The sequence below is a fragment of the Nuphar pumila genome, chromosome 3, assembly GCF_984573655.1.
Source record: "Nuphar pumila chromosome 3, dmNupPumi1.hap1.1, whole genome shotgun sequence".
Classification (NCBI taxonomy): domain Eukaryota; kingdom Viridiplantae; phylum Streptophyta; class Magnoliopsida; order Nymphaeales; family Nymphaeaceae; genus Nuphar; species Nuphar pumila.
The window spans coordinates 113,349,619-113,421,707 of NC_143251.1; the positions used below are offsets into that span (position 1 = coordinate 113,349,619).

General features: G+C 35.3%; 2 protein-coding genes across 4 annotated transcripts; one reads left to right on the forward strand and one right to left on the reverse strand.

The window, feature by feature from the left end:
- Positions 1-20,728: 20,728 nt before the first annotated feature.
- On the forward strand, positions 20,729-23,995 carry LOC149843344 (uncharacterized). Its single transcript, XM_090001789.1, has 3 exons — positions 20,729-20,848; positions 23,484-23,591; positions 23,684-23,995. Exons 1-3 carry the CDS (start codon positions 20,801-20,803, stop codon positions 23,900-23,902), a joined length of 375 nt encoding a protein of 124 aa, XP_089857915.1. The 5' UTR covers positions 20,729-20,800; the 3' UTR covers positions 23,903-23,995.
- Positions 23,996-26,499: 2,504 nt separating this feature from the next.
- LOC149843345 (ubiquinone biosynthesis protein COQ4 homolog, mitochondrial-like) lies at positions 26,500-43,095 on the reverse strand. 3 transcript variants are annotated; one of them, XM_090001791.1, is made up of 5 exons: positions 43,028-43,095; positions 42,856-42,919; positions 42,654-42,772; positions 28,366-28,562; positions 26,500-27,152 (listed from the first exon to the last, which is right to left on the reverse strand). In XM_090001791.1, exons 4-5 carry the CDS (start codon positions 28,546-28,548, stop codon positions 26,652-26,654), a joined length of 684 nt encoding a protein of 227 aa, XP_089857917.1. In that variant the 5' UTR covers positions 28,549-28,562; positions 42,654-42,772; positions 42,856-42,919; positions 43,028-43,095; the 3' UTR covers positions 26,500-26,651. The 3 variants fall into 3 exon arrangements, with proteins under 3 accessions (XP_089857917.1, XP_089857916.1, XP_089857918.1); XM_090001790.1 differs by lacking the exon at positions 43,028-43,095 and adding an exon at positions 28,656-28,716 and having other exon boundaries at positions 42,856-42,977; XM_090001792.1 differs by lacking the exon at positions 43,028-43,095 and having other exon boundaries at positions 42,654-42,723; positions 42,856-42,970.
- Positions 43,096-72,089: the final 28,994 nt, after the last annotated feature.

Genomic DNA, 72,089 nt, shown 5'->3' on the forward strand with positions numbered 1-72,089 from the left:
CCCAGTTCTACTACCAAATAAAACTGTTATATTTGATTTTGTAAACCGTTAGTCCCCTTTGCTATATTAGGAGAACTAAAGAAAATACAAAGGTATAAATCAATGTTGACTCTTACTGGAATGCCTAAACACATACAAAGATTGCAGAAAATGCACAGATTCATATATGTATTAAAAGGAAGAAAATACACCAATTCAAATATGAATTAAGATGCAAAAAATGCACATATTCAAATATGTATTAAGATGAAGAAAATGTGCATAGGTTCATATATTTCATTTGTGAAATATACACACTCAAAATGTGGGTTAGTTGATGTGTAGACAGATTATGTACTTATGATACTACCATCTTCAATATTCGACAGACATCTTATTCACATTTTTATTTCACAATTAGTAGAAGAAAATCCATGTTCCAACCCATAGCACGCATATCACATATCAGTCTCAATGAGCCCTTATTTTTTTCTATTCGAAATTAGAAATATGACAGTGTAGCAGGACGACCCGACCTATCAACAATACGTGGTACAAAAACATACTACTCCAAATATGACATTCAAGGGGTTTGAGTATCGATTTCCCAAAATTTGTACCTGGGAAACCACATTTGTGTGCAACACACACACACAGGGTCAAGATTCTGTATTTTTGCACAAGTTAAACCCAAGTAAATGGGTTGGGCAAACTGTTTTTCATACTTGAACAAGTACACTATGAAAACATAGCAACTCCTACCTTTGAAGTTTTTTTTTTAAATAAAGATGTTAAAAACAAGATTTTCAAAAAGCTTTAAAAAGACACCTATATCTATAAAATTTTTGTATTTTTTGAAATAAGCAAAACATGAAAATGAGATGAAATTGAATAAAGATGAAAAAATTAGGGTTTGGCACCCACTATAGGGTGGTTCCCACTTGAAGAAAATTGGTAAAATTGAAAATTGGTTTAAAAATCAAGTTTAAAACGAATCCAGATCGTTTTTCTAGGGAAAATGCTTTAAAATAAGGAATATAAAGCCCTGGGGGTTGGCCAAATAGAAAATATTGATTTAAAACCCCAGTTTTTGAAATTGATTTCGAAAGAAAGGTTTTAAAATCGAGTTTGGATTTGATATTTTAAAAACAAGAGTATTGGATCTCAAAAATGACATGCAATGCTATGACATGCATTGAAATGACGTGAAATGCGATGAAATGACATGAAATGACATGCAAAATGCAAACCCTGGATGAGGGATTCGAAGTCCGAGACCCCTGGCAGAGACAGGGATTTGAGAATTCTTGTTTGAAGATGAAATTGGGTATTGGATATCAAATCCGATATTGGATCCAATCCAAATATGAATTGGATCTTGGATATAGCTAAAATTTTAGAAAAGGAATTAATCCGAGCTCAGATTGACAATTATACTAGCTTGAAAAATGATAAAAATGATATTTTGAGTAAAAATGATCTGAGAAATAATTTTGTATGAGCTGAAGTGAGCTAAAATAGACTCCAAGACCACGGGAAATGGATTTGAACTAAAACTGGACCACTTGAACTCCTGGTGAGCTCAAGTTAAACATAAGAGAACATGATTAACTGGATTTGACTGACTCGAAAATAATTGGCTAGAGTTCAAGCTGAAAATAAGCTTATTTCTCAAGAAATGAACCAGATTCAATTAAAATGGTCAGAAATGAACATGATTCGCTCATCATGAGCTCAAGAGAGCTAGAAATGACAGTCATTCTAACTGTTCTGAACTTAAAAATAAGCTTGGTTGAACCTAATTGATGGAGATCTAAGGTAACCTAGGGGTAAAATGGTAATTTTACTAACAAAAAAAGGACAAAGTGGCACCTAAACTAGACTGGATCTAGGGTGGACTGACCTAAGGGGATTGGCATGTGTTGAAAGAGGGTGTTTGAAAATAAACGAGCAAAATTTGGGGTATTTACAGATTCTTATAAATCCAATTACACTATCCTTAATTTTATGTAACTATTTTGGATCCAGAATCCATTTTGTTCAATAATTCTATATAAGAGATCCAGATCTAAGGATTATAAGTTTTCATTGTACTCTAATTTGGAACCACGGATCCAGTTTAATATTTTTGGATCCAAGCCAAATATTTTGGATTTCCAAGGAACGTATCTCAGATCCAATTAGAATTTTAATTGGATCCTTACCATACTTAAATCTCTGATGTTCAGGATCCAAATAAAGTAATGTGGATCCAAACATCGCATGGGATATTATGAATCTCAATAAAGTGTTATAGATCCGATATAAGAATTTTCCTTATTAAAAAATTGGTTTCAACTTCGTGGATCCACTCCATTCATCTTGGATCCAATATCAAATCTGATCATGGTATTGAGGATCCAATACCAAAGATTCGATCCATTTAACTGAAATCTATTATTAAATATTAAATTTAAGGTTCATGATCTGATATTTAAGATCCAAATAAAATATCCAAGATCCGAACAGGGTATCATGGATCTGATATTGAAGATTCAAACATAATATTCGACATTCAAATACGAATAAACAAATAAAACAACAAAAATATCTCTGCATCAACTTAAGGACATAAATTTCAGGTTTACTTATTTGATAAAATGTATAGGTATTATAATAATAGCGACATTTATTAATCACCATTAGAGACATATCTCTAACGACGATATATAAAGTTATTGTTATAAATATATCTATAACGGCGATATATAAAGTCACTGTTATTGTGGCAATTCAATTCCAACAATAGAGGTGACATTTTGTGTCGCGTTAATGAGATGTCGTTATCAACCATATTCCTTGTAGTGATGGAAGAGATGAATCATGTCCTTCATGGTGGGCGGTGGAAGGTGGTTGGTCACACTATAGTTGCTCACCAATGGACCCCAGGCAGGATATCAAACTCCAAGCTTCAAGTAGAGTCCCCTTGTGGATTCGTCTCCTAGAGCTCTTGGTGGAGTGTTGGACTACTAACTTGTTTGAGAAAATTTTGACTTTTCTGCATGAGAGTTTGCTCGATGTCGATACTCACACTCAAGTGATGTAACGTTATGCATTTATTTCAACAAGAAATAGCAATTCTGAATCGGCATGTATTTCAACAATAAATAGTTTATGAGCAAAAGATTAGATTTTTCTTGAAGTGTGAATCGATAAACCACTCGATCACAACTTTCCCAACAAGACATGCAAAGCCCACAACTTAGGTTGATCCTTTGCCACAAGACAAATGGAAACAAATGAAGCTTCATTGTCACACTCGCCCTATCCAACAACGGGACAGTCAAGCTCCACAGGCAAATAGATTTGCAACCTTATCAAGCCAGAACCAATCGGATATTTGACCCTCCTCAATGCTTAATCATATAACCAATGAAGATCCAACTTCCTCTAATAAGGAGATGAAGTTGGAAATGGAGATAGAACAAAACCCCTACACCAATAATGCCCCAGGCAAGGATCATAACCTTGATCTGGTCGAGATCAATTTGCAGGACTCAGATGTGGCAGAAAGCGTTGTACCACATCTACAACCTCCTAGAACAACACCAACCGTAGAGGATTCTAGAAGGGGTCCAGTAAGGACTAGACCAATGAAAGGAATTAGAAAACAAAGGAAAAAGAAATATGGATAATAATAATAATAATAATAAACTTGCCAAGCAAGCAAGCAAGTTGACCTTGTTGTAAATAGACACGGTTGGATCCCATAGGGGTCATGACCAACCCTTTCCCCTTAGCATAAAATATAGTAGAAATATTATATCTTATAGTATATGATACATATATTGCATTATATACTATGTTAGTGAAAAAAATGAAAAAAAAAGAGAGAAAGAAATTCAAAAGAAGAAAGAAAAGGATTTATCTTGTGATTTGAAAACTCCACCAAGATTAGATCAAGGGTTGAGATTAGCCCCAGCCCTTGACCTAATTTCACACTTTATTTAAAGAGTTAGGGGCTCATACCCCCCCCCCCCCCTTTTCCCATTTGTTTTTTTTAGAGTTTTTTCTCTCTCCCCCAAAAAGCCTTCTTCTCTCCTTCTTTCCCCTACACCAAACCATTGGTATTTCACCTTTAGATCAACAAGAGAGGAGTGATACGTATGTGAGAGGAGGCATGAAAGGCTATTTTCAAGTTTATGGTGTGTGTAAAATGGATGGATCATGCGAAAAGGCCAACCAACGTGCACAAGAGCAAAATTTTCATCAAAAGCTAGGGGGATCTATACTTCTCTTGCGAAACAGAATTTGTAGCATGAATTGTATAGTTTTTTCATAAGTTTAGACCATAAACCAACCCTCACACATGTGGGTTTGGCTTAGAGCTATCAAACTATGAAAAAAGAATGGTTTTCTAAGAGAAACCCCTTTTTAAAAATGAGTTTTGCTCAAAATTTGATTTCTTAGAAAATAAAACCATAAATTTTCAAAATACATAAATTAGGCTAATATTTTTATGCAAATTTTGAATTGGATCAGTAGTATATGATATTGTAGATGTTTTGTAAAAAATTGAAGAATTTTCATGGTCAAAATATATAGTTTTCATGAATTTAGTCTTATCGGGTTTTTAAAAAAAAATGGTAAATTTAGTAAAACTCATGAATTTCATAATTAAGTACATGAAATATTTGTTCGTAGTTGGTAGATTATGTTCACGTGTATATTTTATGATTTTTGTATATTTTTTTGAATTATAATTATATGTGAATTCCATGATTTACTCATTTAATTGGGTACTTTTACCAAAATTAATTCTAACAAATTAAGCCACGTTCAAGACGGGCCTATTTTTCTGGACAAACATCTAAGGAAAAATATGATTTGTCTAACTTAGGATATATTACCTTTAGATGTATGTTTTTATTTAAGGTTTTAAATTAATTTACTCAAAAAAAATACAGGTGTACGGATTTGGGTGACCCGGTTTGGTCTAACCCGAATGCATAGACTCGGTATTATAATTTTTTGACCAGACATCTAACCAGTAAAACGCTCATAACTCCTTCATCCAGAGAAGTTTTGACAAACAGTTTATTGTATTGGAAAGCTAACAAAATTTTCTATCTATTATAAAATTTTGGGGTCTGTTAATGGATTGAAGATGATTTTGTGATAGTTAAAAAAAAGTATATATTAGTAGTAAAATATCCATAACTTTCTCATACTCATGAATTTTTATGAACAGTTTATGGCTACGGAAAGTTGACAAAATTGTCTATAATTTGTGAAAATCTCAGCTATGTTCACTGAATGAAATATTTTTATTAACTTTGTAACAGTTAGACATAATTGAGAGTTTCGTAAATCAGAACCGATATAAGGACCGAACCCTGGTACTTGCATAGTTCATTATATTTAGCATAATTTTTTTTCTTTCAATCAATAAATAGAATGTGTATGCATGAGTATGTATGATTTTATGCAGGGTATAATGTGTCTTTGATAAGGCATGCACGTATGTTCAATGATAAATATATTTTCCCAAAAGGGGGCTATGCGCAAGCAAATGACCAAAAAGTCCAAATTGCGTAATGTGTTTTTGAATGTTAATAAAATCCTTGTTGAAATTGTATAAAAGTTTGTATGATTATGATGATGTTGACATGTATGCATGGATGGATGTCAAGTAATGTATGAGATTCATGTTTATGCATATGCACATATTTCTGTTTAAAAAGATGAATGAAAGAATGTTTCAATGCCAATGCTTTATAAGTACATACATTGATTTATTAGGGGTTGAATCCTTTTGATGGATTCAATTATGATTTCATGTAAGACATGAAGTAATTAAGTAAAACAATGCAACATCATAAGTAAATGATACTTTCTGGGAGAGTGGCAAGTGGTACATTTGGCTTCATGGAACTTTGTTTGAGCACAGAAGATTGCTTATTTTCACCCACAAAGATAGGAGAAACCTCTGTAATAGATTGCAGCGTAGAGGCTAAAACACTCATGAGTGAAAATATGATGCATCGAGATTAAAGGTGTTGGGAGTCTCTCTCGAATTATCATCCCTCATTCTAGACTGGTGAAAAGTGTCTGGCTAGGCCAAAGCTGCCCTTGTATGTAAAACACTGCATGAGTCACGATCCTAAATCATCTGCTTGTTTTGTACCCACGGGGTTAAGATGTGATAACTTAAGATGTATGTGCATTAGTTAGGCATTGCATGCATCATTTAATAAAAAACATGTAATTAAATATAACAATTTATGCATGCATTCAACAACTTCTGCTTTTGGGTAAGTTCATGCATTTTAACTACTCTTAATGAGTTGATTGATGTATACTGGTTAAATTTAGTGAATTATACACTCATGTCAGTTGCTTAATTGCATGAATTATTCTTTAGATTTAAATTATGAAAAGTCTAATGAAATTCTTGCTTTATATTTTGTTTTATGAGTTTAGTATACACTACAAGAAAATTGTTAATTAGCGACGGAAATTAGCGACGGTTTTTTTCTGTCGCTAATTAGCGACAGATTAGCTAGAGAAAGAATCTGTCGCTAATTCACGACGGATTAGCGAGGAAACAACTTTTATCGCTAATCTGTCGCTACTTAGCGACGGATTAGCGACTGCATTTTTTGTCGCTACTTTTTATTACAAGAACACCATTTTAGCGATGGATTTAGAGAGGGAACTCTGTCGTCGCTAATCCGTCGCTAATTAGCGACGGCGTAGCGACAAAATATATTCCGTCGCTTTTTTTGTATTTTGATTTAGCGACGGCTTAGCGACGGAATGTTTCCGTCGCTAAGCCGTCGCTAAATGTCGCGTAAATCCCTAATCCCATCCCTCTTTCTCTTTTTCCTGTTTCGCTGTATTGCTCCCGCCCGCCGCCCGTCGGCTCTCGCCACCGTCCGGCCGCCGCCGCTCGCCAGCCGCCGCTCCCCGTCCACCGCTCGCCAGCCAGCGCTCGCCAGCTGCCGCTCCCCGTCAACCTCCCGCCACCGCCCGACGACGCGCAGGTAATCTTCTTCTTCTTCTTCTTCTTCTTCTTCACGCTGTACGCCCCGGCGATGGCCAATGAGGTTGAGCCCGGGCTATCGGCGGCGAACCTCGCCTGAGCTTGCCTTGCCTCAAGCTCATGGCCTGAGGTGAGGCTTCGCCTGAGCCGGGATTGCCTCAGGCTCATAGCCTGAGGTGAGTCCTCGCTTGAGCCAGCCTCATGCTCGAGCCATAAGGTGTGCTCGTTGAGGCCAGGGTCGAGCCCTCGCCTGGGCCAGGTTCACGTCTGAGCCTCCCCTGAGGTGAGCTCACCTCAGCCTAGCCTCCATTCTTCACTTCAGTCAGGCTTGAGGTCTTGCTCATCCACGCCTAAAACATTTTTGTTTTTTCCTGTTACAGTTATTTGGACTTTTTCTCCTTAAAAAGTTTCATGCCATGACCGACCATCTAAAAAACTGCCATTTTGGATCCAGCTTTGTTTGAGTAAAATTCATATTTTGGCAAAACGTGGACTCATGACAATACTTTTTAGACTTCTAAATATTAAGACTTTCAGAAAAGGGTTATCACACTGTTATTCCACTAGAAAATGCCAACCATGAATTTCATAAAGAATAAGAACAAAACATATAAAATTTCACGCTTAGAATAAGAAAATGTCATTGAACAAGGATATATAAGTGGAAACACACATTTTAACAATATGTTAAACTTCTCCACAAATAGGGCAATATAATGATGACAAAACACCATTGGAAGTAAGACATGTGAGGTTAGTACAGGAGAAGAAGCATATACAAAGAGAACATGTTCCTTGACTCTTGATGCAAAATTTGTCAAGTGTTAAAAGCTACAAGCTAAACTTTCTAACTCCTTAACCTTAAGAACCTACATTCAATGTAAACTTGCAGAGCCATAAGTATTTTTTTTTCTTTTTTCCACTTTGGTGATGATCATGAATGTGTGCATCAAGCATGAAAGAATCAGATTTCTTTTTTTTTCCTACTTTGGGCGAAAAGTTTTGTAACATTGGTGCAATTTTGAATTATACTGAAAACATGGGAGCAATTTGAAAAATTAGCCTTTAGTTTTTTCATCGAGTTCTCACTACAATTTGATGTTCAAGCTTCAAAAACAAGGTTCTGAGTGCACTTATATTTTTTCTCCCTTTTTTTTAGGGGAAGACGCTAGTTTAAAAAAATATATCATCAATGCTTCTTTTTCACTTTATTTCATCGCATTTCATCATTAGATATATCATCAACAGTTTAGTTGTTTTTTGCATTGCATAAGTGTTTGTGTTTCCCTAATTAGCTTCAATATTCATTTTAACACAGTGTTTTTTGCAGATTTTTCAACGGAACTCGCTTGTGCCCCGCCACCCGTGGTAAGTAAGTGACAAAAACAATGCAAATCGGGTAAATACCCATGGTGAGTAAGTGATGCAAGCGCATCACATGTTATTTAATTTATTGAATGTAACACTTTATTGTTCACACACTCACTTAGTTGTTGATATCTAGGACTGCTTTGTTGGAGTTCGGAGATCATGCTGAGCATGATTTTAATGTATGAGAATAGAAGTGTTCTTATTTTTGGAGTACGGAGTCCATGCTATGCATGGTAGTAGTTAGTGGGATATTGAAGTGTGTTTGCTGCAGGTACATGTTTGACATTTGTTTGATATGAATTATTTCGATGTATTGCAATGTTTGATGTGATTGTATCCATGCTTACATGTAGTTACTTTCAATTTGATTATGTCTTCCATGTGAAATTGTATACTGAAAGCATACTTCAAATGAATGTATCGTGTCATGAATAGTTTGCACATGAAAATATTAAGTTATCAATGCATGCATCATAATTCTTGTGATTGTATGATATCATATATTGCATGATAAATTTGATATTTTCTTCATCATAGCATTCTGATGGTTCTCTTTTAACTGGTTAGGATATTATTCGTAACATCATATGACAGAATGACTGCAAACCGTGAATGGAGTACCGTAGGATAGTGGACAATGAGTTATCGCATGAATATATGGATGGTGTCGATAGTTTTATTGAATTTGCAACGGCAAGTGTCAGTACGGTAGATCCCACAAGTCGGATTAGGTGTCCCTGCAAGATTTGTAAGAATAATCGATTTGTAGAACCTCATGGCGTTAGACATCACCTATACAGGAAGGGTTTTGTGAGTGATTATCAGAACTGGACGTTTCATGGAGAAGAATTTAGAAACGATTTTGATGCACGGGTGAATGTGGTGCACGATAATCCATATACGAATTTGATATTTGATGCTGCAGGAACAGAACTGGGTTCTGCTATGAGTTCTAGTGATGTAAGAACTGCCGTAGATGAAGAATCACCAAACGATGCAGCTAGTAGATTTTATGATTTACTTAAAGATGCTGATGAGCCACTTTGGAACGGTTGTGAGAGTCACACTATCTTGTCTGCAGTTCTTCAACTAATGAATTTGAAGTCCGAGTATAATTTGAGTCAATCATGTTTTGACCGTTTGTGCATGATTGTGAAGAGTATGTTGCCTAAAGATGAGAAATTGCCACAAAATTTCTATCGTGCGAAAGTTATGGTCAACGCTCTAGGTATGGGTTACAAAAAGATTGATGCTTGTCCAAATCACTGCATGTTGTATTTCAAGGAGCAGGAAAATGACATATCATGCCCGTCATGTGGGCATCCTCGGTTCAAGCCAAAGACAAGAGGCAATGGTAGCACGAGATCAAAGGAAGTTTCATACAAGTCGCTCCGCTACTTTCCTATCACTCCTAGATTGCAGCGATTGTATATGTCTTCAAAGACAGCTAAACACATGAGATGGCATGCAAATAAAGTTCGACACGATGAAAACAAGATCACGCATCCTGTTGACGCTGAAGCTTGGAAGCACTTTGATCGTACTCATCAGAACTTCGCAATGGAAGTGCGAAATGTTAGACTCGGTCTATGTACAGATGGATTTAATCCATTTGGGGGTAGATCAACTCCATACTCATGCTGGCCAGTATTTGTAACTCCATACAACCTTCCACCAAGCTTGTGTATAAAACATCCAAATCTTTTCTTGTCTCTGTTGATCCCTGGTCCGACCTCACCTGGCCAAAATCTTGATGTATATCTAAGGCCATTGATTGATGAATTAAAAGTACTGTGGGATGACGGTGTTACCACGTATGATGCCCACAAAAAACAAAATTTCAACATGAAGGCCGCTGTTCTATGGACAATCAGTGACTTCCCTGCATATGGTATGTTATCTGGTTGGAGCACACATGGGAGGTTGGCTTGTCCGTACTGCATGGAGGATTCCAAAGCTTTTAGATTGAGGCATGGAAGGAAGCCTTGCTGGTTTGATTGTCATCGTCGATTTCTACCCAGCGATAATCCGTTCCGACGTCAAAAGAATGCATTTAAAGCAAGCACAACTGAAACGGAAGGTCCATCCTCAAGATTGTCTGGCATAGAGATTCTAAGAAGATTGTGATACTTTCCCGATGTATTAACAGATGCCCGCAGTCCTACAGCCTTCCGTGGATTTGGGAAGGATCACAATTGGACGAAAAAATCTATTTTTTGGGAACTACTGTATTGGCCGACCCTATTGATACGACATAATTTGGATGTGATGCATGTAGAGAAAAATGTGTTTGATAATGTGTTCAATACAGTAATGAATATTAAAGGAAAAATGAAGGATAATCCGAAGGCCCGTATGGATTTAAAATTAATATGTAAAAGACCAGAATTGGAACTCAAAGAGTATAATGGCAAAGTACTGAAACCAAAGGCGAAGTATGTGCTCGGACCTGATCAAATAAAACATGTATGTCAATGGTTGAGACAACTGAGATTTCCAGATGGATATGTCTCTAACATTGCTCGGGCTGTGAAGATTGACGATGGGCAGTTATATGGGTTGAAGAGCCATGATTGTCATATCTTTATGCAACGATTGATACCCCTAGCATTCCATGATATGTTAGACAAACCTATATGGGTGGTATTGTCTGAGTTGAGCGTATTTTTCAGAACATTGTGCGCACGGGAGGTCGTTGTATCAGATGTAAAGAATCTCGAGGACTCTGTCATCACCACTGTTTGTCTGTTAGAAAAGATATTTCCGCCAGCATTTTTCGATGTTATGGAACATTTGATCATACATCTGCCATATGAACTAAGGGTTGGTGGCCCTGTGCAATATCGATGGATGTACCCATTTGAAAGGTATATGTTTTTTTATATTTGTCTCTTTAATGACAAATATTTAAAATTTGAAATGTATATTCTTGTCAGATGCATGTTCGACCTAAAAAAAAAGGTTCGTAATAAAGCAAGAGTAGAAGGCTCTATTTGTGAGGCGTACACTTTAGAAGAGATTTCAAATTTCTCATCTATGTACTTCGAACCTCATATTCCAACACGTTACACATGCCCGCCCCGTAACGATGATGGAGAACAAGTAACTGTAGCTGACAAGCTGTCGATATTTCAACCACTTGGGCATGCATTTGGTAGTTGCCGATCAAGGCTATTGACAGATCGAGAGCAAGATGCAACACACATCTATATTCTTTTTAATTGCTCAGCGATCGACCCATACATCGAGTAAGTATATGTATATGCAACTCAATTATAAATCCTTTTATGTTCTATATGTGGATACATGGCTCGGTAATATAAGTATTTGTGGTTTGCAGACGATTTGATTTGGAGTTGCAAAACGAAATTTCACATCTCACTGATGCAGAAGTACAAAAAGAACGTGAAACTAAGTTTGTGGAGTGGTTGAAACAGTTGGTAAAGAAGCTAACATAAATTTTGTACTTATAAACAATACTAAGTTACTTAATTGATCGTGATCACAATCATTGTTTATGTTTGTGCGTAGGTTCACAATGGTGATGTTAAAGATCAAGGAATATGTGATTTAGAAAATGGTTCGACCAAAGTTGTGCAATGCTACAACGGGTATATCGTAAATGGTTATCGATTCCATACAAAAGACTACGGTATAAACAAATCAACGATAAATAGTGGCGTGTCTGTCAAGGGTAGCAGCTACGGTGAAAATGAACATGATTACTACGGTGTTATAGAGGAAATAATGGAGTTGACTTACTTAAACATGAATAACAGGGTTACGATATTCAAGTGTCATTGGTTTGATCCAACTGCAACAAGACTCGACAAAGCTTCAGGCATTGTGGAGGTGAATCATAAATCCAGGTTTGGAACATATGAACCATTCATATTAGCCTCGCAAGCTCAACAAGTTTATTATACTTCATATCCGAGTATAAAAAAGTCAGATAAAAATGAATGGTGGGCAGTTTGCAAGGTGAAATCCAAACTATACCCCGAGTATGATCAGTTACAGGAAGATGAGTTAGCTGAAGACAGTGATTACTATCAATCAGATGATGTCTATGACTTCGCTTATGGTCACGATGTTGCGCATGATATGCATGTCATATCTCCATTGGCCGATGAAACATTTATAGAAGAATGTGATCCAAATGATGTACCAAGTGGATGGGCAAACAATGAAGAAGAAGAAGAAGAAGAAGAAGAAAGTCAAACTAGTGACGAGGAAGAATTCTCAAGCTAGTGAGCAAAATCTTATACTACAAACCTCTATTTAAATGCATTGTAATACTTGATGTGAGTTGTATTGCAATACTTGGTGTGAATGATCATAAATTTTATTTGAATGTATTGTAATACTTGATATGAATGATTCGAATGCATTGTAATACTTGATGTGAATGATTTCAATTATCTGAATGTATTATAATTTATGCAATTAACGAATGATTTGAATTAGTGCAATACTTGATGCCAATGATTTGAATTATTTGAATGCATTGCAATGCTTGATGTGAATGACTTGATTGCATTGTAATACTTGATGTGAATGATTTCAATTATCTGAATGTATTATAATTTATGCAATTAACGAATGATTTGAATTAGTGCAATACTTGATGCCAATGATTTGAATTATTTGAATGCATTGCAATGCTTGATGTGAATGACTTGATTGCATTGTAATACTTGATGTGAATGATTTCAATTATCTGAATGTATTATAATTTATGCAATTAACGAATGATTTGAATTAGTGCAATACTTGATGCCAATGATTTGAATTATTTGAATGCATTGCAATGCTTGATGTGAATGACTTGATTGCATTGTAATACTTGATGTGAATGATTTCAATTATCTGAATGTATTATAATTTATGCAATTAACGAATGATTTGAATTAGTGCAATACTTGATGCCAATGATTTGAATTATTTGAATGCATTGCAATGCTTGATGTGAATGACTTGATTGCATTGTAATACTTGATGTGAATGATTTCAATTATCTGAATGTATTATAATTTATACAATTAACGAATGATTTGAATTAGTGCAATACTTGATGCCAATGATTTGAATTATTTGAATGCATTGCAATGCTTGATGTGAATGACTTGATTGCATTGTAATACTTGATGTGAATTATTTCAATTATCTGAATGTATTATAATTTATGCAATTAACAAATTATTTGAATTAGTGCAATACTTGATGTCAATCATTTGAATTATTTGAATGCATTGCAATGTTTGATGTGAATGACTTGAATGCATTGTAATACTTGATGTGAATTATTTGAATGTATTGTATGACATATGTTATTTGTTAGAATATGGTTCGTGGAGGTTATAGTGGTCGCTCATCCAGTAGTAGCGAGGCTCAACCTTCATCTTCACGGGCTCATGTGATAGGTATATCATACAACTAATTAGATGCTTGATTAGTTCAAATGCACATTCTGAGAATTTCTAATGTATTTTTTTATAGATGATGTTGCGCCTGTACACGACCCACCTACACCAGTTGATCACACAAGTCAACAGCCAACACAAAAAACAAGGTCTTCTCAGGCTGGCACAAGAAGACTCATTCGAATAGTGTATATCGATAATCGACCGTAAGTATTTTGTTTTCAATTATTGCATATCTTTTAAATATTTTATATTGATATTTACTGTGTAACAATACATGTGCAACACGAGGTTTGAGCCACAAGAAGTAGTACGAGAGATTAGGAATTCACTTCTTCAACATCTACCAGGACCAATTGCTCAATGAAAAGAGTACCCAAAGGAGGTGTTAGACAGATTGTGGTCCTCATTCATGATATACAGTTGTTCCTCATAGTTAATGTGTTTCATATTTAATTTATTTAAGCAATGTCTACTAACTTTCTGAAAATATTTGTAGGCTTTGAATCGCTTCGCAACTACGGTGGAAGAAAATGATGCAAGGAAGGTGTGGCAGAAGGTGACTGCCAATCGATTTGCAGACATGCTTCACACTATAAAGACTGCAGCAAAAAAAGCATCTGGGGTAGTAGATGATCCATTACTGTGGAAGGGCCATGGTCCTATTACTATCATGAGAGATTACTGGGATGAAATGTGCGATAAGTGGGCGGGAGATGCATTTAAAAATCGCTCTGCGAAGGCTTTACAAAATCGATTAAAGATGCCCGAAGCCCATCTACACACAGGTGGATCTAAGACATTTGGGAGCCACCTAAAGAAAATGGTAACTCATCAATACATAATATTAATTTTATAAGTATTGTTGCAAACTTGTGTACTAAATCTTTTGTCATTTAACTTCGCAGGAAGCAGAAAAAGGAGGCAGTGTACCATATAAGGATGTGTTTGTAGAAACACATAAACGGAAGACCACGGGAGTCTTCGTATCAAAGAAGGCGAGAACGACAATGGTATGTATTAATTCTATTAATAATCATTGCAATATATATGCAAGTTATCATAATGTTATCATTAATTATTAATGAATACTTTAAACATTATTTTGTAGGAGGCATATGAGCAACAAATGGTAGAGCGATATGGCGAAGACGCTACTCAGCATCCATCATTTGATCCTACAGCATGGGTGACTGCAGCAGGTGAACCCAAAAAAGGTCGCGTGTTCGGGTTTGGGAGTAATATGAACACTTCACCAGTTATTGGTTCTTTCAGTTACGACTCACCGACTTCTTGCGCCGACATAAGCTCCAAGCAGCCGACTATTTTTTCTGGTGATGATGTACGCGAGATCATTAATGAATCACTGAATAACTACTTTCAATACACCGTCGCCCCCTTTCTCCGAAATGAGATCAAGGCCACTGTTCAGGATAGGGGATCTTCGATTCCAGGTCCCTCTCAGGTATAATCACATATTCAGTTTTTTGACTGCCTTAGAGCACATATGAGCATGCTATATTCATATATTCAATTTTTTGACTGCCTTAGCACACATACGAGCATGATCGAATCACATATATAGTTTTTTGCCTGCCTTAAAGCACATCTGAGCATGGTAGAATCACATATAGAGTTTTTTTAGATGCCTTAGAACACATATGAACATGCTATAATCACATATTCAATTTTTTGACTGCCTTAGAACACATATGAACATGTTATATATCATTTATGATAGAATCACATATAAAATTTTTGGCTTTGCCTGCCTTAGAGCACATATGAGCATGCTATATTCACATATTCAATTTTTTTACTGCCTTAACACACATATGAGCATGATAGAATCATATATATATATATATATAACTTTTTGTCTGCCTTAGAGCACATATGAGCATGATAGAATCACATATAAAGTTTTTTTGACTGCATTAGAACACATATGAGCATGCTATAATCACATATTCAGTTTTTTGACTACCTAAGAACACATATGAGCATATTATAATCACATATTCAGTTTTTTGACTGCCTTAGCACACATATGAGCATGCTATAATAACATATAGAGTTTTTTTACTACCTTAGAACATATATGAACATGTTATATATCATTTATGATAGAATCACATATAAAATTTTTGGCTTTGCCTGCCTTAGAGTACATATGAGCATGCTATATTCACATATTCAATTTTTTTACTGCCTTAGCACACATACGAGCATGATCAAATCACATATATAGTTTTTTGCCTGCCTTAAAGCACATCTGAGCATGTTAGAATCACATATAGAGTTTTTTTAGATGCCTTAGAACACATATGAACATGCTATAATCACATATTCAATTTTTTGACTGCCTTAGAGCACATATGAGCATGATAGAATCACATATAGAGTTTTTTTATTGCCTTAGATCACACATGAGCACATGATAGAATCACATATAGTGTGTAATTTATTTCATTATATTTTGTTTATCAATACTGACTGTTCTTTTCTTGTGTAGGCTGCTAGCGATAATCAGGGTAGTGGAGCTGAAGGGATAGATAAAGACAATGAACAAGAAGACGCACAAAATCTTGGCGATGATTAGAGGACTGTGTTGAAGAAGTTCTATTTTTTTTATTTTTCCTAATTGTAATTGTTGAATTGTAAATAATTAAACTTCTTAATTTTAAGGTGGAACGATTAATTGTTGTAGATTCTTGTTATATGAATTTTTTTGTGTGGTTTGTTTTTTATTTACAGGAAATATAAATTGTACAGGAAATAGAAATTGTACAGTTCTCGGTAATTAATTTTCAAATAAATTTTTTTAAATTTTTTTTTGTGTTTGCGATGGATTAGCGACGGAACCATTCGTCGCTATTCATATTAATATAGCGACGGCATAGCGACGGAAGTAAATCCGTCGCCAAGCGGTGGTCGACGTTGAGTACCGGCGGATTGGCGACGGAATATAGCGCTCGTTATTCCGTCGCAATTAGCGACGGACCTGGCGATGGAATAATTCTGTCGCCAGTTAGCGTCGAAATATTCGCGACGTAAGCATACTGTCATCTCGTTGTCGCTAATCCGTCGCTAACCATGTTAGCGACGGATTAGCGACGAAATGTGGTCGTCGCTAATCTACTGCTTTGTTGTAGTGATATTTCATCCTACCGAGACATGTTATGTTTGAACCCATATAATTTAATGGTTTCCAGAAAGTGAGTAGATGCTTGGATGTAAAGGCGGGAGGTTGCGATGGGGACCAAGCCTACCTTTCCTATATCTTCAAAGAATTAGGATTCTAATTATTTAATTAATTTTTATTTCAAATGATAAATATAATTAATTATGAATGGTTGTGAACATTGATTTATTTTATGCTTATTGAAATTTATTCCTTTTAAATTTTCATAATCTTATGGTTATGAACGGTCATCAAAAGTAGCATGACTAAATTTTAAACCTGTTGAGTTTTTTTATTATATTTGTTAAAGTATTTAAAAAAAATCACCATTTTTCATATTTTAAAAATTGAGGTATTACACTTTGGATGACTTTATGAAACAATGATTCTATCCAAATGTAGGTCATTGTGTTCTAAATTCACATAGGGTGTAATAGTAAACGTGTATATTAGCTCTTGAAGCATATTCATATTCAAAGGTAAAATGTTGAATTGCCTCTGGTTACATTATCTGTTAGTTTCACCAATTGAAGTCAATTCCTTGTGAATTAAGGAGATGAAGCAACTATGAGTATTATCGTTTCTACTAAAGTGAAATGATAATAACTCAATTATACTTATCTTAGAAAAAATGAATAATAAAGGATCTCACATTTACCTTTTCAATATGAATCTTGTATAGTTTGATTAATCTCCCACTCATACGAAGAATAAAACAGTCGCAAGTGAGAGCGCTTAAAAAAATATGTCTATGAGAAATGAAAGTGTTCAAATAATCTTAATATGTTACTTCTGTAATTGTGAGTGGCTAAGAATATTCAAGGTGACATCTCTCATTGCATGACAGTGAAGAAATTTATGAAAGCCATTGAGGCAAAAATTATTGATTTAATGAGATTTCATCTTAGGTCATATGGATTAGAAGCTTCATTATGGGTCTTGAGATTGTGAACTCCATTGAGATACCACTAAAGATCTTTTATGACAATGAAGTTATTGTATTCCTTTTCGAATAATAACAAGAGTTCAACCTCATGTCGGCACATAGAGTTAAAGTACTCTTCACATTCATATAACCTCCTCCCTACTAATGCCTTTATTAGTGCCTTGTGTCAAACCGGGTCAGTTAGGGTTGAATCCGTTCAGAAATATCGGACATTCTTCCACTTGACCCATTAACACGAAAAGACACAAAATCAAGGTTATTTACTATTATCTCAATCCAATTTTTATGTGGGTTCACACACTATCCGGTATCACAATAGTCATGAAGATGAACACCTCTTTATGAAATGTCATATTTTTATGCATTACAATATAATTTATTTTCAGTACTTTTAACATGTTAAGATTACCTTTATGATTTTAATCAACAATACATAAACAACAATATAGCATGTGAAGGGTTCACATACATGAATGCCATGTATATAACCCCCCACTCTCCCACTATAAATTGAGGCATGGTTGCTTAATGAGTGCAACCAAGGTGTCTTCTTTCTCTCATTTGGGATCGGGGTCCTGCTCACCATCAACTTGACGACTTGGGCTCATCGTGGGCATCGATAGACTGAGGAGAACGCCGAGCACCCGCATCAACGCTCCTTTCATTCATGGTGGCTACCGGTATGTGTTTTTTTCTTTTTTAACATCCTAATTCTCATTTTTAAAACGCCAATAAATATGTGCTCACATTGTGCCTGATCTCAAAACCCATGAGCTTGCACATAAACCTGCCCAAATACCAAGCACTTGGGTAGTTGGGTTCAGGTTCAGATGGAAAAAAATGGAGCCCCCAAACGCGGCCCATATACGTAAAAAAATGTATACATACACACTTGGGCAAGACAGGTTGGGTGGATATCTGAAAAAAAAAATCATAGATCAAACCCGACCCACATGTTAGATGGGTTGAGTTCGGGTCAGGCAGTTTTATGCTTTGAACCCAGATATCTGGGGTTGTGTTGGGTCTAGTATGTGAGGCAAGCCCGACTCAAACCATTATTTCCACACTAACAGCTTGAGCGTGAACTGCATTAAACAAGATGGGGAATGAACCTGATCCGATCTGGCTAAGAGATTCAACAAAGTCCTTGCGGAATTTAGCATGAACAACCAAGGTCGTTGATCAAGCCAAGTCTACACAACTTGGTTCCACTCGATTGAGCCCACACTCATCCCCAATCCGGCTTCTCAAAGTCATATCCGAACCTCCCTGATCCGCTCATCTGGTAGAGGCAACTTGTGAATGTCACGACACAAGGTTCGAATCCCATGTTCCCTTGCCACAAGGTCAAAGTTGGGTGCACTCCCCCATGGGTGGGGTGGGCGGGGGGACCTCAAGGGTTTTACCAACTGGACGCCGACCAATATGTGATAGGTGATTGGTTTTTTTTTTTTTTGAATTATAAAAAAAATCGTATCCAAACCCAGTTTATTGGATCCAAAACAAGTTAAGCGAGGAGAATTAATGTATTGGCTGCCAAAATTACATTCTATCTAATATGAATTGTTCCCATCTTGCCTAGGTTCACAGGCAACTTGGTCAAGTCTACAAATGAAAGAGTAGATTGAATCTGAGCCGAGTCTTATGAAATAAGTCAACTTGGTCAAGTCAAAGGCCAAGCCACCAAGCCACCAAGCCACCAAGCCACCAAGCCCAGTGGTGCTTGGTCTGAGCCTTGGGCCTTGTCAGCGAACCACAGAGTCGTCGTTGTATCACAGTGATAAGTCTGGTTATGGCCTATGGGGATTTTCTCAGCAAAACAAAAAACAAAAATCGCAGTGAATTAAAATTAGTGTTTCTTTAAAACATATCGGTATATTCAAGGACATATTTGAAAGTGGGAAAAATTCATAAGAAAGATAATTTTTCATATTTCATATGAGAACTTTTTTTTATGAAAAGAAATTCTTTTTGTGTGAAGTAAGAAAATCAAGTTGGAAAAATGTTAGTGCTCTAATTAAGTGAGGACTGTCTTCAAAACTGAAAAAAAAAATCATCTCTGAAATGGAGAATTTTTTCCTGATAAAATGAAGGCAAGATAGAACATTTTTCCTTTCAAACATTTTCTATCGTCTGGAACCAATAAAAAAGTTAACACTTTTCCTTTCTGACTTGTATTTTTCCCAGCATTATGTCGTTTCCAAATAGGGGTGTCAACGGGCCTGGTTTACCCTAACCCCGACCCAAACCAAACCCTGTAGGGTCCAGGTATGGTGATAAATAACAAGACCCGATTAAGACCCAGGTTCGGAGTCTAAGGTCTGATTAATACACAGGTATAGTTTGTGAAATTCTATACCAGACCCAGATCCAACCATAATTTTTCAATGTAAAAATGATAAAAATATGGTTTTACTGGTAATGGTCCGGGTTTGGTTGATATAGTTCTTATCGGGTCAGAGTATGGTTTTTCTTATAGTAGACCTGATTAGACCTGGCTACGGACCCAATACCATACCCAAAAATCTGGTTCAAGTCTGGTTTCACTGGGTCCGAACCAAACCCAAAACGTGCCTTAAATTTAATAATATGCAAGAAAGTAAGATACTGTTTAAAAATATAAGAAAAACATTTAAAATACAGAAAAATATATAAAACTACAAATATCGTGATATTTAAAAAATAGGCGATATCTTGAAAATATCGCATGTTTTGCGGTATTATATCAGTTTTTGAAGATCTCGCGGCCGATATTTGTGACTACGATCCACGGGCATGTCAATGTTAACCATGAGCTCCTTTTTCTGTTATGTGTGCTTAGAGAAAAAGGGGAACAAGGATCTGAACGCCCTTCGTTTGCTTCGAATCCCAGCATGGAGAAATCCCAATTGTTCGACCTTCTCACTCACCTTCTCCAGCAGGTATGTCTCTCTCTCTCTCTCGAATTATAAATAAATATTTAGTGAATATTGGGGTTGAGCCGTTGAGCAAATGGATTGATCTTAAATTCATGGTTTTGTTTGTGTTTGTGTTTGTATTTATTCCCCAAACATCATCTTTCATAGAGCTCTTCCTTGATTGATTTGGTTATGCTTATTATCTATTGAGAACGATAGTACTTGAACCACAATTTTGCTGTTTCCAATGGATTATTGGATTTGAATATGGTTCTCGTTCTACCATGTTTTGATGTTAATGAAGAAAAGGAAGAATAACGTGCACCAACATAAGAAATCTATGATATTGGTGATTTCAAGCCCCCATGGATTTGTTCCTTGGACAGCAATTTCCACCAGATATATCACATGGTTTATTTAGGCCTCTGTTGTTTTCCTTTATACAAAGGAGACCCCAGTATCAATCATGTCATATGTGTTTACGTCAGTTGGCTACTCTTAACTAATTGGGGATTTGAACATGGTGCCCTCCTAACACATTTGAAATCAATGTAGAAGATGAAGAATAGCATGCACCAACATAATAGATCCGTGAGATTAATGCCTACAGCCCTCCCCATGATCAGCTGCAATCCTTAGACAGTGAATTTGAATATGCTTGCCTATTTGCTACCTTTTGATTTTAATGATGAAGAAGACTACCAAACAATGGGAGAAATCGTTGAGATTAATGCCCTGGCTTCTCCTTAGGATTAGCTTGTATCAGATGCTGATTCCCTTCCAAACTCATATGGATTTTATATTTTTCTTCTGTCAAAGGTTACCTAGCGTACCCTGTACCAAGCGTGCCATGTACGGCTGTTTTCTTTACAGAGTGAAGGTTATGTGGCAATCCTTGGGATCTACTTCTACTTTCTCCAGAACTCCCACCACAGGGTGATCATTGGCATGTATTTTTTGTACATTCCTTCCATGGGATTGTGTAAAAAAACACATGCTGACAAAACTGTGTTGTCAGCATGTGTTGGAAATAATCTTTATATGGATTTACACAAATTACCATGGTTTTATGGACGCCACACCATGTCCATTATATCATCGAATTCACTGTGTGATTAAGAAGTGGAGTTTTACCCAATTTATCTGCACACAAGCCGCTAGATTCCTTTATCCTAAATGTCCATCAAAGATTTGTGTCATTTTTATACCTCCCTATGCTCCTCTGATCATAGCTGCATAGCACACTAATACATGCCAGGGAACATTATTTATCCATGGCATTTGTTTCAAGCAAATAAGATTTTGTATATACTGCTTGGTTACTGAATAGAGCATTTCTTTTTAAGGATTCCTGAAAAACTCAATTAATTCAACTAAACTTTCTCTTTGCTTTTCTTCCTAATGAATATTTTCTTTTTTCTTCCTAATGAGATCTTCCCCCTAGAAGAGATATTGCTCAAGGATTAAATCCCATATTAATAATGTGTCTGAACCCATGATGCCTAAAGGTCCATCCAGTAGCCCACATCTCTAATTCTTAGAAGGACTATCTTTATTAGAATCAATAACATGATGCCATGGAAGCCATTTACCATCACCCTGTCTGACTGACAGCAGTTTAAGATGCACTTTTATGATTTTTTTTTATTTGATAATAACAGGTGAATCTCTTCATCCATCTGGATTGCAAGTCAGTAAGTGACTGTGTTTGTAATCATACTCAGGGTTGCTAATTATATGCAAGCTTAATTTTCACCTCCACCTTATCATTTGCTAGCATTCATGCATTGTGTGCTTGTGTTAAGAGTTTTGAAATTTTTAATTTTCAGTAAACCTGCTATAACCAACATAACTAATATGATCTACTGCTCTTATAGAGGTTGAGTTCTAACTGTGATGGACATTCTTTTCGTTGTTGCTAGAGTTAGAGATCGTTATTAGTATATATAGCTTCATCTAATTCATCCTTTCTTTCTCTCAAAAGAATATGCATATATTTGGCTTTCTTTCTTTAGAATTTCAGGCCTCATCCATGTTTTCTCTATCCAAGAGTGCTGACCGCTGAGCCATTTGTTATTTCCTTGTAGTCATAAGAATGGTTTTGGTGTATTCTTTGTGCAGCATTTCGTACATACAATTTTATGTTTGTCCTGTTTCCTAATATTTCTTCGAAACCAAGCTGTGCTCTTTTATGATATTACACAATTTTTTTATCATGATCTGATAAAATAGATGGAACATTTTATGTCATGAACTGAAGCAAGTTTTAAAAGTGTGCAGATTCATTAGGTCTATCTGAGGTCATTAATTGGCAGCTAGTATAAGCACTGGAACTAATATATAGAGCTAGTTTACTCATTTGATGTGAATTGTTAATACATTGGAAACCGGACACTGAGCTGCTAATACAATCAGGCAAGCTGGATTTACTTGCTTGAATGAAAATTTTATTATGTTAGCAGGAAATGACTATAAGGCTATTCATGCTGAAGATTTGCACGTGTTCTATTGAGAAAGCTTGTACAGATGAAAAATGGTGTTTCCTGGTGACATGAAAGTCAAAATAATGCTCTCTCTCTGTGTTGCCAAACTGTGTGAGCTGTTGCTATGTGATGTTCTGGCATTTGGGAAAATGAGTTACCGATTATCTAATGTGCAGGTGGAAGCCGAAAGTAATCAAGAGGAAGTTGAACTTCGTGCTAAAATAGCGACTCTTGGCCAAGAGGTTACAAAAGTGCCATCTAAACCATCTGCTCAGCTTGATGAGGTAGCATATACAATTTTTGAAAATTTTCTTATAAGAATTATCAGTCAATATTGGAAAGTGCAGCTAAACCTTCTTTACCTAAAACTGTGCAGCTGGAGATAGCCAGAGAGCTGGATAACTTGTCAACTAAGTTAGATCGCGTGGATGCAATGATTTCTTCAGCCATGGCTACAGATCCAGAAGTTCAAACTATATTACAGTGCACCTCTGACGTGTGGATGCCTGTTATCACTGCTTCTTCAGATGAAAGACGTGTATTGGCAGACTCTGTTGGTGACAAAAATCATGAAAAAATGGCCAAAGACCAATAGTATCAATGATATTCATTGTGTATCTGCTCATACACTAGCCTTTGTGTTATTTAATGATTCCTTTCAATTTTAATAATTTGCTTGTTTTCTGCATGTCATTGCTGTCATGTTTATTCTTCCAATGTGGATTATATGCTTTTTTTATTTCAAATTGCTGGCATGTTTTTTAAGAGGTGGGTGTTAATTCAGTTAAGGTTATTCATGTATCTGATGATTGCCACATGCATAAGTTCATAATTAATTGCCCAGCAGAAATAGTTTTTTAAATTGGTTAAGGTCTATGTCACTCGGATACTCCATTTTGGCTCCCTTCCGTATCCCCTTATATACTAGTCATATTGAAAACGTCATAAAAATGGCCCTATCCCTGTATCTGCAGTCATATCTACGTGACATAGGTTAAGATCCTTCACTCTAATCGTAATTATGTTCTTTTCTTGGTTGTCTTTCCTTGTTGCTGTTGTCGTTCACTTGCCACATGTTTGAGATTTTATACATGAAATTTTTCATGGTATTTGATGTGAACAAAATTGATTTTCTTTTATAGGTTGAATAGACCCTAGTGGGTTTCAAGCCTGAGGCCTGATTCTCCTTGTCAATTTTCTTTTTCCTATTTATGTAGTTCATTTTCTTTGTTCATTTCAACTCATACCTATTAGCTCTTGGTTTCTCTATTCTGTAGATAGAATGTTTGAATGTCTTAAAGAGCTGTAGCAGACTGTTAGAGGAGTCGGGATCTTTCAACATCAATATTAGTTGAGGGTCAAGTCCAGATTGTGTGCTTTGGTTCTGCTAGTTCAATTTTAACTGCTCTCCATCATAGATTCTGATTTCTCGGTGAAAAATACAACTCTTAGATAAGAATTCTAACAGTAATTTTGAACTGGGAATAAAACAATTCTGCATTACCTGAGAACTCAGAAACATGCATATCACTCATGCAAAGGGGTGTAAGATTTATGATCTACCTGTTTCAAAGGCCATTTTCTTCTAGGTTGTGGAATAGAGTAGATTTTCCTTGAAAAATCTCTTTCTCATGTTGAACAGAAAAATATATATAAATACAGAAGGAACGGCAGTGTACACGATTCTGCATTGCCTGAGATCTCGAAACATGCATATCACTCATGCAAAGGGGTGTAAGATTTATGATCTACCTGTTTCAAAGGCCATTTTCTTCGAGGTTGTGGAATAGAGTAGATTTTCCTTGAAAAATCTCTCTCATGTTGAACAGAAAAAAAAATATGAATACAGAAGGAACGGCAGTGTGCACGAGTGATGCTTGCAAATAATTCTTATATTTTCTTTCATGAAATTGCTAGTAAGTCCTATATGACAAACTCTAGGGACTAGTCAAATATCTTATTTTCATCTTCCCAAATGGAAATTATGCTAGTCCCAAACATAACAGATTTTTTGTTCTTGGCGTTTTTTGTTCTTGGCGACACGATTAGATAATTCTCTGGTTCCGATGTGCACACGGTAGAATGCAACCTCGCTTGTGCGTTAAGCTCTCTCTCTCTCTCTCTCTCTCTCTCTCTCTATATATATATATATATATATATATATATATATATATATATATATATATATATATATATATATATATATATATATATTATTAATTTTTTTGGAAATCCACGGAGTTTCCCTTGCACCAAAAAAAAATGATCAATCTGGGGATAATATTGGCTATCCTCAGGTGTACCGTATGCTCTATTAAAAACATTTTTATTTGGTTGCTCTATAGATATCATCTATATGGTTTATTTAGTTAAAATCAAGTTTTAGTTCCCTGATCGCGTTATATAAATTTTTCTAGAGCTTCAACATTAAACAGTGCACTATGCATCAAAATCGCATGATTAACAAAATCATGTTTTTACATCAAACCTACTTAATTCAAAGTGTGTTTTTAAGAAAATGGACCATGTTGAATACATCTGTTGGTCAAATTAATCAAATAAAGCTTGCACCTTTGAATTTCTTTTTCCACAGAGAAAGATGGGGTTAGGCAGACCCCTACCAGTTATACAACCATACCATTTGGGGTTCAGACAAGGTGACGTGCACCAACTGCTCCTGCCAGCCAATATTTTCCCGTCAAGTCTGCCCACATTAGCCATTCTACCTGGAAATGCACAAATAGATTGAACTCAGCTCATTGGCTGAGAACAAAAACTTGTGTCAAAACTCAAATAATTTCAGATCCAGAACCGAAAAGCCCATCAGGTACTCTGCCTGATGTCTGCTCCAAACAGTGCAAGTAAAGCCATGTCCACTTGCAACATAGTAGAACAATGATCGTGTTAATACAGTTCCTCAATCAGGGCCAGTTTGCTTCAATCAAAATTGTGGGAAAATGGAAGGTTGAGATGAAAACCCATCCCACCATTTTTCATTGGAAATGCTGTCTCCTACGTAAATGCCTTCAGACCTGCGCCCTCTTCCCATGCCCCGCCTTGTAATGTAAGGGCATCACGAATTTCGGGTTACTTTTGCTGGACAGTTTGAAGCTTTCGGTGTGATGTTGCTAGTGTTGCAAATGCAAGATATATGTAGATGTTAAATAATAAAACTAAAGAAGCAAGTTCTCCTGACAAGAACTAGAAAACATATAGAAAATTAATGAAAACTACACTGAAAAGATTCATTTCGATAGGGTTCTAACATGTATTCACTTGGCCAATTTTTTCTCAGGCAACAACACGGAACAACAACAAAATTTACAAAATAAAAGTAAATTCAATCAATTTAGAAATGTAGGGTCTGTAGCAGGAATGATGCCCCATTTCCTCCTCACATCTTCCAAATCCTCATGGAAATGCTTCTCGTAGTACACAGACATCAGATCCGTGCAGTTTATTCCTGCACGCAATGCCCAAGGGAAGTAGTGGCTAAAGAAGAGATCACGTTGCTTTCCACTGAACCTCATTGACCCACCAAACACAGAGAGCAAACACATAGGAAGAATCATCTGCTCGAACTCCACCACCTTGAGTGCAGTCTCTCCAATCAAGTTTGTAGGAAGCTTGAATAACACGTGCCAGAAGTCGTGAACCTCACGAGCACGTATAGCTACATAGGCTAGCTCTTCGGTTTCCATGAATCGTACAGGGGGCCTGTCATCTGGTGAGAAGTTTCTTGTTCCCATGAAATTTGCATATGCTGCACCAAATGTGTGTGGAGGCAAATCCCATGCATGAGCAACACTTGCAGATATAACACGAGGACTGTCTGCAAGTACTTCCTGCAAGGGAAAATTTAAGTAAAAAACAACAAAAAACAAGATGCTAATATTAGTTAATACATCTCGCTCTCTCTCTCTCTCTCTCTCTCTCTCTCTCTCTCTTGGATGCAAGGATACAACTAAGGTTGCGTTTACAATCTCCATAAATTGGCTGATTTAAACTGCCTGTAGTTGCAAGTTTTAACTGGCATCAGCATGAGGCATGTTTGGCTACAAAGGATTTCCAATTGGTATTGTATATCCACAAAACGTATTCATTGCAGTGGAACGCTAAAGAAAAGTCAAGTGCCAACTCTTTTTATAATGCTTATTACTGAAAATATCTCCCTACGATCCAAATGATAGGTCTGAATACTATAATCGATCTTGCCCCTCTATGTTACATAAGAGGGTGGCTGAGGACATTTACAGCCAAGGCACCTAGTAGGCCATAAATTAATGATCCATCAGTGGTGATTGTTATTGGGTATCAGCTTTCTTCATGCTTACAACAACAACAACAACAACAACAACAACAACAACTACTACGCCTTCATCCCAAAACAATTGGGGTCGGCGATATGAACCAAAAAAGAAAATCATTCTGGGTCCTCCACATGAATCCTTCTCCTCCAATCAGCTTTCATGCTTAAAAAGAAAAAATTACTGGGTTACCTTGGCCTATAATTTGCCATGTGTACACCTCAGATCAAACAAGATTTGAGAATGGACAAAAATTAATGGAACAAACGATTACCTGCAAGCAATAGCATAAATGGGCATCAATTGATGCATTTGTTTGTACTTTTGATTGATTAATATCGATTTGCTCACACTCTGAACTCTACTGATATTTCCCCATACTCTTTTCCATCACAAAGTGAAGCAAAAACAATCCAATGAAAATATCTTGTTTTCTTTCCCAAATGGACAAATCATTGTGGGAAAAACTAAAAACAGAAAATCACTCCAGAAAATGGCAGTCTGCACAATCTAATAACAAGACCTTTCTAACCTCAAATTTTTAAGTAATTGTAGACCCAAAATTGATGCAAGTATGGTCTGCCTTAAAAACCAGGATGCAACATGCATCATCAAAGACATAGAATTCAATGCAACAGTGACTAATGACCCACAATTCAAAATAATTCCTGAAAACCAAACAAAATATTGCCTTAAATAAGCCCGGTTATACATGAACCAAGTGGATAATAGATAACAGCATGGAGCTTACTCTGCCTTCTGAGCTTCTTTTCATGCGTTCAAGAACCTTATGGAAAGCAGGCTTTCCTGTTGTCTCTCCCAAGCTGGCAATCAGGTCTGCTCTTCTTGGGTTTAATAGTGCACCAACAGCTGAACCAACAGCCACAGCTGCCTGCTGCCATCCCTTGAGAGGGATGTGTGCACCTCCATTCATCTTAATGCACCTCACTTCCAACATACAGAAAATCATTAGCAAGAATTGAGGGAAAGAAGTATGGATAATGGGAAAAAAGAAAAAAAATCCAAGACCAAGTCACTAACCTCCAAACAACAATAACCAAATAAATGCATCTACCACAGCCACAGCTGCCTGCTGCCATCCCTGAAGGCATTTATTTTTTCTTGGAGGATATAAGCTTAGTCGTGTATTAGAAGATTTGGACTAGCTTAACCGCAAGAGTAATAAACAATGCGCAATTGCTAGTACCGTGTTATTGTTAGAAAGTGACTTGGAATACCTTGGGTTCAATAATGAACCCATACTTATGCACGTAAAGTGCAAATATACCCATTAAAGGGAAACAACACACGCACATTATGTGCCAATAAATAAAACCCATAAAAAGGGAAAAATATGACTTAAAATCCTAAGTTACATATCATTGAAGAATAATGGAGAAGGGGTGAAAACCCCATTAAAATGGAGCATAAGCTCCCTCAAGAATACCAAATACAAAGGGGAAATCGCCTATTTACAAGCATGAAAAGGGACCACCTTGGGGGCTCCCAAAGGGGACGTTGGAGAGCCCCCAACGGTCACAGGGCTCCCAACGTCTCCATTGGGAGGCCCCCAATGTGGTACGAAACCCAAAAATATAAAAAACAAAAAACTAAAAATAAGACAAAAATTACAATGCATATTCCAATTGGAATATGCGTAAAATGCTAAATTACAAGAATACCCTTGAGGGTATTTTAGGAAGATAAAAAATATATATTTATATATATATAAATAAAGATATGTATACATATATATATATATGTATATGTATCTTTATATATATATATATAAATATATATATATGTACATTCAAGGATCAACATATTTTAACAGTTATTGCTGCCATTATGTTTATCCTATTCATGTCTGTGGGTTAATACATGGAAGAATTTCAGCACACCACCCAAATCTAGAGATAAAATGAATCATCCATTGCTGATCCTCAACCCTACTTATTATAACTCGTCTGTAAGGCCTGACTTATATTGGTATTTTCTGCCCATTTTCAATATCGATCACCGGGATTATGCCCAAACAAGAGCCCCCTAATAGAAATCGTGGTTCCCTGCTTCATACACAAGAGCAAGCACCAAATGGGAGAGAGACAAGAGAGATGCAGAATTCCCAATAGCAGACTGTGGTATTGGGTTTCCCATTAAATACATGCTATTACAATTACTAGGGTACGAAAATACCCATCACACAACAAAGGTAATTTGCAATATGCCATTAATGTCTTTAATGAACATGCGCTTAAATATGTAATTAGATGAACTCGAATTGGGTTTGGATAAGATCCAAACCCAGTTGTGAATACACGCTTTTTTTCATCCTCCCTCAAGTTGTACATGGTTTTGAACCATGAACAACTTGCCTTTCAACATCCAGAATCGGTCCTTGATAAGCCCTTTGGTAAACAAGTCAACAACTTGATCAGTAGTCCGAACAAATTCTGGTTCAATTTCCTTCTCTTCGACTTTTTGTCTTACAAAATGTAGATCAATTTCAATATGCTTGGCACGACTGTGGTAGATAGGATTGAATGACATGTTGATGGCACTTTGATTGTCACATAGGAGAATACATTTAGATATTGATTCTCCTACTTCTGTCAACAAATGTCTAATCCATGTTACTTCAGCTGTAGCAGCTGCCATTGATCTATATTCAGCTTCTGTGCTTGATCTGGCAATAGCCCTTTGTTTTTTACTGTTCCAAGAAACAAGATTTAGGCCAACAAAAACACAATATCCTGACACTAACCTACGCTCATCTGGATCTCCTGCCCAGTCTGCATCTGTTTAAACAAGAACTTCATGCATGTTATGTTCATTCATACTCTTTCTGTACAAAAGACCATTCCCAATAGTTCCCTTCAAATATCGGAGAATATGTTTAACAACTTCCATATGTCCAATACGTGGTTCATGCATGAACTGAGATACCTGATTGACTAAATAGACAATATCAGGGCGAGTAAAAGTGAGATATTGAAGCATCCCCACTATCCTGCGATATCCTGTAGGATCCTCATACAAATCACCATCTCGGAACTGAGTTTCTGATGAAGTACACTGGGTGTGCTTAGAGGCTTGCAATCTTTCATACTTGCTTTGCTGAGAACATCAATAGTATACTTATGTTGGGTAAGTGTCATGCCTTTAATAGTTTTGTCAACTTCTACTCCAAGAAAATATCGCAGTTTACCAAGGTCTTTTATCTTGAACCTGTGGTTCAGGAGTTCTTTGATCTGCCCAATGTGTTCATCAGAGTTACCTGTAATGATTATATCATCTACATATATCAATAATAAGGTAATTGTGTCTTTACATTTGAATATGAAAAGAGAATGATCAAGAAGCGAACGACTAAAACCATATTTCTCTATTTCAAGAGAAAAACTGCCAAACCAAGATCGAGAGGCTTGCTTCAAACCATATATAGCTCTCTTTAATCGACACACATATTCTTTGGAGTTCCCTTCTGCATACCCAGTGGGTTGTTCCATGTATACTTTCTCCTTTAGAGTTCTATGTAGAAATGCATTTTTTACATCCAATTGACTGATAATCCGCTGATGTTCAATAGCCAATGATAGTATGATTCGAATAGTGCCCATTTTTACAACCGGACTGAAGGTCTCATCATAATCTTGACCTTGCTCCTGGGTGAATCTCTTGGCAACCAGCCTAACCTTATATTGCTCAATAGTACCATCCGGCTTATACTTTATTTTATACACCTACTTGGACCCAACTACATTTCGATCATGTGGTCTGGGAACAATCTCCCAAGTGCTACATTCATGAAGAGCCTCCATTTCTTCATTCATAGCTTTAATCCATCGCTTAGAATTTGCTGCTTGATAGAAAGTCGTGGGCTGATCTTCCTTACCAAAAGAGGTTAAGAAGAGTTGAAAATCCATAGTGAAATTCTCATAACTTACCCATCTATCAATAGGATGTTGGGGTCGAGTGGATCTTCTGGGAGCAGAGGATGGAACAAAAGCAGAAGAAGAATTCATCTCTTGATTAGAATTAGGAAGAATCCCTTTCTCACATCGAGAGTAAACAATGCCTTTATACCTTTCGGGAGGCAAGAGTGGATCTGAAATGACACTTTCTTGAGTCGTTTGTACAACATCAAACATGTTTCCCTCATCTCTTTTATTACATTCTGAAGGACAAACATCATCAAAACTAGAGAAGAGGTCAGAGTTCAACCAGGGGTGATAAACTTCAATTTCAGGAAGGGTGTCAACCTTGTGATCAAAATTCAATTCATCAAATACAACATTCCTGGATATTTTGATACGCTTGCTCACGGGATCATAGCATCTGTACCCTTTATAATCACCAGCATACCCCACAAATCTGCACTTCAAGGCCTTATCTTGAAACTTGTGTCGCATTGAACTATCAACATGAACATAACATACACACCTGAATACTCGCAAATTATGATAATTTGGATGAGCACCATGTAAGGAAAGGTAGGGTGATTTGTTTTCCAAGATATTCATGGGCAATCGATTTATGATATGAACGGCTGAATGAAAGGCCTCTGCCTAGAAGATAACTGGAAGGTTACTATCATGCATCATGCTCATTGCACTCTCGACAATATGACGATGCTTGCGTTCAGCAATCCCATTCTGTTGAGGTGTATGAGGGCAAGACACCTGCCTACGTATTCCATTTGTATGGAGAAATTTAATAAAGTCATTTGAGGAGAATTTACCCCCTCTATCATAGTGGAAACAAAGGATATTATCAGAGAATTGATTTTGAACAAAGGAATGAAAATTCTGAAATAACTTGAATGTTTCAAATTTACATTTCATAAAGAAAATCCATGTATACTGAGAATAGCTATCAACAAAAATGAGATAATACCTGATACCGGACATGGAGGGAACTGGAGCCGGATCCCAAACATCAGAACAAATAATTTCAAAAGGCTTTGAAACTCTTTTATTAATAGAATGAAATGGAAGAACATGACTTACATTGAAGACAACTAGAACATTTCTTATTATCGACATTTAAACTTAGACTTGACTTGGGAATAAGACTGCTAGAAACAAGCTTTTCAATAAAACGACTACTATAATGACCCAAACGACCATGCAAAAAATTTGGCTTATTACACTCAGAAAGACTAAAAACATTTTTAGAAGAAACTGAAGATGATGATGTGAGCTTCAAAGTGGAAGGATTCTCTTGGAGCACGTACATATTCCCTTGGCGCTTTCCTTTAGCGAACGTTTCTCTCGTGTAAAGATCCTTGACACGAACAAAAAAAGGAGTAAACTCAACTAAGGCATTGATGTCATCAACAAGCTTAGAAACAGAAACAATATTTTTCTTGATATTTGGAGCATAAATGACATTTGAAAGAGCAAGGGAAGAAGTAGGCATAGGAATGACAGAGTTTCCAATGTGAGAAATACGATGGTGAGACCCATCTCCAGTGACTATACTTTTTTTACTAGCATAGGGAACACGGGTTAGGAGCTTACCAACATCACCAGTGACATGGATGGCTGCACCAGAATCGACATACCAAGTGCCCTGATCATTTTGTTTTAAGTTTAATTCAGCTAGAGCGGAGAGTAACAACTCATTGACTTCGTCATTGTTCTTCAATTTATCTGACCCCTTGCTTGGCTCTGGCTGTTTACCTTTATTTTGAGGATTAAACCAACAATTTGCTTTGATATGCCCCCTTTTATTGCATAGAAAACAGGTCGGTATTGATCTTTGCCTTTGCCCACTGGGAGGAATATTAGGTGTAGGTAATATTTCACGACTTCCTTGTCCATTTCTTTCTTGACTCCCTCTATCTCAAAAATCATATCTACCACGTCCTCGCCCATAGGCAAATCCTGTGGCAAGAACATTGTGGGCTCCACCTTGAGAATGAGTATCTTTAAAAAATCCCTTTAAGGTCATCTCATACTGCAAAAACTTGGCACGAAGATCTTCAAAGGTAGGTAAATCTGACAAACACAATAAGGAAGTAACCATCATATGATAATCCAATCCCAGCCCACTCAAAGTTTGTTGCACCATATCTTTGTCACTAATTGTGCATCCCACGATGGCCAACTGATCTGTAATGGTCTTCATTTTGTTCAAGTACTCCATGATAGTCATGGAGTCCTTTCTCAACATTTGAAACTCTTTCTTCAAAAATAATATTTTGGCCTGAGAAACTTGAGAATATGTCTGAACCAATCGATGCCATAATTGCAATGCGGAGCAGTCATCTGGAATTGCCACAAGCACTTCCTGTGACAATGTAGAAGTGATATAGGCAACCAACGTCTGATCTCGCTTCATCCAGGATACGTATTCTGGATTTCTGACATAGGTAATAGAAAGATCTCGCCCAATAATGGACAAGCACGACAGCAATCAAATAAGAAGTCCACAAAGGGACAATAAAAAAGCTACACAAGCATAAAAAATAGAGCCTTGAAAAATGCTTACAAATACAAGGAGGATAACCCCATATTTATACAAGAGAGAGGACCCAAGGAGGGGCTCCCATGTAGGCATTGGAACCCCTCCAACGGTATGACCATTGAAAGGGCCCAACGTGTATATGGTGGGCCCCTCAATGCCTAAAAGACAAAATAAATAACAAAGAAAAATAAAATAAAAATATAAAAAGAAATAAAAACATATTCAAAAAATGAATATGCGAGAAATGGTGAAAAGACTATTTTACCCCTATCGGGTATTACAAATGAATTACATAATTTATATATATATATATATAGAGAGAGAGAGAGAGACATGTATATATATTTTTAACAAAAGGCTCCCCAATATAGTTGATGGAGTTTCCAATGGGTTGTTATATTTTTCAAGGGCAGAAATGCCCTTGATAATATAACATATTACGACTTAAAATAAAAAATAAAAAAAGGGCCCCTATTACAAAATTTACATAGGTTAAAAAGACAAAAATACCCTTGTAGGGTACTACATATTACAAACATGTACATATATATATAGATATATATATATATATATAACCCACATTCTAACAACACCATAGATGTGATCTATAGATTTTGTTTACTGGGAACTATAATGAGATATGCGAAAATATAAAAGGTTCAATAATGTACTGAATAACAAGCACTTAATGTGCAAATTACACAAACCCACTATGGGGTGAATGCCAAAAGGCAAAAAGAATATTATTCAAGAGAGAAATATGAGAGAACTCGTACATATTTGAGAGGGAGGAGACCCCTTTATATACAAGAGGGAAGTACTAAAAAGGGGGAGCCATTGGGGCTCCCATAATGGATGTTGGGGACCCCAACGTCCCATTATGTGGGGCCCCCAATGGTCCCTTACATCAAATAAAATAAAAAAGTAAAAACAAAAATAATTAAAAGAAAAACCAAAAAATAAAAAGGTACATAGTGAAATGACCAAAATACCCCTATTGGGTATTTTGGTATAAATACACCGAATAATATATATATATACATATATATATATATATATATATATATATATATATATATATATATTTTAACACCCCTCCTCAAACTTTACGGGGAGAAAACCGAAAGTTTGCTAAGAATAAACAAAAAACGAGGAGTTGGAAGTGCTTTTGTGAAGAAGTCAGCCAACTGATATTCTGATGTAATATAAGACAATGTAATAGTCCCTCTGAGGTATTCATCTCGAACATAGTGACAGTCCATTTCAATATGCTTTGTGCGCTCATGGAAAGTATGATTGCTTGCAATGTAGATCGCACTTTTGTTGTCACAACACATCTTGAAAGGAGTTGAGATGATGGCCCCCATGTCACAAAGAAGACCTCTAAGTCATACAATCTCCATGGTTGTAGTCGTCTTGGCACGATATTCAGCTTCTGTTGATGACAATGATACTTTTTGTTGCTTCTTGTACCTCTAAGAAATAAGCGAATCCCCTAAGAAAATACAAAAACCAGTAATTGATATTCGATGATTGGGATTACCTCCCCAATCTGCATCAGTGTAAGCAGTTAAATCAGAAGAAGATAAAAATATATCGCATAATTCTCATGACAGCTGCCATATGAACTGTCGTAGGAACATGCTGGAACTGGCTTACTGAATGAACAACATGCGAGATATTCGGTCGGGTGATGGACAAATAAGTAAGAGATCCAATTAATTGTCGATAAGGAGTAGGATCATCAAGTAGAACACCATCTTCAAATCTTAATTTGACATTTATAACTTTAGGAGTTTCTACTTTCTTATCATCTGAAATCTTTGACTTAGTACAAATGTCTGCTGCCAGCTTCATTTGGGATAAAATATATCCTCTCTGTGAATAGGCCACCTCAATACCTAAAAAATATCTCAGAAAACCCAAGTCAGACATATCAAAAGTTTTCTTTAACATAGACTTAATGCCATTTACTCCCTCTTTGTCACTTCCTGTGATGATCATATCATCAACATAAAGGAGAAGAATTACAATAGAATCACATGTTTTCTTAACAAAGAGCAGTGTCAGTATAACATGAGACAAAACCCAAGTTAATTAATACATTACTAAATTTGTCATACCAAGCCTTGAGAGCGTGTTTAAGACCATATAATGCTTTCTTTAGTTTCAAAACTTTTTCATTTAAATTCATGCTAAGAGAAGGATCCATATAAACCTCTTCACTAAGATCTCTATTTAAAAAAGCATTTTTAACATCAAGTTGATAAATATGTCATTTTTGAATAGAAGCAATTGCAATAAGAGCTTGAACACTTGTCATTCGAGCTATCGGAGCAAACGTCTCATCATAATCTACCCCATACTCTTGTGCATATTCTTTGGCTACCAATCTAGCCTTATACCTTTCTAAGTAGCCATCACTTTTCGTTTTTACCTTAAAAACCCATCTATATCTTATGGGTTTCTTTCCTTGAGGAGGATTAACAATTTCCCAAGTTTGAGCTTTCTTAAGTGCATTAAGTTCATGTTCCATGGCTTCATTCCAATGTGCATATTGTTTAGCATCATTGTAATTAGATGGTTCATAAAAAGAGTGGATGGCTAATAAACAAGCTCTAAAATGTGGTAAAAAATACTCATAAGACACAAATCTATTTGGTGCTTTAGAGATACGATTTGACCTTCTTTGAGATGATTCTTCTAAAGACATATTTTGAGAAAATTTGTCAAAAGCACATGGATGAGTATTTTCACTTCTTCTAGTATAAAATTGAGTATTATTTGTTACATGTTCATCTATACTTTCACGAGAGTCATTTCTTTCGTTATTAAAAGTTTGTTCATTTTGATTTTCAACATTATTGAAAAGTTCAAGAGTCTCAATTGAATTTGATTCATCTTTTCGGGGTAGTAAATCAAATAAGAAAGAATAGTCAATGTTTTCTTTTGGTTCATTATCTCCAAAACCATTTTCTTCTTCAAGAAAAGTAACCACTTTTGAGATATAAAGTTTATTATTTAATAAGTCAAAGCATCGGTATCCTTTTTTTTCACCATATCCTAAGAAAACACATTCAATAGCCTTTGGAGAAAGCTTATCATTTTTGTGAGTAAGTACATAACATTTACAACAAAAAATTCTTAGCATTTTGAAACCCGAAGACATATTATAAAGTTTTTCAAAAGAAGAAACATGTTTTACAGATGACGAAGGAGTTCTATTAATAAGATATGTTAAGTTAAGGCGGCTTCGGCCCAAAATGACTTTGGAATATTTTTAAAAATTAAAAAGGTTCTAGTTGTTTATATAATATGCCTATGTTTTCTTTCCGCAAGACCATTTTGTTGCGGTGTGTTAGGACAAGATCTTTCATGACAAATTTCATTTTGTTGTAAATAAGTTTGAAATTCATTTCACATATATTTTCCTCCCAAATCCGATCTTAGAATAAATAAATTACTTAGAAATTGATTCTTAATCACTGCATGAAAATCTTTAAAGACGAAAAACACATCGAATTTTCGATTTAGAAAGAAGATCTATGTATATCTAGTGAAATTGTCCACAAAAATTACATAATATGAAAAACCTCCCTTAGACATAATAGGATAAGGACACCAAACATCGGAATGAACCAATTCAAACGGCCGTATAGAGACAAAACTTCGTTGAGGAAATGGAGTAGCTTTTAATTTACCAAAGATGCAATCTTTACAAGTCATAACTTTTTCATTACAAGAATTTACCAAAAAGGAGAAAAGGGACATCTTTGAAAAATTCGGATGACCAAGTCTCTTGTGCCAAACTTCTATACTTTTGACATTTACAAAATTACAAAATGACTTGATGGTAGAGTAAAAAAATTCATAAAATATAGATCGCCCCTCCTATGGCCTTGCCTAATCAACTTCCCTGATTGGAGATCCTGCAGGGTGCAATGTTTAGGTGAGAAAGATACTTTGCAACCATGATCGGTAATTTGAGAGACCGAAAATAAGTTTAAATTGATTTTTGGAACCTCCCTTACTTTTGGAACAAAAAATTCTTAAGAATGTTTTAAATCAAATGTTTCAATGTTTTCAATTTTCAAAGAAGTCGCATTGGCCATTGAAACATAAAATGTTGTGGGGGTGGAATAGACATTAGAAAGGATATTTTTACTTGGTGTCATATGAAAAGAAGCACCGGGGTCCAAGATCCACATACCTGGAGAAGATGAGGAGGTTGTGATGGCGGCACCCAAAGTAGAGGAACACTTAAGAAGATATTGAAGTGCCTCCGAGATTTGATTTAAAGTGTCTTTAATGTCTCCTTCATTGTTGCTCATTTCTTTATTTTGGATATTTTCACCAACCGCGACTACTTTTCCTTTAAGCTTAGGGCAAACCGGTTTGATATATCCCGGTTCATTATAATAGTGACAAATAACACCCTTTCTAAAGTCGTTATTTTTGGCAAAGTGGGGAGGCCTATAGGGCTTAACATTGGATCCCGGCCTAGTAACAACCAAGATCTCATCACTTTTATGAGTCATACCAAGACGAGTTCCCTCTTGGCATACTTTGGCAAGGGCATCTTCAATAGGTAAGGCCTTGTTTATATGAAGAAGGGATGCCCTTGTTCAAACTTTGGTCTAAGACCGTGAAGAAATTGAAAGAAATGTTCTTTTTTAATTTGTTTTCTTCTTAATTTAATATCTTATGGAGCCACCCATTTGGGCTCAAGAAGAGAAAGTTCATCCCAAAGGGGAGACAAAGCACTAAAATAATCTCGGACACTCATGTCCTCTTGTTTAGTGGATCTAATCTTTTCTTGACAAAAAAATTGTCTAGTTAGATCCTTTTGGGTATATATACCCTTAAGAAAGAATCAAGTTTTATTGGCTCTTCTAAACTTAGCAATATTGGCACAAGTTTACCTTTGTTTGATGCTCATTGATAACTTTAATGCGATCCTCACCATCAAGAGCCTTTTCAACACCACCTTCGATCTTGGTGAGCTTCAATGTTGGTTCAAGAGTGGTCCCCATCACGAAGCCCTATAGTTTCTTTCCACGAAGATGGTTCTCCATAGTCGACGTCCACATCAAATAATTTGATTCATTGAGCTTGAAGGAAAGCTCTACTCTTGTGTCGTGCTCCATGATGACGAAGAAGGGTAGAGATGAGAAAGAACTTACAAAAATCTTAAAAAGACTTTCAAGATTACAAATAACCCAATTTTCTCTAATACCATGTAATGAGATATGCAGAAATATAAAAGGTTCAATAATGAACTGAATAACACAAGCACTTAATATGCAAATTACACAAACCCAGTATGGGGTCAATGCCAAAAGGCAAAAAGAATATTATTCAAGAGAGAAATGTGAGAGAACTCGTACATATTTGAGAGGGGGGAGACCCCTTTATATACAAGAGGGAAGCACTAAAAAGGGAGAGCCATTGGGGCTCCCACAATAGACATTGGGGACCCCAACGGTCATAAATATGATCGTTGGGGACCCCAACGTCCCATTGTATGGGGCCCCCAATGGTCCCTTACATCAAATAAAATAAAAAATAAAAAAGTAAAAACAAAAATAAGAAAAAGAAAAGCCTAAAAATAAAAAGGTACATAGTGAAATGACCAAAATACCCCTATCAGGTATTTTGGTACAAATACAAGGAATAATACACACACACACACACACACACACACACACACACACACACACACACACACATATATATATATATATTTTAACAGGAATCGGCTTCTGGATCACCAGAATCTGACTTGTATACAGGTTTTTTCGGTGATCCAAAATCAATGGCTATGAAGGTATCCCAACTCATAAAAATATGTTTTTTCATCGAAAAAACATGATCCAAGAGTTGATTCCCACTAAATCGAGCATGCTAAACACATCTAACAATTCATATATATCATAAAACACTTCAAAACTATGGGGCAGAATGAGAAATGGGTCTCTCTCTCTCTCTCTCTATATATATATATATATATATATATATATATATATATGCCAATGGTTTGTAACTTTGTATCCGGTTTGGAGTTATGGAAACCAAATCCAACACAATAGTCAGATATTGGGTCGGATAGGAACCAAATCTTATTGGCTCCACAACATTATTGGACTCGGTTCGGATTTACTTTAATTGGATTCGGAGTCATATTTGGCATAGTTGAGAAACCCGGTGAGTTGACTCGGGAATCGCCCAAGTCAACCCGGATAGGACCCCAACTAGGTCACCAATTCAGGACCATCGATCCGCATGCCACTTATGTGCCTTTTGTGATACATTTTGTGGTTTAAATGCATAATGCTTATAAAAGGATATTTTTTTTACAAAGAATCATATATTTTAAAATCATAAACATCAACAATTATGTTTAGTTGAATACTTATATAGCTTAGTCATTGATGTCATGTGCTAAATTTAGTGAGAGTTTGATTTTTTTCACGTTTTAATACTAAAAAATTCATGTCCTAACCCGTTTGAGTGACGGAGTCAACCTGTTGACTCACGAGTCAAGGGTCAGGCGATCCAGATCCAAGCATAGTGACAAATATCGCGAGATTTATAAAAATTTCATGATAATATCAGGCAATTTCTCACAAGATTTTCAAAATATCGCGATTTATGAAAAAACATAAATATTGTGATTTAAACATGATATTTATGTTAAAATGACTATTTATCATGAAAAAATAGCGTGTTTTATTTTTAAATAATTTTTATTAATATTTTCTTATAAAAATATTTTTTATATTTTTTATTTATTTTTATTGCCGAGATTTTGCCCAAAAAATGTGAGATTGATGAAAATTTTCAAATTCTCGTGAGTTTTTGAAAAACGGTATTTTGCCGTTTTTAACTTTTGTCATTATGGATCCGAGTCACGAATTTGCCAACTATGATATTTGGACTTGGATGAACATGGCCTATCCCAATTCCATGTCGAGTATGGTACAAACTATATGTACGTTTACTTAATCAGGTCAGATCTCGTCAGACATTGAGTCAAAACCGGATTCAAATACCGGAACTGAATCCAGGTTGATTATCAATCAGATATGATTTTGTTTAGCAGACCCAGCTAAATGAGCACAAATTTGATTGGATTTATAACCGAACCTAAAATACCCCCTATAACGCACATTTTTGTGATCCAGGTATGCCTGTGAGTGTCAAAACGACAGTGGGTAAAAGGCTTTTCCGAAGGAATTTCAATGTAATTATAGAGAGGTGATAATCCAACCAACAAGCAGCAGATCCATGGGATGAGAAAGTGGGGTCATGGACAAGGTGTTGCTATATGTATTCTGAAATGAGAAATATGAATTAGCCAAGATCATATGAAACGGATGGAGTCATGGACAAGGTGTTGGTCTTTGTTCAAAACAGATATAGGGAGGATACGAGGTGTTTGTTTGACATGAAATTAGCAGCTGAGTCATTAAAGAAACGGTGAACAAAAAGAAAATCAACAGAAAGCTGTTTGAGATGATGGTTGAGATCGTAAATGTTTTCTCCTTATTGATTTATTATATATAATAATAGATTTAAGTATATTACTTTTTGAATGAGATGTTCTGCTATCTAGAGTCTGTTGCTCTTCTTCCCTATGGGTTGGGGATTTTCAGTACCCATGTAGTGTTGAAATATACAAGAATATATTGACTATGAAATATGAAGTTAGGATACAGTTGATAGTGGAATTTTGCTCCTTTTTATCCTTGACAAAAATCAATATTGGGCTTTGATTGCAGGCTCCAAAAGATCTGTACGCATAGTGACAAAAGTTTAAAATGGCAATTTCCTGACTGTGAATTTCTCGTGAGATTTTAGACTTTCTGAATATTTCTCAAGTTTTTTTTTGGAAAAATCTCAGGAAAAATATAAAAAAATCAAATAAAAATAAGATAATTACACAATTAAATTTGACATGACAAAAATATAAAATCTATTTTCAATTCCACTAACCATATCTAGGAAGTATCAAACATCAAATATGTAAGAAGTATCAACTAAACCATCAAACAGAGCACCATTGACCACAAGAGTGCAAGAAATAATAAAAGTCTCTAATGTCAAGTCCACGTATTTACTTACTCAACTTCAAACTATATATATCAAAATTGTATCAGAAAAAGAACACTAGAAATTGCCAAGAACAGAAATTGGATATTATGTTTCCATGATCAACAAACTATTAAACAAGTAGGCCAATCTAGAAGTCCCATAACCTATCTTAAGTTTTAGAGAAATAGCAATGACTCAATTAATCGACTCTACTTCCTATATACCAAATTTCATTCTGTGTCTCTCTACCAAATCCACAAATTTATTTATTCAATTGCAAACCATATAAATCCTAGAATAATGTCAGCAGAGAACACCAAAACACAAGAAAATTTTTGGATTTTCTATACACAACAATAACATAAGAAGCAAATCCCCATCATCGTCCAAGAAATAGCCAGAAAAGGCCTTCAATCTGGCCCTTTCCCAGCCAAATTGGACAGATGACCGAAAAAAGGGCCCAGAGAGACTCACCAATGGATTGACCGGACAGAAGCAGCACCCCGGGATCTTTCAGGCACGGTGAGAGTGATGCTGTGAGAGTCTGAGAGATAAAGGGGTTAGGGGCCCTAGGGCTCAGCTCAAAGGGGCTTCTGTTAAAAAAAATAAAAAAGATGAGAAGAAGAAGACGAAAATGAGAAGGAGAGGGTAAGGACGAAGAAGAGGAGAGAGAGACCGATGGATTAGCAGGAATCCTTCACGCCAGAAATCCTTCAGGAACCGTGAGAGGGATGCTGTACCTGTAAGAGTCGGAGAGAGAGAGAGGGGTCAAGGATCGGCTGAGAAGGGGCTTTTTTTCGACAGAGAAAGCTGGGATTAGGCAGATCATACCAGTTATACAACCATACCATTGGGATTCGAACTTGCAACGTCCCAAGTCTGCTCCTGCCAGACAAGTGGAGCCCCGGTGGTAACTGAGAGGGGTCTTTTGTTAAAAAATAGAAAAACAAGTGTTAATAAAAAAAAGTGATATCGCGCGATATTTTAGCGATATATTGTTGCAATCAATAAACCCGCAAGACTTTGAAATATCGTGAGAAAATAACGTTATAAACTTTTCAGATATATATTGCAAAAAAATATGATATTTTTCATAAATCTCGCAATATTTGTCACTCCCAAACAACTCTCAACTCCCTTAAACCCAAATAACAACCTCCAACCACCAACGAGGTGGTATCCCATGTGGTAAGCTGGACCTGTGTCAAGCTGAAGGCCCAGGATCCGATCCCTCTGCCACATGGGGCGGCTGTTGTTCTGATAGGAGTCTGCCTAACCTCAGCTTGATTATCAAAAAAAATATCCACCTCCAACACCCTCCCCTTAAACTCATCGCCGTTGAGAGAGAGAGAGAGAGGCAGAGTTGGACTCATTGGCAGTTAGGGCACCATTGTCTGTGGAATCCTCATGGTGTCGAAAATTATCAATTAGTCACCGGCAATCTGAACTCCAATGGACTACGTTTCTATTGTTAAGTCTTAGAGAGGGAGAAAGGAAATGGGAGCATCTTTTGTTGAAGGAAACAGATACACAAACAAAACACAAGTTAGAGGTTTTCTACGAAGCAGGTTATATGTTCTCCCCCGAAACACACAGGTGTGTGTTCTTGGGTCTGAATGAGCGCCACGTATGTAAGCACGTGGGGCTCATTTCCCCGTGTGTGTTTGCATCACTTAGCATCGAAGTCCGATGCGTTTGCAAAGACTTAAGTACCCTTTCCCGCCATTAGCGTCATGAAACGATGTTTTGAGTAAAGGACAAAATTGTCCTCCCGCCAGAGTTTGCAAATACTTAAGTACCCTTTCCCGCCATTGGCGCCATAAAATGATGTTTCGAGTAAAGGACAAAAATATCATCCTGCCAAAAAGGGTTAAAATCATCATCGTTTTCGCCTTAAGGAGTAAACTCCTCTGCTTTAACAGGAGCGCTTCACAATATGTCGCCCTAAACGTTTTGGATCACCCTTTGACGGTGCACCATCTACTGTAACATGAGCTTCCTTTGATGATGCAGTCTTTGTCGTCGTATGTTGCCGTCGGAGCACCCTTTATCGTCATCTGCTGCGGCTAAGGCACCCTTTGTGGTTGTCTGTTGCCGTCGGGGCGTATTCGGAATACCGTTGTCACCATCGGCTGCATCTACTTTCTAGGTGTTTCTCCTCCACTATCGGATTAGCAAAACTTGTGTCCTAGAAGGTGAGTTTTATGTAAGTTTTCGTTATATAAACAAATCGGTTTGTAAATCCGAATGCTAAATCTTACAAGTGGTTGTACTATACATGCTAAATAACACTTATTTTCATACTGAAACAAGAGTCGTGAAAGACAACGATATATACTTATGAAGGCTAAATTTCTACAACGATTTGTAAGTTTGAAATTAACAAAGAGTTGTATATTTAATACAGTAGCGATTTGCTCAATACAGCAGCGATTTATATGTTTGAAGCAGTAGCGATTTATGATTTATGATTCATGATTTATACATTTAAAGCACCAACGATTTATACATTTAATGCAATAGCGATTTATGATTTACAACGATGTGTACTTATGAAGGGTTTGATTTCTACAACGATTTGTACGTTTGAAGAAGCGCTTTGTACGTTCGATGCAGCACTGATTTATACGTTTAAAGCAGTAGTCATGTGTATTTATGATTTATGATTTATGAAGTTACCACAATTTGTACTTAAGTTTGTTAAATCGTACTACGATATTTACTTAGGAAGCCAAAACGTTACAACGATATATACTTATGAAGGGTACGATTTATACGTTTGAAGTAGCAATGATTTATACGTTTGATGCAGTAGCAATGTGTAATTATGAAGTTACCTCGATTTATACTTAATTTTGCTAAATCATACTACGATGTTTATTTATGAAGCCAAATATTACGATGGCTTGTAATGTTGGTGATTGTTTAACGAATGTGATAATTTGTAATAATATATACTTGGGAAAGCGGTTGTAACATACAATGATGCGGTTAAATTTATGTGTTGTGCAGGTTAGCAATGACTACAATTCGTAAGACAAGAAAGTGTTCGTCGTTTGAGATGATGACTCTTAGAGAAATCATTCGCCAATCTGATATATGTGAGGGCTATGTAAAGAACATTAAGAATGAAAAAGACAAGAACAAATTGTTGGATATTTATTATACAGAGCCTGATCCTTCAGATATTGAAGATGAAAAGCAAACAAAGAAAGATGAGGAAGAACTAAAGATGAAGAAGAAGAAGGACGACGAAGAGAAGAAAAAGCAAAGGAAGAAGGAGGAGGAAAATGAAAACTACGCACACTTATGAGGCAAAAGGATTTCTTCTTGCCGACCATGCAAAATTAAATCTAGATGCACATCATTCTTCATGTTATATGTCATGATCGTTAGTTGCATCGCACTATACTATGCATCGAGTTGTTATTTACCGTGCTAATAAAATAAACGACTTATCGTATATGTGTGTTGACAACAGCAATTCAAGAGACAACGATTTAATGACATCTACGATGCTGCGAAGCGATTTCAATTTTAATCACTAAATGAACAACGATTTGAATACGCACATCGCCACCGCAATCGTGCAACAATGTAAATAGTATGTTAAATACAAATATCATAAAAATCGACACTAGCAAACACATAGTATGTTACAAATTGATATACATATCGCATAATATATTACAAATCGATACAAAAATTCAACATAATAGCTTACAAATCGATATTAACAAACAAAATAATATCTCGCAAATCGATAGTATGTTACTACAACCGTGATTTGCGTTATACTATTCTAATATTTTATATACAAAGGAAAATCGCTGTTGCTTACATAAAAGTCATTGCTTAAATCTCAAACATTACAACCGAAATCCAGGTCTCACATGGCATAACGATTTTTGACGACGAGCAGGATGTGAAATGACGTTTCTGTTACAAATGAATGACCCATATTTTCATAACAAAGGCAAATCGTTATGGCGATTTATGATTTACACATTTAAAGCAGCAACGATTTATACATTTAATGCAGTAGAGATTTATGATTTATAAAGTTACCGAGATTTGTAATCAAGTTTGCCAAATCGTACAACGATGTTTAATGTTGAAGTCCAAATGTTACAACTATATGTACTTATAAAGGGTAGATATCTACATCGATTTGTACGTTTAAAACAATGATTTGTACATTTAATGCAGGAACCCTAAAACCTTTAATGCCTAAACCCTAACCCTAACCCTAAAACCTAAAACCTAAAACCTAAAACCTAAACCTAAATCCTATACCCTAAACCTAAACTCTAAACCCTAAACCCTAAAACCTAAAACCTTAAACCTTAAACCTAAACCCTAAACCCTAAACCCTAATCCTAAACCCTTAACCTAAACCCTAAACCCTTAATATCTTACTAAACCCTAAACCCTTAACCTAAACCCTAAACCCTTAATATCTTACTAAACCCTAACCCTAAAACCTTAACCTAAACCCTTAATATCTTACTAAACCCTAACCCTAAACCATTAATATCTTACTAAACTGTAGTGCTAAACCATAAACCCTTAATATATTACTAAACCCTAAACCTTAAACCCTAAACCCTAACCCTAAACCCTTAATATCTTACTAAACCATAACCCTAGACCCTAAACCCTAACCCTAAACCCTTAACCTAAACCCTAAAACCTTAATATCTTACTAAACCCTAACCCTAAACCCTTAACCTAAATCCTAAACCCTTAATATCTTACTAAACCCTAACCCTAAACCCTAAACCTTTAATATCTTGCTAAACCGTAATGCTAAACCATAAACCCTTAATATATTACTAAACTCTAAACCTTTTACCCTAAACCCTAAACCCTTAACCTAGACCCTAAACCCTTAATATCTTACTAAACCATAACCCTAGACCCTAAACCCTTAACCTAAACCCTAAACCCTTAATATCTTACTAAACCCTAACCCTAAACCCTAAACCCTAAACCCTTAATATCTTACTAAACCCTAACCCTAAACCCTAAACCGTTAACCTAAATCCTAAACCCTTAATATCTTACTAAACCCTAACCCTAAACCCTAAATCCTAACCCTAACCCTTAATATCTTACTAAACCGTAATCCTAAACCATAAACCCTTAATATATTACTAAACCCTAAACCTTAAACCCTAAACCCTAACCCTAAAACCTAACCCTAAAACCTATAAACTAAACCCTCGATTATGAAGATGATTCAGTATATCGATTTATAAGCTATAAACAGGAATTTTCATATCGATTTGTATGATATTTGATCATCGATTTGTGTTATACTATGACAATATTTTCGTAACAAAGGCAAATCGACTAAACATTACAACGATTTTTAAGATATCAATAGGATTTGCCATATCGATTTAAGAAAATGTTTTGATTCTTAATATCGATTTAAGATATTGTTTTGATTCTAAATATCGATTTTTAAGATATCAAAACGAATTTCCAAATTGATTTAAGATATTGTTATGAATCTTAATATTGATTTCTGTGCTAATTCTTGATATCGATATAAGTTATTGTTTTGATTCTTAATATTGATTTATATGTTATTGTTATGATTCTAAATATCGAGTTATATATTGATTCTGTATATCGATTTATAAGCTATCAATAGGAATTTCCATATCGATTTGTATGATGCTATGACAATATTTTTGTAACAAAGACAAATGGACTAAACCGTTGTCACTGAACAAATCGTTGTAATGATTGGCGTTCGTAAATAAAAATCAAACAATTGTTTAGCGTTGTGTACAGTGAAAATGCCATTGATTTGTTTTACGAGTTGTTCCTATCGCAATTTACACAGTTGACTTAATAAACGTCTGAAACAGTGAATTATGAAACGTAAAAGCAATCTACTAGTAATGAATCACTTTGCATAAATTTTGATAAACGACTGAAACGATTTGCACAAACACGCTCTGTACTCATGCACCGCGACTTTTATCCAGGTGTGGCTGACATAGACGTCATTGTGTAAATCGTTATACCATCACGATTTACACAATGACGTTTGTCTTTTAGACAATGTGCTCTGTCTAAGTGAATGACACGTACCATCATGATTTACACAATGACGTATGAAGGCCACGTGCTATCGCGATTTGCTTTTACAAACACATCGTTCTTGCCGCAATTTCGTAACTACAAATCCACATGATGTAAAACCACATTCATATATAAAAAATATTAGAATTTAGATACAATACATCATGACCAATAGTTTGGCTTAGATACAATACATGATCATCATCAAGAAAGAAAAAAGATATCATCACAAGTATGAAACCCACATCCAAAATAGTGATGTGCTTCTAATGCAATTCAGGTGCGGGAATGTGGAAAGCTATTTATGGGAGGACATTTTTGTTAAACGCATATCTATCTTTATGAGACTCTCATTTTTATAGAAGCGGTCACCAAAATATCTATATCGTTCATTGTCGAGTTCATTTTCTGTTGTAAAGCAATTCTATTTGCAGTTGTGGATACATCCTCACCAAGAAAATGAGCTCATTAGTAATGGCATGCCACTGCACCATTTTCCTCGGGCTGAGGCTAATAGAGACTCTAGCAATGGTGTACCTTGAGAATATGCTTCATAAACTTCAGCTCAGGCACTGTCCCCTTGAAAAGCCGATGGGCTACATCATAAATCTCTTTTATGTATTTGTCATAAAGTATATTGAAGACAAATACGTAAAAGCGGCTTATGATGTAGCCCATTGGTTCCTTCAAGGGGACAGTGCCTGAGCTGAAGTTTTATGAAGCATATTCTCAAGTTACACCATTGCTAGTCTCTATCAGCCTCAACCCGAGGAAAATAGTGCAGTGGCATGCCATTACTAATGAGCTCATTTTTTTGGAGAAGATGTATCCACAACTACACATAGAATCGCTTTGCAGCAGAAAATGAACTCGACGATAAATGCTATGGATGTCTTGGTGATCTCTTCTGTAAAAATGAGAGTCTCTAAAAGATAGATATGTGTTTGACGGAAATGTCGAAGAAGAAGAAGATGAAGGTGGAGGAGAAAGAAGAAGAAGAAGAAGAAGTTGTGCTGCCGCAGAAAAGAGGAAGAGAGGTTAAATAGACTAGGGTTTTACACCTGAACAATGGGTCGGGTCGGGTCAGGTAGGGTTTTATATTTTGCAGGGTTTTACGCATGCGTACACAAATCGACACAATGTTTAGACTTAGTAAAGTACAAATCGATTTAACTACAGTATATGTATAGCGATTTGTATATGTGACAGTTAGATGAGACAACGATTTTGACTAATTGTATAAGCATTGGGCAAAGGCAATTTACGTATCGTATCAAAATTATAGCTCTTTAGGCTAGATGAGACAATGATTTATACATGTGAATGATACCTATTATAATGATTTATACATGTGAATGATACATTATTAAACAGAATTCACATGTTTTTTGGATGAAGTCATTTTCATGAACTGTGATGCAAAAAAATATTAACAATTCTATTTTTGTGGCTCACTATTCATGAAAATGGATTCATCCCAAAACTCTTTCTTTGTGAACGAAATCGATACAGAAGTTCAGCCTAATAGCTTACAAATCAACACTACAAAACACATAAAATCTTACAAATCGATGTACATATGGCAAAATATATTACAAATTGTGTCATATCTTACTAAACCCTAAACCCTAAACCTAAATCCTAAACATTATACCTAAACCCTAAACCCTAAACGATGTGTAAATTTGAAGGCTAGATAAGACAACGATTTGTTTGTGCAATTGTATCGCGATTTGTACTCATGCAAATTGCGATTTGCATCCAGCTGTGGCTGACATAGACGTCATTGTGTAGATCACGATAGGACAATACATGGTATAACATCTTATAAATTGATACTAGAAAACACCTAATATCTTACACATCGATATACATATCGCATAATATATTAATCATCGATACGGAAATTCAGCATAATATTCTTAATATCAATTCAAGATATTATTTTGATTCATAATATCGATTTTCATCATGATTCTGTATATTGATTTATAAGCTATCAACAGGAATTTTTGTATCGTTTTGTAGCCGACAAAGATGTCATTGTGTAAACCACCTAAAACGTGAACCACTAAAAGGTATATGTTATGTTATTATAAAATCTTTGGTCGGTCCCATAAGCATTGAACTCCTCTGCTATAAAAAAAGATCCTCTTAATATTACCCCATAAACGATCCACAAAAAATCTAACGCTTCGTCTTCTTCCCCAGAGCTCTCTTTGCCGTCTCAATGAGTTTTTGTGTTGTGCAGGTTACCAATGGATTATATTCGTAAGAGAAGAAACACTTCATTGTTCCAGGGAAAATCTGTAACCGAAATCGTCGAACAATATGCTTTGTATGAGCAATTAGAAGCATACTATAAAATATTGATGATTGAGAATGATAAAGAAAGGGAGCAATTGCTGCTAAAGTATAGAGCAGAGCCTAATTCGTCAGATATTAAAGATGATGATCTAACGAAGAATGCTGAGGAAAAAGTACAGATGGAAAAGATGAAGAATGATGACAAAGAGAAGCAAAAGGAAAGGAAGGAGGAGGATAAAGCAAAAAAGCAAAGGAAATTGAGGTGAAAGAAGGAGGAGGTGGACGATAGGAAAAAAGAAAGGAAGAATAATAAGGAAGAAGAGAAGCGAAGGCAAAAGGAGGAGGAGAAGGAAAACAAAGGAAGAATAAAGAGGAGGAAGAGAAGCGAAGGCAGAAGAAGGAGAGGGAAAAGCAACGAAAGAATAAGAAGGAGGAAGAAAAGCGAAGGCAGAAGAAGGAGGAGGAGGAGAGGAAAAAACAAATAAAGAATAAGGAGGAAGAAAAGTGAAGGCAGAAGAAGGAGGAGGAGGGAAGGGGAAAACAAATGAAGAATAAAGAGGAGAAAGAAAAGTGAAAGAATTTGAAGAAGAAGGAGGAAGATAAGCAAAGGCAGTTTAAAAATAAGGAGGAGGAGGAAGAGAAGCAAAGACAATTAAAGAAGAAGGAAGATGAAAGGCAAAGGAAGCAGATTCAAGATGAGGAAGAGAAGGAAAGGCAAAGCAAGGAGAAGGAGGGCGAAGAAGAGAAGGAAAGACAAAGGAAGGAGAAAGCAGACAAGGAAGAGTAGGAAAGACGAAGAAAGGAGATGGAGGATGAGGAAGAGAAGAAAAGAGAAAGGAAGAAGAAGGAGGACGAGGAAGAAAAGAAAAGACAAAGAAAGGATGAGGAGGACGAGGAAGAGAAGAAAAGAGAAAGGAAGAAGCAGGAGGAGGAAGAGATGAAAAGGAAAAGGGAAAGGAAAAAGAAGAGGATGGACCCGAAAGAGTGAAGAAAGGAAGAAGTACAAAAGCTATGGAAGGGAGGGGATGAAGAGGAGACAACTGTGACCAAGGTATGTTAATCGCTACTGGATGTAGCGATGTACTGTTGTAGGTATTATTATGTATAGCGATGACTTTGTATAGCAATTACTATGAATAGTGAGTACTATGTATACCGATTACTGTTATAGCGATTACTATATATAGAGATTATTGTGATAGCGATTACTATGTATAGCGATTAATTGTAATTTGATATTTTGTGTTACAGGTTGGTCAAAAGAGAAATAGAGCAGCATGTGAAAAACTGAAAGGGCGGTGTCAGTGGCCTGTAGTTCTATCGTGGTATAGAAAGCTGAGTGAATATTAAAAAGATTGATTATGAATGATGCACTTTGGCAGTCTTCTGGACCAACATTACCATAAGATGAACATGTTCCAGTTTGAGGTTTTTTAGATGACCATAACCCTAGAAGATGTGGCACAAATTACGGGTCTCAAATGCCATGGAAGTGTTGTCCTAACAAGAGATTCAAACTATAACCCAAGGAATAATTGCACGACCCTTCTAAGAATGTCGATGGAGGAATGGCGTGAGTGTATTTCTGGTGGAGGCAATTCCTCAACGATGAAAGTTTATTTTTCTGTAATAAATGGGAAGGTCAGTCCGTTGTATGTGCATCTAAAGCAGCTGACCAAGAGTTGCGTGACTTCCTTCTTTATTTTTTTGGACTTACTTTATTTTTCGATTATTCTGGTTTGAGAATAAGTTACTTGTGGTTCCAGTTCCTAAAAGACTTAGATGAAGTCAATAACTGGGCATGAGGTACTATTATGCTTGCACACTTGTACATTCAACTTTACTGTGCAAGTAATGGTACAAAAACCGTTGGTGGGTTTTGGTCATTTGTTCAGGTATTTGTTTATTGAATATTTAGGACTTGTGGACTAAGCTCGTTAAAGGTTGTAGTCTTACTAATATATTGATTTTGTAGGCCTAGATGTGGGAGCATATTGTCACCTTGCGCCCTCCGTGTGGCTCTGCGGTTTATGGTTTTTCCAGTATCGGCCAGTGGACTTCAATAAATGTTAAGGAGGAAAATGGTCAGTTCATTTTAGATGGACTGCAATTAAATGAGGTAAATGGTTTAAAATCTTTATAATGTTTAGCATTCTTAATTAGTACAAATCGTTATCTCCTTAGCATCTAACTTTCATCAACGTAAATCGTTATAATGTTTAGCATTCTTAAGTAATAATCGCTTTAGGATTTTGTTTTTCTTTGTACAAATCATTATCTCCTTAGCATCTAACTTTTAGCAACGTAAATCGTTATAATGTTTAGTATTCTTAAGTAATAATCGCCTTAGGATTTTGTCTTCCTTAGTACGAATCATTATATCCTTAACATCTAACTTTCATTAGCATAAATCGTTATAATGTTTAGTATTCTTTAGTAATAATCACTTTAAGATTTTGTCTTTCTTAGTATAAATCATTATCTCCTTAGCATCTAACTTTCATCAGCGTAAATCGTTATAATGTTACTATTCTTAAGTAATAATCGCCTTAGGATTTTGTCTTCCTTAGTACGAATTGTTATATCCTTAACATCTAACTTTCATTAGCGTAAATCATTATAATGTTTAGTATTCTTTAGTAATAATCGCTTTAGGATTTTGTCTTCCTTAGTACAAATCGTTATCGCATTCAACATTTTGCATGAATAATTATGTCTATATCTAAACCACAATCTCGAATGCATAGGTTGTTTAGAGACCCTATGTAGATGTGGAGGACGAGGACAAAGAGGTTGTTGTTGTGGCTGTGAGACTGTCTATCTATGATATTTGGATCTTTAGCAAATGTGAAGCTGAGTTACAACATGGCAGTCAAGTACTCCTACAAGCTGGCTTAGGACAGTCGGTACCAAAAGCGCCTGTGCTATTTAGAAGAAAAATGAATAGTGGTGGGGGCGGGAACGTGAATTGGCACAAACGCTTCAGGAAACAATTAGATAACTGGAACAAAGGAGGTGTTTGTGCCATACCATATGATTATAAAGAACGATAATATGACCGCAACTATTTCAAACAATATTGGCAACCCATGCGTCTAAATCGACAGATTGAGAAGCAGCAACCTGAAAGTAAGGATGCTCTTGTCCCTGATCATGTCGTCTTCCAGCATAGACGTAACGTCCCTTGTGTCCCTTTGACACTTCTTGCGATTTCATCTATTGTAGTACACGATAGGGAGCAAACACTGCTATGAAAAGAGAATGTATCGTCTGACAGAAGGTTCACGATGCTGGAGAGGGAGATTAAGGAGTTACGAAAGGACGTACAAAATTTGGGGAGACAAATTGGGTCGCTGGTTGAGATGATTACCAGTGGGTTTAATGAGATCAAGGGAATGAAGAGGCCACTGAATAAAGAGACTCCACCAAGGAAAAGAAAGAGACAATTTGTAGGTCCATCTGAGTAGTTAAGTACCAATGAATAAACATATTATGTGATTTGTGTATCCTGATAATTCTATGTTGTAATTCATTCATTCTTTATTGTAATTATATAATTCTTTTCTTAATAAGTGTGACATAAATAGCGATTAATAAGTGTAATTATTTAATTCTTTCCTTACGTTTGTTGTGATAGCGATTACTCTGTAGCGATTCCTGTGATAGTGATTACTTTGTATAGCGATTACTATGTATAGCGATTATGAAGTTACCATGATTTGTACTTACATTTGGTCAATTGTATAACGATTACTAGTTTTGAGTTTATTATGTATAGTGAATCTTGTAATAGCGATTACTCAGTATAGCGATTATGAAGTTAGCGATTACTACTTACAAGTAGTTAATTCGTATAGCGATTACTGATTTAGAATTTATTATTTATAGCGATTCTTGTAATAGCAACAAGTCAGTATAGTGATTATGAAGTTAGCATGATTTGTACTTACGTTTGCTAAATCGTATAGCGATTACTGGTTTACAGTTTATTATTTATAGCATTTTCTGTGATAGCGATTACTTAGTATAACGATTAATAAGTATAGAGATTATGAAGTTACCACAAATTATACTTACGTTTGCTAACTCATATAGCGATTACTAGTTTTGAGTTTATTATATATAGTGATTTCTGTAATAGCGATTACTAGGTAGAGCGATTATGAAGTTACCATGATTTGTACGTAGGCTTGCTCAATCGTTAAGCGATTTCTGGTTTAGGGTTTATTATTTGTAGCGATTCCTTTAAGTGCAAGGAACGTCGCATAAGATTAGTTTTGGGTTTAGGCTCTAGAGTTTAGGTAAACGTCATCTGACATACTACTGGTGTTAAGCGACATGTCATTCATTTACACGTACTAATGTTGTTGCGATGATACTAGCAAATGAAATGACGTCTTTTATTTAATGCGTAATTTAATTAATTAATTTAATATAATCTCTGGAGGCAGTATTTTTGAAAATGGGTGGGATGTGAAACGACATGAAATGATTAACTTCGGTAGTGTGTTCTGCAAGGAACACACGATGTTTCCTTTAAGAGCAAGGAACAAGCGATGTTTCATTTTCCTGCTTCGTGAACAACGAACAGAAAACCCGATGTATCAGTTAACCACCATCATTGCAAAAATTGTATCGATGTTGAAGAAGGAAGCTGTGATTCAGTCGATCATCCACAAAAAAGGATACCTTCGATTGCTTTATTCTGCTTCATCTTTTTTATGTAGTTTACATTTCGCTTACTGAATACAATGCAATAGTTCATTTACTCAATATTCAGCTAATTTCAATGCAACATCAACAAAACAAAGTGCCCAAAAACTCAACAAAATGCTCGAAGAGAACATCAACCGGATGCAAGATGAATTTGTAGGACACACTATCAGTAATTTTGTACGTATAAAAGCACTATCGGTTATACATTTATGTATGTCGTGGTCATGTATATTAACAAGTGCATATTTGTTGTAAACAGACTATACACGATTTTGTCATGTATATTCAAAGCGAGAGATTATCTAAGACGGTATGTGTCATCACCCCTTATTTTATGGTATATTGGTTATCTTATATATTCATTTTTTTATTTACTAATGTACTTGCATGTTTTAAACTTACTATTATTACTGTTTTGTTCAACAGAGTATCATCTGCCGAATGCTATGCGCGGTTGGATTTCTAGATGGACTACAATACTTGGGTGACGATGACCAAATGGCAAACTTCTCGTCAAGTGAAAAAGTTTATGACCATATCAATTTGCAAGATGTTAAATTGATTTAAGATATTATTTTAATTCATAATATCGATTTCTATGTTGATTCTTAATCTTTATTTTAAGCTATCAATAGGAATTTACATATCTAATTAAGATATTGTTCTGATTCTTAATATCAATTTATATGTTGGATCCTAATATCAATTTAAGATACTGTTTTGATTCATAATATCGATTTCTATGTTGATTCTTAATATCTATTTTAAGCTATCAATAGGAATTTACATATCTATTTAAGATATTGTTCTGATTCTTAATATCTATTTATATGTTGGATCCTAATATCGATTTAAGATATTTTTTTTTTATTAATATCGATTTATATGTTGATTCTTAATATCTATTTTAAGTTGTCAATAGAAATTTACATATCGATTTAAGATGTTCTGATTCTTAATATCGATTTATATGTTGAATCCTAATATCGATTTAAGATATTGTTTTGATTATTAATATCGATTTATATGTTGATTCTTAATATCTATTTTAAGCTATCAATAGGAATTTACATATCGATTTAAGATGTTGTTTTGATTCTTAATATTGATTTATATGTTGAATCCTAATATCCATTTAAGATAGTGTTTTGATTTTTAATATCGATTTTTATGCTGATTCTTAACATCGATTTTCAGATATTGATTCCTACATTGTGGCAATCGGAAAAGCATTGGCTCTTATACGTGTTGGATATACGAAAACAACAAATATGGTTATACAACTCCTTGGACTATAACATTGGTGTAGACCGTGACATTGTGCATTTGGTAATTTTCTATCTATAAGATTACTATATCTTCTACCATGGCCCGAAATTTACTTGCTTTTGCATAAATCACACGTTGGATTTTTCAGATACATGTTGGGTGTCGACATTAGCCCGTGGAGGATTCACATTGCCGAGGATGCTCCTTTACAAAATAATGGCGTCAATTGTGGCGTCTTTGTAATGAAGTATATTGAAGCAATATATTATAGACGAGTACCAAAATTCATCATTGTATGTTGTACACTTAAACATGTTTTATTATCCTATATTATTGCTGACTACATTTCTATATTTGTCTGACTAACGATTTTTATTTTTTCATGATGATATTCTTGAATTCCACACGAAACTATGCAAAAAACTAATGGATTTTCTAATTACGATGGATACAAAACCCCAGACTGCAAGAATACCAAGAAAGCAACGAAGGATGCGAGGCCCTCAGAAGTATGAGGAAGCCATTTTAAACGTCTACATGTTCTCAAGGATAACGTGAAGAGGGTTACGTTCTACTGCTGAAAGAGAGAGAGAGATAGCAATTTTTGGTTTAACATTCAATTTCCCGAATAGGAGAAATTTTTTGTGTACAGACATTTGTAACAGATTTTATAGACTGTGTATACAAATTTTGTAAGACTGTTCAAAATTTACATTGATCCATAAACCAATATTACGCACTGACACAATGTGTGTTGAGTATGCAAATCGCCACTTCAAGCGCGCAAATCGCAACATTGTCAATTGCGCAGGCACACATTTCAAAATCATAATACAAATATCTTAAAAATTGAAACATCTTACAAAATTATGCAACTGGCACTTGTTAATATCGATTAGTAAGTTATTATGCTGATATAGTGTCGATTTGTGAGACATTGTTTTGTTTGTTAATATTGATTAGTAAGCTATTATGTTGAATTGTCGTAGATCAATTTTACGATATTATGTGTTTTCTAGTGTCGATTTGTGAGATGTTGTTATGTTTGTTAATATTGATTTGTAAGCTATTATGTTGAATTGCGATATATCGATTTGTAAGATATTATGTGTTTTCAAATATCGATTTGGAAGATATTATGTTGAATTGTCGTAAATCGATTTGTAAGATATCAAGCCAAAGAGAATTATGAGCTTTCTTAGAAATGGTCACTTTTAGGTCATTAATTGATGAAATAGGGAAAGGTTCATCAGCGGGTTCAATCTTTGGCTTCTTAATGTCAATCTGATTACTGTTTTTGTCAGCACACCCTCTCTTCTCTCAAGGAAATTAATGAGGCAAAACAGCATCTGCAACAAGTCTTTTTTAGAATGAAGCTTCCCGATATAGTGTCGATTTGTTGATATTGTTTGTTTGTTAATATCGATTTGTAATATTATGCTGAATTGTCGTATATCGATTTGTAAGATGTTATGTGTTTTCTAGTGTCGATTTGTGAAATATTGTTTTGTTTGTTAATATCGATTAGTAGGCTATTATGGTGAATTGTCGTATATCAATTTGTAAGCTATTATGTGTTTTCTAGTGTCGATGTGTGAGATATTGTTTTGTTTGTTAATATCAATTTGTAAGCTATTGCGCTAAATTGCGGTATATCGATTTGTAAGATATTATGTATTTTCGAATGTCGATTTGGTGATATTGTTTTGTTTTTTAATATCGATTTGTAATATATTATGCTGATTTGCCGTATATCAATTTGGAAGATATCAAGCCAAAAAGAATTACGAGCTTTCTTAGAAATGGTCACTTTTAGGTCATTAATTGATGAAATAGGGAAATGTTCATCAACGGGTTCAATCTTTGGCTTCTTAATGTCAGTCTGATTATTGTTTTTGTTAGCACACCCTCTCTTCTCTCGAGGAAATTAATAAGGCAAAACCGCATCCACAACATGCCTTTTTTAGAATGAAGCTTCCCAATATATTGTTGATTTGTTGATATTCTTCCGTTTATTAATATTAATTTATAATATTATGCAGAATTGTCGTATATCAATTTGTAAGATGTTATGTTTTTTAGTGTCGATTTGTGAGATATTCTTTTGTTTGTTAATATCGATTAGTAGGCTATTATGGTGAATTATCGTATATCGATTTGTAAGCTATTATGTGTTTTGTAGTGTTGATTTGTGAGATATTATTTTGTTTGTTAATATTGATTTGTAAGCTATTATGCTGAATTACGGTATATCGATTTGTAAGATATTATGTGTTTTTTAATATCCATTTGGTGATATTGTTTTGTTTGTGAATATCGATTTGTAATATATTATGTTGATTTGCCGTATATCGATTTGGAAGATATTATGCTGATATGCTGTAAATCAATTTGTAAGATATCAAGCCAAAAAGAATTATGAGTTTTCTTAGAAATGGTCAGTTTTAGGTCATTAATTGATGAAATAGGAAAAGGTTCATTAGCGGGTTCAATCTTTGGCTTCTTAATGTCAATCTGAGTACTATTTTTGTCAGCACACCCTCTCTTCTCTCGAGGAAATTAATGAGGCAAAACAGCATCCGCAACACCCATTTTTTAGAATAAAGCTTCCTGATATAGTGTTGATTTGTTGATATTGTTTTGTTTGTTAATATCGATTTGTAATATTATGCTGAATTGTCGTATATCGATTTGTAAGATGTTATGTGTTTTCTAGTGTCCATTGTTGAGATATTGTTTTGTTTGTTAATATCGATTAGTAGGCTATTATGGTGAATTGTCGTATATCGATTTGTAAGATATTATGTACAATTGCTATATATCAATTTGTGAGATATTATGTGTTTTCTAGGGATGAGTTTTATGATATTTGTAGTATGATTTCTATTGTAGAATTACAACAAAGAATTATAATATTACAACAAAGAATTATAGATTTACAACAAAGAATTATAAAATTATAAGAAAGAATTATCGATTTAAAACAAAAAATTATAGAATTATAATAAAGAATTACAGAATGCTAAACATTACAACGATTTACACTAATAAAAGTTAAATGCTACAACTATTTTGTAGCTGAAGAATCCACACGTGATTCCTGTGTTGTGTTGCTCACTTTTGAATTGAACTGAGCCTGTCATTAAACAGAACAATATCAGGCACTACAATAAGTTCAACAAGAAATGCAAACATCATCCCAAAATTGTTACATACCAAAATACTTGTCAAAGTCATGCCATCGTTCCACTCAAACAGGTCGGGTGGATTGTAGGTTCCAACATTGTAATGCACGTCTGTAGGGTATTGTTGCATATTGGAAATTACACAAGTTAGATATTGATAGGTTGCACGTAATACAATTTACATGGGAAACAATATATTATATTACATACCTGTTCATATGAAGGGCTTGGTTGCTTAAGGGTTGATTGTTTCTTAAACATTTTCTTGCAAACCAATTCCAGTGAACCCTTTGTCCTCCAACGACTGCGATCATAGGCAAGTTTCCTTTTAATACCCTTCGCTAGGTGAATATTTTCATCATAATCTACAAGGTTTACTCCTGACTTGTCGAAGATGATGTTTATGCTTTGGTGCAACTTCTCACAAGGGTTAGGGGAAGCGTGATTTTCACCTACATCGTTCGATTCTGTTATCTTAGATTGGTCTTCACGAGCTGCAATGAACTCATGGTGAATTAACTGGACTTTTTCAAGCCATTTTCTTGACACTTTTCTCATACATACATAAGCTTCTTTGCTTTTTGATGTCAAATCTGTAACATGCATAAGTGACCTACATAGTTGTTAGTAACGAGAGACTATGTGGCACTTCTCATCAACACCAGATGGACTGACATTATTTCTATCCAACAGTTCAATCTTTGCTTGTCTCATTCATCTTCGCATTATATATGACTCAGGTATTTCTTGTACCTTCTCTTGATTAAGTGCCTTTAATGCATGACAACATAAAATACCTTTGAATTTAAACATTTTGCACATACATTCAACTATTTCGTTGTCAACATTGTACGTAACATATGCTTCTTGCCTTTTTCGATGCTCTTCGCCCTCCCATATAATATGATATTTGTGCATATTCCCATATTATATGTGTCCTTTTATATTGCAATTCATGACCTGTACTACCTCCTTCTTAGTCCATTCAAATACAGTTAGTGTATACAGATCTTTAGGTAGCGTCAAATTTTCATGCCCAAAGTTACAGGGCGGGTGTTAAAGCATTTCACATCTTATTCAAGCTCATTTTGTCTAAAACTATCTATAAATAATTCATATTGTTCCATGAAGTGAAACATTGTTAAACATGAATACAAGGTTTTTTTCAGTGTGACATGCATAGATTCAGCTCTTTGTGTGCTTATCATACCTGCACAAAAGTATTGTCTTTCATATGCCAATGCTCACTTCTCCTTATCTGCATATAAATGTTGTAACCACACACAATCTTCAAGGTTGTACATTTGAATCATTTGCTCATAATCAGACAGAAAAGTGACATCGTCCATGTTCTCAAGTACACACTTTCTAAATATTTTATCAAACCCTATCTTCTGATTAAAAATGTGTCTTATGTTCTTTGCTGCATTTTGAAATATATGCCACAAACATAGGCGATGATGTGCATATGGCCACACATGAGACACTACAACCGCAATTGCATGATCACCATTTGTTAGTATAGCTCCAAGGTGCTTCCTATTCATTGCCTATGTAAATACTCTGAACAACTACTCAAAGGTTTTCTTGGTCTGGTCATACAAAAAAGCGTCGCCCAATATACAACTTTGTGAGTGATGGTTCACTTTGACAAACTGCGCAAATGACCACTATTCTGTATTAATCTTCACTGTTGTATAAAAAATAAGCACAACATTGAAGCATTCATAATCTACAATTGACTTTGAATCTGCCCAAAACCTATTCACAACATACCCATCTTCATCAAGTTGCATTGCACTAAAAAAACCAAGGTCATTGCTTGAATTCTTCTGTAGGTAATCAACCAAAGAACATATTCCTTCATTCTTCATGTTGTCTGACCTCTTCCTTCTCAAATGGTTTCTTAGATCCATAGGTGTGAATGATACTATTATCATCGCTAAATTTTACTTTTGCAAATCAAACTGACCTTTGAAAAAGATTTTGAAAATAACTCGCCTCCGTTTTAAAATGAAGGATAATTCTGAAGAATAGGACTCACCTGTCGGTACGAGGTTCAACCGTTCCTGTCGCCTTTACCAGGGGTAATCGAACCAAGGATCAAAAGTGTGCTTAGCTTTGCTCAACTTGTCTAAATCATGTTCTATTTCCTAAATGCACAAAGAATCATGCATGTGCTATAAATTTTCTGAAAATGCAGATTTGAAAACATGATGTTTGCTTCTGAGATTTGAAATACTTGGAAAATTCTTGGAAAAGATGTCACTTGGAAAATCGTGAATCATGGTGAAAGAATATTTCTGGGGAAAACGAAAATCGATTTTTGAGGAATTTCAAGTAACTTTGGAAAACTTGATTTCTCTGAATTCAAACTTTGAAATTGAATATATAACTTGGAAACTCCAATTTTGAACTTTGAAAAATACTTGAAATACCATTTGAAAGCTCAGAGTTTTGAGAAAATCAATTTCTAAGTAAGACTTGGAAATTTTGAGAAAATCGATATCTCTGAATTAAAATTGGAATTTGCAAATTGAATAAGATGAATGAATGTAGATATGAAAGTCATTGATTTGAAGGATTGAGAAAATATTTTTGTATTTTTGAGAAATGCAGTGCATTTTGAAGTTAGCCTAAGAGTGTAGGCTGAATGTGGCTAATACGAAGATCACAAATCTGAGTCTCATTCGTATTCTGACTATGGCTATAAATATGAATTCCACCGAGTTTGTCAACTCCCTAAGAGCTTGTGCACGTGCCATTCGTGTAGACCATGGTGAATTTGTAAAAATGTGCATGAATTATACATTCATCAGATATTGAAATTTGTAGAATTAAACTATATGCAATGCTCTCTATTCTAAGCAGAAATTGAAATTCTTATTCTAAATTTAATTATAATTTACATCACTAATTGAATTTAAATAACTGAAAATAAAGTCTTCAATATCCCTACAAAACTAGAAAACTTGTTAGTGAAGAAATGTCGGCTTTTCTAGATTTATCCAGTAATATCTAGAAATTACTGAATTTTGCTAGATATAAGCCTTTTTCCATGATTCCTTGAGATAAACATAATGAAATAAGAAATAAAATTGAAGAAATATGAAAATGAGATTTAAAAATTTGAAATTGGGGTCAAAATGACCAAAATACCCCTGATAGCAAGACTATGACCTTGAAATGAGGGTTTTTAGAAAGATATTTTGTAAAAAAGAAGTTTTGGAATTTAAATGAAAATAAATCAAACATAAGGTGATATGGTATGATTGGAAATAAGAAAATCCAAGTTAGGAATTTCGAAAATGAGGTCAAATGACCAAATTACCCCCGATAGCAAGACTATGGCCTTGAAATCAGGGTTTTCAGAAAATATTTTGGTACAAACTTAGGGTTTAGGGTCTAAATAAAAACAAATAACAACCAAATCGATCATGAAGTGTCCTAACATGATTCTAAACATGAAAAAACCCTAAAAATATGAACTTATACATAAAAAAACTAAAAATATCACAAAAATCATGATTTTGGCAGTGTTTCAAGATCCTACGGGCACCCTGTTTTGCAATTTGGCTCATTCAAGCATCAAATGGGTTTCAAAATTGATAAATATCAATACCTGCACTTATTATCATTCTAAAATTATATTGGAATAATAAAAATATATTTTTGACTTTATTCCAATTTAAAAATTGCATTAAAACCCTAAAATATGTTATTTTTACTGGCGATCACATACTAATTTCAGTATCAGATCCGAACCAGGGACCAATTTACCATGAAAATTTATGAAATTTTACAAATAAATAGCAGACAAAAAAACAAAGAATTTCCTTTTTACAGATTGGAAAAATCATCTCCGGTTAGGGAGATATTGTTCCGACAATTTGGACTTAAATTTAACGAATATAAAAGTGATTAAAACAGGTACTTTCGATTGTAAATACAAGGAAAAATGGCAGACTTCATCAAAAAATTTTGCGATTTCAGCAGTGAATAATAGACAGATAAATAATGAACTTCTATTTTTATAGATCATGGATAGGATCTACGATTAAGGATCTATGATCAACACAAGTTGAATTAGGGTTTTAGTAATTTATAACGAGTTTTAAAACATGGACCTGACTTTCTAACAGAGGAAAAATAGTAAACAGAGATATAAAAATACAATTAAATTACAGTAGATACTAGGCATTAACATAAATCTACTGCATTTTATGGATCTCTAATCAAATATCGGATGAATTAAATAACACATCTTCAAGTTATGCTTGAATTTGAATAACGATTTTAATCAACAGAAATCCCGATTTGAATTTGTATTTTTTTAGCAGAGTTCTCGAATCCCAAAACGTTTGATTTTTTTTACAAAGCCTCACTAATACATCCATGAATCACATATAAAAAAATCAGAAATTTTTAACAAAGATTTCAATACGAACTAACATGCTTTCCATGGATCTAAGATTAAAACACACAGAAATCTAAGAAACACTAAAAAAAATATAATTTAACCCTGAAAACCCATAAAAATTATCTAAACAACAAAACAAAATTGATTTTAATGATAAAACACGTATAATAAACATTAATATGCTAAAAAATAAAAATAAAATAGGGAATCCATGACTGAAATTAATTTTTACCTTTGAAATCATGGATTTAACCCATTTGACGGGTAAATCTCACGTTTCTTTGGTTAAGAACGTAGAAAACATACCTTTCATCGATTCTAACGGATTAGAATCCTAGAAATGACCCTCAAGTTGAGTTAGATCATCTTTTTGGGTTGATTTTAGGGTTCTTGATAAAAAATCATGGTTGAATCCATGAACACAATGGTTTCCATGATGAAATCTCATGTAAAATAATAAAAAAATTAGTAAAAACATGAAAAATATGATAGAAAATTACCTTGAATGATTGCAGTTGGGAGGAGAGAGAAGCTTCAAGAAACAACAAAAAAAAGATTATGGGTCGACCTCCCCTCTAGCCTCTTTAAATAGAAAAAATTAGGTTAAAAAAAAGAAGGTTGATTAATTCCAACTTTGTCCCTTTTAAAAACCTATCTCAAACAATTAGTGGGGGGCAATTTTTCCTAATTGGATTTGACTCTTAACCTTCTTAATTAAGCTCCTAAATAACCTAAGACTCCTAATTAGACCTCTAATTGACCTAATGACCCCAAATGTGGTGCCATTTTGGTTTTTTAGAAAAATCTATTTTTTAAAACTTTAAAATCAAAGTTAAAAACTAGAGTGAAAATAGAGGTTTTTAAAATTAAATTTTGACTCACCTAGACATATAACCTAGGTTGGACACTGACTAATCCTAGTCTAACCCTGACTTTTACAAATGTGGTGTCACCCAGAGAGGGCCCCACTTGAATTTTCAAAAAATTATTTTAAAACTTGAAATTGAGAGTTTTTTCAAAAGATATTCAAAAGTAGACTTTAAGATTGAAAGTTTTAAAAGGACACAGAGTTCTGACTTGGTCAGAACTCCTCTAAATATGGTGCCAACTGAGTGGACCCCACATCAGGTTTTGAAAAAGTTGAAACAAAGACTGAAAATGACTTTCAAAAGGGGTTAAAATCAACGGTTGAAATTTAAAGTTTTGAAAATAGAGTTCTAAGCGAACTGAAACTCTGAGCCAGAGTCCTAAACCAATTAGGACTCTGAGATTTTAGATTTTAAAAGCCAAATAAAGGGTTTTTTGAAAGATTTTATCAAAACTGATAAGAACAAGTTAAAAAATGCAGTCAAGGTTAGAGTCCTAACTCAATCGAAACTCTGAAATAGTCTTGAATCAACTGAGACTTTGCAAAATGACCTAATTTTTGAAAACAAATAGAAATGAATGAAAATAGAAGTAAAAACAGACTTCAGAACAGACTCCTGACTGGATTAGGACGCTGGGACAGAGTCCTGATCGGACTAAAACTCTAGATTTTTTTGGTATTTTCTGAAAAACAGATGAAAGAACTTGTGAAAACAGTAAAAATAACAAGTATTAAAATCAAACAGAGTTCTGACCCAATTGGGACTCTGAGGACAGAGTCCTGATTGGACTAGGACTCTTAGAATTTTGGGTTTTTTGAGAAAACAAATGAGAGAATTTTGAAAAACAAGCGAAAACAAGATAGAATTGAAGTTCGGTTCAGAGTCCTGATCGAATTAGGACTCTGAAGAAAAGTCCTAATTAGACTAGGACTCAGTAAATGGTGAGATTTAAATAAAGCTTTTGAAAACCAGTGAAAATGAAGTGGAAAAACAAACTTGGGATAGAGTCCTAATTCGATCAGGACTCTGGGATAAAACCTTAGAATTTTGAAATTCCATGATAAAGGTATAACAATTTTGATTCCTGAAAGGATAAATAAAATGATTTTTAAAAGATTCTCTCAAAATTGAAATCAGGATCAGAGTTCTGATCCAACTAGGACTCTTCAAATAGAGTCCTGGTTCAACTAAAACTCTGAGTTTTTTACTTCTCTTTGAAAGATTTTGAAAGAATTGATTAAAAACAGATAAGAATAACAATGAAAGATAGAGTCATGATTCGATTAGGACTCTAAGAAAAGTCCTAATTCGACTAAAACTCTAAAATTTTGGCTAAAATAAAAGATTTTGAAAATCAGCTGAAAAGGTTTTGAAATCAAGTGAAGAACAAGAATAAATGATGAAATCGGGATAGAGTCCTGATTCAATTAGGACTCTGAGAAAGAGTCCTAATTCAAATGTGACTCTAGGATTTTGGCCAAAAACAAAGAATTTTGATAGGTTTTCTCAAAAATAGGTGAAAAGGGTAATAAAAATAGAGTTCTGACCCGTCTAGGTCTCTGGAAAAAGAGTCCTGATCCAACTAGAATTTTGGAAAAAGAGTCCTGATTGGACTGAAACTCTAAAATTTTGGATAAAAATGACGAGAATGGGCAAAGATATGACGACAGCTGGTTTAAAATCAGAATGGAGTTTTAAAAAGATTCAAAAAGATGAAAATATAGAGTCCTGATCCGACTAGGACTCCAAATTTTTTGAGATTTTTGATAAATAAAGGAATCTAGAAGTGACACCACCTAAATGGGCCTCATCTGAGAATTGAAATCAATTGAAATTGAGTTTAAAATGAATCTAGATTATTTTCTGAGGAAAATATTTCGAAATATAAGATCCTGGGGTTTGGCAAATGGCAAGAATATCGACTTAAAACCCATGTTTTGAAATTGATTTAAAAAAAAAGTTTTAAAACTCGAATCTGGATTAATATTCTAAAAAACAAGAGTTCTGGATCTTGATAATGAGATGCAATGACATGCAATGCAATGAAATGACATGTCAAATGCATGCAATGATATTGCAATGAATATGAAGTGTAAACGTAGGATGAGGGTGAAAATTTGGGGTGTTTACAGGTACATTCTCGCGGCCACCATCTATGCGCGCACACACATTGTATGTCTTCCTTGGTTTAATGTTGAGTCTATCAGCTATTTCAACAATTACAACATGCACTTCGGTTACTTTACGATGTGACCTTAACATAGGAGTCATAAAAGAATGGGTTAATTCATGGTTATGATCATTGATTAAAGTACGAACTACATATTTCCCATTCGGAAGTCTTCTTAACACCATTCTCGCTGGACAACCACATCTTGAATCTGGATTTCTACTTGTTGGATTTCCACTTGACTTCTTCCAACCTTGCTTAGAATAAACATATGCTTTTCTCACCATGACACCCTGTGCATTTTTTGCCCAAGAATATCTTCTAGCACTGAATCCAAGTTTTAAGGCATAATCATTATAAAATTTGTATGCAGCTTCCTCATTATTAAATTGCATTCCCTCTTCGAGAACAGAGTCAAGTGTAATGTCATGTAGACTTGAGGTGTTTGCACCTTTGTCAAGTGCACTGTCATGATCATCTACCTCATTATCGAATTGCATTTCGTCTCATGGAATAGCATTATCGAATTCCATTTCGTCTGCTGGAATATTCAAGTCTAGAGTGAATCCAATGCATGCACCTTTATTATCATGTGCATCAATAGTGCACATATTCACTTCTTCAGGTGCGTCGATAGTACGGATGTCCGTTGCTCCATGACTTTCCAGTGATTGAGACACATCATCTTTACTGCAACCAGTTGATATGCTCAACATTGTCATGAGCAAAACATCAATTTCTGTTAGCCAGCATATACGTTTATAGCAATTCAGCAAAATATATTACAAATCGATAATAACAATCAAAACAATATCTTAAAATTCGACACTGAAAAACAAATAACATCTTACAAATCAATTTACGAAAATTCAACATAATATATTACAAATCGAGATTAACAAACAAAACAATATCTCACAAATCGACACTAGAAAACACATAATATCTTACATATCGATATACGACAATTCAACATAATATATTATAAATCGATATTAATAAACAAAATAATATCTCACAAATCGACACTGAAAAACACATAACATCTTACAAATCGATATGTGGAAATTCAACAAAATATATTACAAGTCAAGATTTTCAACCGAAATAATATCTCATAAATTAATCTAGAAAATACATAATATCTTATAAATCCATATACGACAATTCAGCATAATATATTACAAATCGATATTATCAAGCAAAAAAAATATCTCACAAATTGACACTAGAAAACATATAATATATTACAAATCAATATATGACATTTCAACATAATATATTATAAATCGATATTAATAAACAAAAAAATATCTCACAAATCGATATACGTGTTACTACAACCGCGATTTACGTTACATTGAATATACTGAGTGAATTGATGATACCAGATGGGGTAGAAACCCTTGCTCGCATCTGTAACCAAGCATTCTTGTCAACAGGTCCCAGCGTCTTACAAATGTCTTCAAGTTTCCAACCGTTGAAACGATAAAATCTACTTGCAATAACAAAACAACGCCTTAATGACACTCACGACGACATACGTTCTTCAACAATAGCATGATGACATGGAAAAATACTCACAATGTGACCTTAATGACACTTGTTGAAATGTTTGTGCATCATTGTTTTTTTCCATACTGCCTAACGAAAATGAAGAAGAAGAGGAGACTGTAAAAAGAGATGGCCGACAAATCCCCCTATGACGCCCACCAATGATCGAATCAGTCATTCGATTTATAGTTATTTCTACGAGGTAGGAACGAACCCGAAAAAGTTTTCTATCTAACACAAGGCAGGAACGAGAAGGCAGCCATATGTTGTAACAAAAGCTAAAAACAAAGGCGGAACAAGCAAATCTATTTACGGGGAGCGGGAGGACATTTTCATCCAACACATATCTATCTTACGAGAGGACATTTTCGTCAAAAGCATATCTACCTTTTTTATATGTTATTTTATTATAAAGTCATTGTGGGCAACATTGACATATGAATTATTGCGGGTCCCAAAATATTCCTCTGTACACACCGAAACACACAATTTGTGTTCTGGGGAGAACACACAACACCCTCTCGGTTTGCTACTTCTCGTCGTATTATCGCGACAGTTAGTCAAAAACAATGATTGCATATTTAGAAAATCGATATGAAATTAACCTGAATTAGCTAATTTAAAAAAATAGTTTAAATAGTATTTTAATATTTTTTGTGTCTTTCTTGACTGATAAAGATCAGGTGCAATATGATTGCACAAATATTTATGCACTAAGCACCTGATCACCTTCCATCTTGAGGACAGGCTTGTCAGGTGTGGGGGCCCAAGACCTGATGGATGGCGATTGGGTGCTTAATGCATAATTTTTGTGCAATCATATTGCACAGGATCTAAACTCATTCAAGACCATTGAGCCCTCAAAATCAATTCAAGGTTTAAGACTATTCTTACAGCATTGTCAATAACCACTCTCTCTCTCCACCAAAAAATGGTCTTCTCGTACCCTAACTTTGGGCTACTTCTCCACCCAAAAAAATGTTCTCGTACCCTGACTTTGGGCTACTGTAAAAAAAAATTGGATTAATGGGGGCTCAACTTGTTTGGTAGGAGCTGTTAGTGCACGTCACCTTGTGTTGGGACGTTGCAAATTCAAAATCCAATGGTACCTTGTGGAGGTCTGCCTAATCCCACCTTGCCTTTCAAAAAAAAAAAGAATTTTGGATCTTGAGGCCTTTCTGATTTTTTTGTCCTTAGAAGTGGGGGGTTTGGGATTTGATATGAGTACCTAACGACCAAGCACATTTTTTGAACTTTCCAAGGATTGAAGGCCATAAGAATTGGTAGGAGCGAGTGGGGACGTGAATGATTTTGGTGTTTCAAATGTTGAGCTCTAAAAATAAACAAGGCTTGAATAGTTGGGCTCTTATAGTTGAGAGAAGGTAATGGTGGTGGTGGTGGTGATGATGAATCAATGAATTTTTAACTTATTATCTTCTTCATGGTCAATTTTGTTAGTCTCATTTTATAAGCTTTTCTTTTTATAGGCAAGTAGCACTTTTTTTTTATGAAGTTCCCCGTTAAAGTAGGCAATCTTCCGGTGGATCACCAACACCCAAGCTCTTACGGTGCCCACCAATGAAAGGCACCCTGCATATCCGATGGCAGCCCATATTGTTATAGAGTCCAAAAGTTGCATCTATATGCCTTTTGGCATCTTGCCAAGAGGTTCTACAGCTATGAATCATACTTTTAGTAAAAAGATGTTAGAGGCAAGGGCAGAGCAAGAAGTTTAAATTAGGGTGGGCACAAATGCATTCTAAAAAAAATAAAAATTTCTATGACAATACACTATACTAACAAATACAAAGAACATTGAAGAACTACATGTGCAATATTCATAATTACTAACCTTGCTTGAAACTAACAATATATTTTTAGTAATACACTACTAAAAAATAGAAAATAATCGTATTGTATGAAAAATTTAATGTGTTTCTCAAAATTTTCTATAATTTATCAAATTTGCTAAATAGACAATTTTGTAGGTTTTCAATTTTTTTTATGCCTTTACCTCTCGCAACTGCGAATTTTTGACTTTCGCAAGTCACAATGCTAAAAGTTGATGAACTTGAGAAACTCATCAACAAAATCACAACTGATCGTGTGATATTTTAAAAATTATTGCAAAAATCTTTTCCTTGTGAAATTCTCAAGAAGTATCACATGTAGTATTGTGAAACTATTAAAAACTTGTGAAAGTCCTATATTGCAAAATTCTCAAGGAGTATCACAATGATATTGCAATTTTTTTTTTTAGAAAATTCTTATATATATATATATATATATATATATATATATAAATGACGTTTTGTTTCTCAAACCCTTATTTGCACGAGGATGCACTATTTTTGCAACCTTAGGGTTTTTTGGTACCCAACCAGTGGTCCCCAATCCTTCGGGCGACATTCCAACAACATTCCGTCTTTGCAAAAATTTCTCATCAGTAGTGGTTCACCAGCGGTGGAAAACCCCGAAAGCATGGGTGACACTTCATCGACATTGAAGTTTTCTTGTAAAAGCATGAGTGGTACATCAATGGTAAGTTTTTTCTATAAAACCCATGCTTTTTACAAAAAAAAAATGAAACTCGGGTCAGATCTGGATTCGACCTGGACTCGAACCCCTGTACCCCTTTTTACTCCCCCATTGCCCCCCGTGCCTATTTAAAGCATGCAGGGGGAGTGAGGGTTTCTTATTCGAGAGACACCCATTTTCCCCCTTCTGCTCTCTCCTTCTTTCCGCTGCCTTCCCCCTCCGACGACCATCGCCTAACCCTGTTCCCCCCTTTGGTGACCTCGCCTGACCTCCTTCCCCCTTCGACGATCTCGTCGGGCACTTGACGTCGCCCGACACCCCTTTCCCGCTCCCTTTCCTGCTCTTATTCTTCCCTTCTCGCTCCTTGTCCTTTGACGACCTGTTGCCAGACTCCTTGTGAGAGCCCCTCCCATCGACGTCGGTGCTCGCCCCCCTTCATCGATCACCTCGCAAGTAACCTCTCTCTCTCTCCTTGTGTTGTCTTCTTATTCTTCTTCTTATTCTCGATGTCTTCTCTTCTTCTTCTCACTGTCTTCTTCTGCCATCCGGCCGGCAGGCAAGGGCAAAGCCCTGCCTCTCTTATGATGCCAACAGGCTGCCTCTTTACCTTTTTGGTAGGCAGGCAAAACCCCTACCTCCCTTTTGATTTGTCAAGCAGGGGATTTTGCCCCTGCCTCTTGTTTTCCGGCAGGCAGGGGCAGAGCCTCTGCCTCCTTCATATTTCTTCTACAAGGGAAGGGACATCGCCCCTCCCTTATCAGAGTAGGGGTGTTGCTGCCTCCC

What these genes read in the sequence shown, in the direction of transcription:
- LOC149843344 (XM_090001789.1), top strand. Translation starts at nt 20,801, where the DNA reads ATGGAGAAATCCCAATTGTTCGACCTTCTCACTCACCTTCTCCAGCAG. An exon ending in TCACTCACCTTCTCCAGCAG is followed by an intron (nt 20,849 to 23,483) that starts GTATGTCTCTCT and finishes TCTAATGTGCAG; the next exon opens with GTGGAAGCCGAAAGTAATCA. An exon ending in CATCTGCTCAGCTTGATGAG is followed by an intron (nt 23,592 to 23,683) that starts GTAGCATATACA and finishes AAAACTGTGCAG; the next exon opens with CTGGAGATAGCCAGAGAGCT.
- LOC149843345 (XM_090001791.1), bottom strand. Translation starts at nt 28,548, where the DNA reads ATGAATGGAGGTGCACACATCCCTCTCAAGGGATGGCAGCAGGCAGCT. An exon ending in AAAGAAGCTCAGAAGGCAGA is followed by an intron (nt 27,153 to 28,365) that starts GTAAGCTCCATG and finishes TTTCCCTTGCAG; the next exon opens with GAAGTACTTGCAGACAGTCC.